At 31.8% G+C, this 72,089-nt stretch overlaps 2 protein-coding genes across 3 annotated transcripts; one reads left to right on the top strand and one right to left on the bottom strand.

Moving 5' to 3' along the window:
* The first annotated feature begins 47,154 nt into the window (after positions 1-47,154).
* Positions 47,155-48,796, top strand: LOC129916120 (uncharacterized). The gene is made up of 3 exons (XM_055995911.1): positions 47,155-47,358; positions 47,417-47,624; positions 47,680-48,796. Exons 1-3 carry the CDS (start codon positions 47,347-47,349, stop codon positions 48,609-48,611), a joined length of 1,152 nt encoding a protein of 383 aa, XP_055851886.1. The 5' UTR covers positions 47,155-47,346; the 3' UTR covers positions 48,612-48,796.
* A 285-nt stretch (positions 48,797-49,081) lies between these two features.
* LOC129916123 (uncharacterized) lies at positions 49,082-51,114 on the bottom strand. Of its 2 annotated transcripts, XM_055995916.1 has the most exons (3): positions 49,949-51,114; positions 49,678-49,887; positions 49,082-49,619 (listed from the first exon to the last, which is right to left on the bottom strand). In XM_055995916.1, the coding sequence occupies exons 2-3, from the start codon at positions 49,849-49,851 to the stop codon at positions 49,254-49,256; spliced, it is 540 nt and encodes a 179-aa protein (XP_055851891.1). In that variant the 5' UTR covers positions 49,852-49,887; positions 49,949-51,114; the 3' UTR covers positions 49,082-49,253. The 2 variants fall into 2 exon arrangements, with proteins under 2 accessions (XP_055851891.1, XP_055851890.1); XM_055995915.1 differs by having other exon boundaries at positions 49,678-51,114.
* Positions 51,115-72,089: the final 20,975 nt, after the last annotated feature.

Raw genomic sequence — 72,089 nt, 5'->3', positions numbered from 1 at the left:
TAATTGCTGAATTTCAATAGGGTACCACTAATATTACTCTTGTATTACACACTTTTTCTCTACACCTAAAAAACACCCTTTCACATGAAAATAATGTATAGATTTGTTTTATTCGTAATTCCTATGGGAAAGAGAACATATTTAATGAATTTCGTGAGGGTACCTTTTATCCAATATATTTTATGGGACTTATCGAGAATTTTCCCTATTTCCCAAAAAATAACACCCTTTCACCTAAAATATTTGTGTAGGCTGTTTGGGTTCTTAGTTTCTGTTATAAATGAAACATTTTTACCAATTTTCATTGATGTAACAATTTTTCCCCAGTTCTTGTGGTACTAATTCCAAATTTCACCATTTCTTAAAAAAAAAACACCCTTTCACTAAAGATAATTTTGTACACCTTATAAATTCAATTCAAAACTTTTTTCACCAGGTCTTAAAAATTAATAAAATTTAAGTTTTGATACCTTTCTCACACATAACTCTACCTACAAATAAAAACACCCTTTCACCAAAAATATTTTTAAAAAATTTTTGAATTCTTTGTCCCTGCTTTATGTAAAACCTTCTTCCAGAATTTCATTAGTGTAGCATGTTTTTCACATGGGTTTTGGTTATATTTTACCTGTTGAGGTCAAAAAAACAAGCACTCTTGTTTTTATTCGGCTATAACTTTTCGTAGAGCAATTGTATTGACTTTATTGTTATGCCATTAGATTCAGCATCAACAAATACCTTAAAAACATGTGTGTGATGATATTTCCCAAACAATTTTTTTCACTATATTTTTGAGCTCCACCTCCTCATGTCTGCGAAAAAACAACCTTTAACCCAACTTTTTTTTATAGGTTCTTATCCCAAAAGCAAACTTTTTGCCAAGTTTCATGAGTGTAACAATTTTTTATTTTTATTTGTTTGTTACTTACCTACTTTACAATTTTAAACAAAAATAAACATTATTTTGATTTTTTTAGATGATATAGAATGCTTATAGTGTAATCTAAAACGAAAAGAAAAACTTAGCAACCGTGGTACTATAAATTTAAGTTTTATGCATTAAATTATTGACTAAGCTCTATTTTGTATTATCCTCAAAATATAAAACAGCAATAGCTTTCTAAAACAATGTGCGGAAATAAAAATCGTAACAAAATGGTAACACTTAAACAACACAGAAAGCTTAAAACAAAAAAAAAGTAAAAACAACGCAGAAAAGTTGGATTAACACCGAACTTTGTTAACAATACAACCACACATCTTAAAGAATTATTTAAGTAATTTTAGCTCCAAAATTTTAAATTCATTTATTTCCGCTAAAAATAATAACCTCTTTAACAAAAGCATAACAAATATCGAAAATCGAATACAATCAACTCTGTCAGAAGAAGAGCATCTTTATCACGAACAAATACATTACAACAACAAAAATTAAATTTTGAAATAAGTGCACAACAAAAAAATTGACAAACAAATTCCTGAATATCGTAATGTTCGATTGTAAAAAAATTCATTTACTTTAACTTAATTTCAGGTCTACAAACATTTGTAAGTAAGAATTTCTCGTTTAATCTTTAAAACAACAGACCACCTCCCCCTAAGAAAAAATCTCATTAATGAAATGATGCTTGAATTAATTGCTACTATGAAATAAGAAAAATATTAAGACAGGTACATAATGCTCGTTCCTAGTTTATTGTAATGTTAAACAAAAGAATACTGAAGCACGCGTTCCTATTTTTATCTCTAAGCACAAATGATAGCTATATTTTCATAACAAATGTCCAACCGCGGAAACATCATAGAACAGTATAAACATTTCATTGTATCCGGTAATCGAACAAGTATGTCACTATTATTGTCCTTCTTCTTTTCCTGCCTCCTTTCCTCCCTACCTCCCTGAGGTTGTTAGTTATAAGTTTCCTTTAAGTGCTCTAGCGACAGTAGACAACCTATAATACACGTTTTCTATAGTCTACTGAATACGACTATATCTCATCTCGGGATCTGCAACTCAATTGCAACTGCATCAACTACCGCAGCAGCCAGTTGTAGAACACAGCATCACCCTTACTTTGATGACGACGACGACGACGACGAAGCCAATTCAGCGCATTTTGTAGCACACAAGAAGGGGCTAACTCACACTGAGTCTATATCTGGTCCTCCTCATCATTGCTGTAGTCATCTTCGTTGTCCCCGTCGTCGTTCTTGTCGTCGTCGTCCTCGCGACCTTATTCTCCAATTTTAAACTATTTCCATCATCAGCAGGATTCGAAGGAGTTTCCGTAGCTTACGATGAGTTGCATTCTACATGGTCTCCCCTTTTTTCGTCCTTGTAAGCATCATCATCATCACTAGAACACCACCAGCAGAAGCAGCAGCAGTAGCAACAACAACAACAACAGCAACAACAACAACGACATCATCATCAACAACTGCAGTGTGAGCGTAAATCAATAAAACACAATCGCGCGCGATTTTTCCCTATACATAGAGTTTACTCTGCGTCTTTTGCCCCACAGAAGTGAAAACTCTTCCTCAATCTCACAATTCACATATATATAAACCACATATGTGTGTAGATAGATATTATAGTATGCAAGGCAAGGCAAAGATAGATGGAGGCATTTTTCCTTCCTTGAAACAAGTGCACAAAGCGCACATAACCGAGTGGATTTCCGCTCAACATATTGCGGAGGATGCCACAAGAGCCTACTACACAACAAGACTATGTACGTACTGTACAGCTGCCAAGCGGTAAGAGTAGCAACCGCGATGGCTACTTCAGTTGCGATACTATTATAGAAGACCAAAGTGGCGGAAGGGGCCGCCAGCAAAATCTATTCAATATGGAATACACCAGAGCGCACCTAGAATAAGAAGCGAACGACGAACAAAAAACTGCAAAAAGAAGGAGGGAACGACTATACTCTACGACGACGACAACGTAAAAGAAATAGAAGTAAAAAAAAATTGCAGAAAACTTGGCCATTATAAGTGGATGTGCTCACATGATAAAAAAAAATAAAGAAAGAAAGAAACCAGCGCGCCGTTTTGAGAACGGGTAACCCCTTGTTTTTTTTTTTTCTCCTAACTGGCCTTTCAAAGAATTTCCTCCGTTTTGTGAATTTAGTTGGAGGGAAAAGCGCGACTTTCTTTCTACACTCAAATAAACCAGTCTCCACTTTTCATCCTTGAAGCGTTACGTTGCGGCTTCGAAGAAGACATAATAATATTACGGTGGTGGATTTGATGAACTAGGAAAAATTTAAGTAAAATTGCTTTCCTATCAAAAGTAGGATCAACCAATATCTTTTTTTAAATTTGATTACCTATATAAGCCTTTAGACCTACATGTTAACTGAATGCAACCCCACCTATGAGTTACAAAAAATTTACCTTTAATGAAGGTACATCGTTGCTAGGCGATAAAGATTGTATATAAACTGTTTAAGTTTTTTTTTATAAAAAAAAAAAAATGTTACACATACACCTCAGTGAACCAAACAAAATTGCTGAATGGTCAAATGAATGATCTGCAAACTAAAAAGTAAATTTGTTTTGAATATTTTTGAATATAAAATACAACACTTGTTATTTCCAAAGTTAAATTTTTTGACGTGATAACGTCTTATAAATCGATGAACCATGGCAGCCACCACAAAAAAGTGACGCCATTTTCTAGCGTTACACTCTCGCACTTTTTGGCAGTGCGGCAAAAAATTTCAATTCAAAATTAAAAATAAACTATTAGAGATACAAAAATCTTCTATAGCTTATTTGAAAGATAATAACCTAAAGCTTAATCTAAATGAAGGATTTTTAAAAATTCCGTTATCAATAGGGTAAACAGGGGTAAAACGGAAAGATGAAATTTGTGCTAAAATCTAAACGCGAAATCGTAGAGAATTGATTTTTTTTGCTTAAGATAGATGAGACTAATTTTAAAATAACTGCATTTAAGAAAAAAAAAAATTTTGAAATTAAGCTATAGCATTTTGTTTGACCTTTGTATACGTGTTGGGGCTATGACAAAATGATGATTTTGGGTAAAGGAATTTTTTTTTGACAATTCTAAAGATGCCAGATGAAAGATGAGAGAAAAAAAATTAGGCGTCTAATACAGATTTTTTTCCAACACTCTGCGTTTCGAAATATGAATTTTTGAAAAACACCTTGTTTTTTAGGGGTATTTTTGGTAAATTTTTTATTTTTAGCTTTTTTTTGGAGCGTTCAAAAAATCTTATAGGAACATATAGAACATGTAGGTTTTGGCCTTATGCATACATGTGCAAAAACTTGGAATCGTTTAGTAAGTTTTGACTGAATAACGGAAGAAACAAGTTTTTAAAAACACGTTTTTTGACCGTTTTTAACCGATTTTCATCGTTTTTTATTTTTATCTTTTTTTCTATAATAGATACAGGAATAAAGTATATGGAGTAATTATAGACCATGACCACGACTATATGTATACGAAGTTTCAATCATTTTCGTAAACATAATTTTGAGATAACGGTAAAATAAAATTTTAGAATTCAACATGTTATAACTTTTGACCAAGAGCAGATAGAAATTTTATTATGAGCATCCTGATACAATTACCTTTCATTTGGTATATAACACATAACGTTAGACTAACTACAAGCTACACAATGTTAAATCAAGAAACTTTTAAAAAACCTCAAAACACCAGTGGAGATCTGTTGCCCCCCGAACAGCCACCAGTGTGGGAAGTACCGTAATCTCAGTCTGGAAATTCCACATGGTTGACTTTAAAAAATTCTAACTTCTCTTGTAGGCATCTTTGAAATGAGATTGATACGTTATATGAAAGGTGAAATAATAAGCTTTCACATGGTATTGGTTGTCAAACAAAAAAATTGATTCCATAGCCTGAGAACATAAAAATAAATGTTTTTTTTGATTTTCTTAATGAAATTTGATCGAGTTCAAAAAATTCTAGCTCTTTTTGTAGATATCTCATAGACCTGGTCGATATATATATTTTGAGCTAAGACAATAAGCTTTCAGATGGCATAAAATTTTGTATAGATTGTTAGGAAGAAAAATGGAGTTAATGACGTGATAAGATAAAAATTCATGTTTTCTTTGCTTTTTTTGATGAAAATGATTGTTTTCAATAAATTATTTTTATACTTTTTGCGCATTATAAAAATTTAAGTATGGCTTTATGAAATGAAAGGTGAAATATATCATATGATATAAAATTTTGTATAGGTTGTCATTGAAAAAAATTGATTGCTTTTTTTGATGAAAATTGATCGAGTTCAAAAAATTCTAGCTCTTTTTGGTGAGTCATTTACTCATTTTAAAAGCACACAACCTGTTTTCTTACGACGTTATCACGTAAAATCATCGTCCGCAAACCGGCTTTACAGACAACCTCTTTTTTTTTTTTTGTAAACAAATTTTATGTAATCGTTTGAGACCTACGCGTTTGTGTTAACGTTAATTGTATGTCACAGTGATGAAAAAAAAAAATGTAGGTAGGTATACAATTTTTATTCCGTGCTGTATTTTATTTTTAAATTTCTGAATGCCAATTGGTATGTCATTTTGTAGCTCTTATTAATCAACACTTAAAACCAAAATTTCAACAAAGTTCAGTGTCACGTTTTCCAAAAAAAATCAAACTTTTTCTAAAAATCCAAACATAAATTTTTTCAAAATTCTATTTTTGGCTTATGTAAAAATATTACAAATGTTCTTGTACACAAACATTACTTGAAATCGAATTATAGAAAATCGTTCGACCTGGGATGAATAAGTTACCAAATTTTGAGAGCCACTAAATTGGTCTTTCAGCACTTTCGTTATAAGACCCCCCATTGTTTATATTTTTAACCAATAAAAAATCAAAAATAGAACGTTTTGCATAAAATCGATGGTCGAAACCTTTAAATATAATTTTGAAAATCTGAAAAAATTTTGGTTGCATTCTTGAGCTTGTATATTTTTTTCAGTTCCAAGAGAAGTTCTTAAAATAACAAAAAATTGCAATTGGAATGACTGTTAATAGATTTGTATAAGGAAAATGTCTAATGGTTTTATTTTTGGAATACAGGTGGCCATTCAGAAACTTTATAAAAAAAAATTGAGCCCTGGAAAAAACGGTTCTTTAAAGATTTCTGGCAAAAATACCAATCTTATCGAAAGAAAAATATGATAAAATTGTTGATAACCCAAAAAATGTAAAACACAATTTTTTTCTATTTAAAATTTTGATCTGTGACAAAAAATGTTGCATTTGTTTTTTTTTTTATTTTAAATCAAAAAATTAATTTTTCAAATTAATTTCTTTTTACCTATATTTTCCAATCAAAAAAATTAATGAAAAAGTTTTGAAAATTTCAATTCTGTAGGATGGTGTAGAAAAAATTAGAAACTATTCAAGAAAAATACTGCCAAAAAAGGATAACATCAAAAACGCATTTTTGGGATTGATTTTTTATAAATTTTTTTTTTACAATATTCTGTTTTCATAATTCCTAAGATTTGTAATCCTGGATAGCCTTAAAATTGTTTTTACCTTAAATATTATCTCCCTCAAGAACGGCCGTTTTCAAATAACTACATCCTTCACCGTCATTGAGCACGGATTCTGCATTATCATGAGTGGTATGGGGTACAAAGAACGAAATACGGAATGGATAACATATCCTCGCGGTATAGTGGTCTGATGGATGTCAAGAGTCAGGAGAAGGTGGTCTTCTTCAGGCATCCGTCCGTCGTCATCATCATGTGTGTGTTTTTGTGTCAGTATGTGCGTTTGAATGTTTGAATGCTTATGAATCCTCTATTAGTTGAAATCTTTAGTTGCGGGTGAGGGGAGTTTTTTTTCCCTATACAACTTCCGCTGGACTTTTTGTATAGGTTTTTACTACCTCGCCGGAGCGGAGAGTTGATGTACATCAGAAGGTACATGTGGGGATTGTTTTCTTTATTTTTTGTTTCTTCGCCCAATGCTATTTCTTCGTATAAATGTATATGTACATGACCCACCCACAACGACCCACGACATAGTCCTTATAGGCCCCTTAGTCCATGCACGTTCTGTCCTGATCGCTTTGTACATTTTTTTCCATTTTTTTTTCTTCGCTGTTGATGCGTTGTTGTTGTTGGTTAGTATAGTTTGGTTATACCTATACGTTGTGGTACAACGCTGGCTGTCGCTTTTGTTTCGTCGTCGCTAGGATATGATATCAATGGCTCTTAACCCAAATACAATTACTCATCTAGAGAACCGGTAAAGACACACTAGCGAAAACGAAGGATAACAAAAGGACGAGAGCATCAGTAGCAAAAAAAAGCGCAAAGTCTAAAGAAATATACAAAAGCAAGAAAGAAAAAAAAATAAAGAAAAAAAAACAAGATGTATCTACGTGTGTAGCAGCAAAACTACGAGTAGGATGCGATCTGACATGGAAATTTCATTAGAAAAAGGCGGCCAGAACTTGGAATGGGCGTTCAAAGACATAACGCTATAGTGCACGTAGGTTTTTTTTTTTTCGTTTCCTTCAATCTTCGTTATTTTTCTTATTTTTTTTTTTTATTTTTTGCCTGCTGTATCGCTAAGAGTAGTCTTTTTCAAAGAACATGAGAAATACGGAGCGATGAAGGAACTAACACAAAAAAATCAACCATTTTCGCTAAAGATTTTCAGCAAAAAAAAAACAAGACAAAAAAACGTCCACTTCGCAGCAACGATGGACAGAATAAAAAAAAAATTGAAATAAATCCAATACATATAGTCTACCACGGTGCTGATGTGTCCTTGTGAATAGACAATCTGGAATAGAATACAGAGCAACTCACATATCACAAGATACCACTACACACATCACACACACATTCACATGACACAAAATTTTATTAAGAAAAAAAAAAAATTGTTAGAATTTGCCAATGTTTTTGTTGTCGGTCCTGCCTCGCGGGAGAAAATCATCAACCCCCTCCCCTTGGGCGAAGAAGGACTTCAATAAAAAAAAAAAGCGACAGAAGAAAATAAAAAACTCAAGTCATTTGCTGCGATGTCAAGTACATCTTTTTTTTTATTGAATGACCGAGTTCCTGAAAATTTCTATTTTTTTTCATTTAATTTCTTTTTTAAACTTTAATATAGCAGAAGATTGAGTACTTTTTTGATTATTGGCTTTTATATAACAATTAAATTAGTAACGACAGTTAGTTGTACTATAATAGAAGCTTATAAATAACTTAGAACAAATATTTGAAGAGGAAGTTTGGGCAATAAAGATTGCTTACAATCATTTATTATTGACTCTAATTTTTAAGCAGACCCGGTTTTTCACCGCCATATTTTGACTTTAAAGCTTCGAGCTAAAAGTGTTAGGTTACCACTAAAATATCTGAAATTAGATCATCGTAATGGAATAAGATAGAAATATCAGATAAAGGCCATCTATTTTACACATTATGAGTGCTTCCATTGAATTGGTATCACTTCTCTTTTGTTAAGCACTTTTTAAAAACATCTGAGACAAAAATAAATACTTTTATTTTCTCTATAATCGTTAGCAATATTTTTTGTCAATTTTCATTAGAAAAGAAATTAAATTATACGGTCACTATGGCGTATGTGTAACATTTTTTACAAATAATATACATACACATTTGGTTTTATTTTTTTATTATCTTGCTTAAAACGTGTATGTGCCATAGTAAATATTTTGTTTTACCAAAAACTTATTTTGATTAAAATATCTCAATAAACGGAATAAAGGCCTGCAGTTTTTTTTTATTAAATTGGCATATGTTTTGGTTTTTTTCCGCATCTCCAAAATTACAGCTTTTTCATCTATAGCTTACTTATTAAAGATGAAAATGCTAAAAAGCTTATTACATATATGTTTTTTTATGTGTCATACATATTATGAGCATTTAGAGCCAATTTATCAATAGTCAGTTAAACAGTCAGTTAGTACTTATTCCTAAGGAAAGAGAAAAATTATTCCTAAGAATAAAACTATCTGCTTCTTTCAGAGACGAATAAAAATTATTCTAAAGAATAATCTCAACAAAAATATTGTGTCAGTTGTCAAAGCTCTTTTGAAAGAATTTTGAAGAAAAAAAAATACAGTGGAACACAATTAAACAAAAACAATCATGAATAAAAATGACGTTTAATTTTAAATATTTTTGAATTTGACAATTTTTTTTTTGTTATTCTGTAGAATAAATTATTCTTGATTTAAAAATTCAATGTTTTTATCTGATTGTTTATGAGCCTAATAATTTTATTCGTCGAACAGTTAACTGACTGTTTATTAGAAGATTAAAAAATTGGCTCTTAGAATAATAGTGGCCCATTTCTCTCTGATTCAGATTTTTAAGGCCTATTAAATTTAAGTTAATTTTTTAAATAAAACTATACAGAAATAAATTTATTTTATAGTGGCTATTGGTCTGTAAAAAAATTTAACAAAAATTCCATTAAATAAGAGCTTTTCAAAATCATGTATAAAGTACCTATAATAATGGATTATTATTTTATTTTAATTTTAAAAGTTACTTGTTACAAGTTTTCTTCTTCACAGATTGCAAGAGTTTGGCAGTTGAAACACGATAATGGGCAGGTTCAGAAACGTTAGGGACTAAATATTTAGGTAATTTCTTGGCCTCTGATTGGTCAACTGTCAAAAAAAATCCTTCCAATTTAGGTAATTTTATTGGAAAACTGACTGGAAAGTTAGGCAAGAAATTTTTCCCTAACAAATTAGGAAAGTTTTTTTGTCAACATGACAGCTGATTGTTTTTAATTAAGGAATTACGGTAGCAGAATTAAATTTATTTGTGTGAAAAACGAGTCAAAAGTGCATTATCGATTATAATTAATATTATTTATTTATTATTATTTGGTGTCTGCTGCGAGCGATCTCTAAAATTCTCAAGTAAATTTCGAAATTTCACAATCCAAACTAATTTAGTCAATTTACTTAAATTTCCGTTCAGAAAATGACGTTATCTAAATATTTAGTCCCTAATATTTCCTGAACGTGCCCAATATTATACGGTTGAAATTTGAAACTTTATTAATTTTATTTGAACGCATAGGGTAAGGTGGTATAAGAGTGCTCATTTTAGACAAAATACCAAATAAAACAGTAACAAAAAGAATTTAACTACTTTTATTATATATAGTTTTTAGTTTATAATCAAGCACACTCTTATCAACCGCGCACTCTTATACCATCCTACCCTATACAAAAAACTAAAAATTATGAATAAAGAAATACACTAATTTATTTTTATTTGTATCGACTTGTTGACGGATTTGATGCCATTATTTTTGTATTTATATTTTTATTATTTTCTTTTTTTTTTTTTAAGACTACCCAAATGAATGTTAAGGTTTAAAAACTAACATATTGGATATTTTTAAGATTGTTTTTCGCCAAAAATACGAGATTTTTTTTTTAAGTTTTAATTGGTTATAACAAAATGATTTTTTTTACCACTTTTTTTTTTATAGATAAAAAGATAAGAATACCTATAATTTTCCTATATTCGTCAACACGCTTTAATATTTCCGTTGAATTTTACTGAATTTTTTCTGAAAAATCGTTTATTAAAAAAATAAAATGCACGACTGGGGCCGCACGTACTTGCTCTTGCAGTTCAAAGCACTTTTATGTTAGCTTACTTGTAGGTTATTAAAGCTGCCTCTATATACATTTTTAAGAAATTTGGTTGATGTAGGGGAAGAGCCTGCATGGAGGCCAAATGTAAGTTAAATAATTTTTTTTTTTATTTGACTTGACTTTTTTGAGAAAAACTAAAAACGCAGTTTTACTGCAATGACTTTGAATATTATGTATGCAAAATTTTATCAAAATGAGCCATTTTTGAGAAAATTGCAATAACTCCATAATGATGTACGGGAAGAGCGGACATCGGCGATTTAAAAAATTGTAAAGACCATATTTCCCCTATCTGTATTTTTTGAGAAAAACTAAAAACGCAGTTATGTTAGAACTATATACAGCATTTTGTGTGTTAAATTTAATCAAAATCGTTAGAGCCGTTTTCGAGAAAATTGCAATAACTCGAAAATTATGTATGGGAGGTATACGTTCTAAGCGAGATATTAAAAAACAAAAAAAAAACCAACCTTGGAAATTACGAAAAAAAACATCCATACCAAATTTCAAGAAAATCCGTCCACCCGTTTAGGCTGTAGCTACTTGTACAGATGGACGCACGGACGCACGAACGCACAGACCGACGGGCGTCATGACGAAACCCACTTTTTTGGGCTTCTCCATCATCGTAGTGTTAGTTTTGATTAAAACCTCGAACTTTTTTTTTGACACGAAACCAATACTTGCCCTATTGAGCAAGTAAAAAAGAGGGAATGTAAATACTATAAAATTTTGTTGCTTACACCTACATACCTAATATAAAATTACGCAAGACTCAAACATCGAAAAAAAAAAAACTTTTTTCTGTGCATTCTTTTCTTATGATTTTTGGTGTCCTTCTTGATTAAATCAGATATTGTAGAAAAGCGTGAAATGCCCAAAAATAACTTTTGTTAATAAAATTTATGTCTAATCTGTTCCTATAGTTCTCACGACTTACAAAGAAATTTTTACATATGAACTTACTTAAGATTTCAGGTTGAAGTGGAAATTGAATCTTTATACCTTAGAGATTTTTCAGCGTTTAATTTCTTGTTAAATAGTACGTACCTACTCCAAAAAAATGTAACCTAAGTTTTTACCCAAAATGAACCAACATGGTTGGATAAAAAAGGGTTACCCTTTCTTTACCCAAGTCATTTACCTACCGAGTCATGGTTTATTTTTAAAGAACTCTTTAAAAAATCATATGCTTTGCTTATATAAATCCCTTGAAATTAAATTAACATGCCAGAGCGTCACACCTCCCTAATGGCTTAAATATTTAATACAGTATATACACCGGCAGCGTTGTTAAACCCTTTCTCGCCCCCAAAATACAATTTACATTTCAGTACTTAATTTTGCTACTGCCTTTTTAACGCGTCAAAATAAATTTCGCTGATAAAAAAAGGATAAATGCCATATATTAAAAAGCACACTCACACCACCTTTTAAGGAAGAAGGTTCATATCGTTTATTTAAGGTACGCACACAGAACACAGAGCATAATATTCACGGAATCGTTAACAGCTCAATTACAGTCTGGACAGCCTCCCCATCAATATCCAACTCGTATAAAACCCCAACACAATCCTCTTTAACCTTGTTCCCTCCAAGCCGGAATCATGTCCCTATCGCATGTACTCATCAAGTACACGTATGTTCGCAAACATCGTATCGTGAAAGTAGAAAAAAAAAAAAAAAAACTCAAATCCTGTTTCCCTGTTGGCACATAAAAAAAGCATATTCGCGCTCCGATTTATCGCCTCCTGTTTATCAAAAAGGACACGTGTTGCACACAACGCAAACAGGATTCAGGAATTTCTGAATTTTCGCATAAATTAGAACGCGAGAAGCGACACCCCAATCAACGAGAAAATTGTGTGTGCTTCCACCAGAAAAATGAAAAAAAAAGCACACACACGCGCTTATCAAGCAAGGACCCAAGGACAACAACGACAGGAGAGCTCAGCAATAAAACGAGAACGACTGATAAAGCGATGACGACAACAACGACCACGACAACGACAGGGATGATGAGGTGAATGAGAACAAGAACAACGGCGACTACCTACGGCGCGGTGACGACAGGTAAAGGTCACTCGCGCGTCTGTATGATCTCGCATTTGCATATGACATTTGGTTGGAAAAATATCCTTTCTAGCAGCTTGCTTGTCCATTCATCTTTTTCACTTGAGTGTGCGGTGGAATCCGCGGCGCGTGTGTCCATCTGACTGGTTTCGTTTTGGATTTGACATGGAACAAGTCTGACGAGACAACGTACACACATTGATATAAATCGTTGATGCCACATCGCATCCACTCAGGGCTTTATATGGGCTAGGGTGGTTTTATGGAATGAAGGATGCGTAAACAGTGATTTGTTTTCTATTTTTTTTTTCTTTTTTGTCGTTTGTAATAATAATTGGACTAAGGGGTGTTTGTTAAGTGTGCTCATATTACGCGTGAAAAAAAACGTGAAATGAGATGAATTCAGGAAATCTGTTGTTGAAAGTGACATTGACGAGAAGTCGTGTGACATTCCGACAATTAGTTATAATTTACCTAAAGCTATAGTACTTAACTTGATTTGCAATTTAAAACCACAAGAGAATTAAAGTAATAGCAATTCACAAAATTTGAATAAGAAAAAAAAAAAAAGAAATTATTGAACGAAGGATTATTTGAGTGTGGTTCTGTCTTAAGCTTCAGGGGAACATTTAAGTGCGAAGTAGAATTTGCTGCTCAATACTAACCTTCCCAAAGCCTGAATTCAAGCAAGGAAACCTTTAAATTTGGTAGAATGGTATGCAAAGGAACAAAGTTAAGTTATGAACTTTGAAAGGAAACAAATTTTAAATTTGAAAATTTCTTTTTCTTCTAAATCAAAATTGTGTAGGTGACAAGCTTGTTCACATCCCAAAGGTATGCAATTTTTTTTGCATTATAATAATACAAAATTGCAGCATTGTGAATTGCCTAAGAATTTTTTAATGAAATAAAAAAAAATTGAGAAAAACACAGTATTGTAAATCAGGCAACAGCCAAAACCATTAAGGCGATTAGGTTCAAACTTGTTAGTTTTTGGCGATTGAATTTATTTTGACGGTACCTACCATATTACCAATATGAAAAATTTATAGTTTTTAGAAAAGTGCTCTAACGATAAAGTCCCATACTTGAAATAGATATCGATTAAAATTTTTAAACTATTACAATTTAACACTAAAAAAATACTCGGTCCAAAACCTATCACATTTTTTAGGGCTTTTCTCACTGATTTTGAATTTGTATGAACAAATTTCACTAAAGCCCTTAAAATGGACCTAGAGAATTTTAGGGAGTGGGTCAAAATTCGGACTTCAAAATTCTGGTTTTCGAAATTCAGCTTTTTTAACGAAAATAATGCTTATTTTCTATTCTGTCTTTCAAAATTCTACTTAAAAAAAAAAAGCTTTTCAAAATTTTCCAGCATATATTTGAAAAAAATTCAGCTTATTAATATTAAGATAAATTTGCATGAACCAAAATATGCTATATTCAACAGTCACTTGTACTGAGTCCCAAAAATAGTATTAAACAATTTGTTTATAGATACTCTTAAAACCGTTTTTGAGCTCTTATTTCTCGTAAATGACTTCAGTGATTTCTTAGTATATGCAAGCGTTTAAGTTGCCGTAATATCAAACTTTAAATTTTCGAAAACCTCATTTTTTGGATTTTTGTATCAAATAAAATTTTGTTAAAAATAACATACCAATCCTTTTTTACCAAAATAAGTTATTCAACTATCCCACCCAACTAACAATTTTGCTCCTATAAAGCTTTATAGATGCTACCGTTGCTTCTATAAAGCTTTATAGAAGCAAAATTGTTTGTAGGGCAATTTGATTTTTAAAGAAGAACGAAAAGTTCAATTTTATAGTTTAAATTTAATTTCGGAACAATGAAAACATAATATAGTACATGATCTTAGAGTGTTTTACAACTTGAATCTATAAAATCTGCATTTTGAAAATCAAAAAAAAAGTTTTTATGTATTTAAGCATTAAAAAATTTGGTTTCTATTTCTCCAAAATAAAATTAAATATACTTAATTAAACTTTTCGTTTCCATAGAAAAAAACCTTTCATTTGTATAAAATCATATCAACTGCAACACTTTTACTGAATTTTACAAGTGTTGCCTTGGTTTCATATTGTGCTTCAGTACGGGTGTTTTAATACTAGCTATCTCATTTTCCAAAAAAAAAAAAAAAATATTTTATGCTTATGGATTCTTCATTTGCATGGCAAATTAATCATAGTGCCAAATTTTTCTACCGCACCATGTTTAACAGTTTTTTTTTCTAGTATGAATTTGAACCTTTTTTTGATAGACAAAATAAAAAACATAAAGAAACACAAAAAAATAAATTACGAAAACCAATAACTCACACACTTTTTTTTAGAGTTCTAGTTCCATTCAGCATTATAAAATACTTTAAAATAATGTGTCAATACTCCAAATAAAATTTCTAGCTTGATCGACCTTCTCTTCCCACACTCTTTCAAATGCAGTTTAAAAATTCAATATATAAAAAAAAAAATAGTACGTATACACCACAGTGCACGTGGAAAACGAGCAAATAATATGAGTTACAACTTTGGCCTAGGTGCCAAAACACCCAAATTAATATTAAATAACACTTGCATTCAATAATTTAACCAACATATTCATCTTCTTTGTCGTCAGTGCTAATAAATGATCAGATAAACAAAATCAATATAAATAAGAATCAAAAATTTAAAATTTTTTCAACTTCTAAAACTAATGAAAATATTACAAAAACAAATAATATACAAATACAAATTTAACGCAAATCAAAACAAATACAAATAAACAATATAAAAAAATATTTTTTTTAATATTGATTTGGTTACTTAGTAACCAAAAAGTCCTTTTCCGGGATTTTTAAGCTATCTGAATGCACAATCTTGTAAGCGACTATGGTGCTTAATCTAGTTCACAGAGGATGTTTTTCGCGATGTCACTCATTCAATGGTATCAGTCATGTTTTAAAAAAAGTAGTTTATACTATAAAACTATACTTATTACAGTATTGAAAACTATACATATTGTTTTTGTTACTTTATTTTAGCAAAGATGTTATCTTTTCCACTAATGTTTTTATTGAGATAGAATTTACCTGATCAGGGGAAATATCGTTTAAATCAAGCTTTTAATTCTTTCCTGGCTCCTTAGGATCGCATGGCGTAAAATTGGTTTCAATAAATTACAATTTTAACGTGTTGGTATAATTTTAACTAATAAATGTGCAAACTTAATGAGGTTTTCTATAACCCCTTTTTTTCCGCGAAATTTTTAACGCCCTCCTATTTTGGATTTGGCTGATATCTGTTCTTTTAAATCTGCATAGAAACGGTAAATAGCTCTATCAATTTGCGTGTTCTAGGAATTCCTGTTCAATGAAGAAATGGTTACGGTCCATTTTGTAACGCTGAAGAAAAAACTTCTGTACAATGTATCTACTTCTTTTCTTGGCACATGATTCAGTTTATGAGGATTTAATGTAATGCTTTAATATTACTCAAAACCTACTCAGAAACCTATATTTTACTTTGGCGAAAAAATATTTTGAGTCCGCACTTAAAAATAGAATTTTCTAATTCATCTTTCCAATTTGGGCCTTGTATTGGGCGCCATTCAAACATATTCAATATGTGTATAGAAAAAAAAGTACCTCTTCAAATATAAAAAGGACAACGAAAAAAAAAAAAACCTTTAACAAAAAAAACGAAAACAACAATAATACATATCACAAGAAAAACTGGAAGTAAAAGAAAAATCCAATTTCGCTCCAAGGGTCCTTTTTACCCAGTTTTCAATCTTTTTTTTCCTCTTCATCTTCTTCATTTTCTGATGCTTTTTTTTCAAAAAAAAAAAAAAAAAAACAAGGAATTTAAGTCGAACAAAACACGCTGTCTCATCCCGATAGCCATATATAGCTCTCAAAGTTTAAATTTTTCTTTTTTGTTGTATTTTGTTCTATACTAGCGGTCTCTAGCACCAACATCCGCATCGGCCTAAAATAACTCAACCCCCACCATCATCATGTCCACATCCTTTAGCCGCATTTTCTTTGATGCTTTTCGCTTGAAAGTCATCGGCAACGGTCCAGAAATCTTTCGCTATTATCCTGACAGCGGATGGACTTCCTCTCCACATCATCAGAACCCAAAGCCGTCTCCCCCAACCCCTGGCTCCAATTTTTGTTTACCCTTGTTTTCATTTTTTTTTTTTTTTTTTTGTTCTCTCCATCATACATCATGTGTGTATCGTATGTATGTGTATATGCAAAAGGAATGTGTAGATACATACTTACATATATATATTGTATTTCAATTCATTGTAATATGTATAGAAAGCAAAGCAAAAAAAAAGGAAAAGCCTATACACGCTGTTGGGAGAGTCCAGTTCGTGGACTTTCATACGAGTGTACGTGAAGATACCGCAGTCCGCATCAAACATCATCTTTCAAATAAGTCCCCCCAAAGTTCCACCCGTTCCTCCTTGCCATCAGGCCACCTGACACAATCGTATACTCCATCCATGTAAAGATGTATACATATAAGTGAGTGAAGGAATAAGAGATTCACTTGTGTGTGTGAGTGTGTGTGTGTAAAAGGAACGCGCGGATGAAAGACGACGATGGACGACGGCGATGGACGGGTCCTTTGAAAACATTAAACATTCGTATGTGATCTATTGCTAGGAAAATTTTTGCCGCGAGCGACCCTTTTTACAGTCATCATCTTGATGTCCATGGGATTTTGTATTTTTTCATTTTTTTTTTTTTTTTTGTTCTCCTTACATACATACAAATATATTTTGAGCGGGATTTAGGGGGTTTTTGTATTGCCTTAGCTTTTTCTTCTTCTGATGGTTTTTTTTTACATTGTCCGTCTTCTAGGTTCATATAGATACAGTGGCGCCACATAGCTGCCTTGACTGATTTAATTTTTTAGTTTGGAGGAGTCGAAAATCTTTTTACTTTCAATTTAAAAAGGATCTTAGAAAAAATTCAAAAAAAAAAAAAAAAAAAAAAATTGGCACCCCAAAATCTGAGGACCCTGTACTTACTTAAGCTGGGCCGATTTCCTTTAAAATTTTGTACAGTACAATCAAGTAAGGTTTTGGCATTAAAATTATTAGCAGGACTTGCTTTGCATTTTATTGTTCCCATTAGAAATTATGCACATTTGTACCTCAGCTGTACAGTGGAGTAGATAAAAAGAGGGTAAAGGATTTGAGAATCTAGTGAATCCTGCCGATCAAAGTATTGAGATGGAGATACCACTTATATAGCTTTCTATTAAGTCAATCTATGGGTTAAGTGATATCTGAGTAATAGGTACATAATGGTTCAGTGGTTTTAAAAAATCGATAGTCTGATTATGACAAACTTTTGAATGTTGTTTTGCGTGCGTCTGCCAAGGTACTTCGAAGGTACTTATAGTTTGAAAAAGGAAATTACTAAATCTGAACTCGATAGGTGTTGTCACTATGAGTTTGGGGGTTCGCTGTTGTCTTGTTTTCAAAAAAATACACAATTTTTATAGGATTACAAAAATTGGTTCGACGAGTTTTTCGATAAAGTAAAAATATTTACAATGGCTTGGACTTTTTAGAGCTTGATATTTTCCAACTTAAATAGAAAATAGCAGGATCTGGATTCGATAGATGGTGGTATTGGTTCAGAAATTAGTTTTCGATTTTTCAATCCTATACCTAATTTGTTTTTTTTTTAATAATTATAAAACTCTTGTTGTAGTGATGTGTTCGTTCCTCCTACGAAAAAACTGGGTATAGTGTAAGAGCCAACTTGATAGTCTTTAAAGATCAAATGTAAGATTATACATGAAGGTACAAGAAAATGAAACAATTGCTGGTTATTGAGTAGATAAATTATAATTTTTTTTTTTTTTATCAATTTTAAATTCATTTTTATTTTTAATCATCTTAAAACTATCTTAAAGCTAGACAAAAATTCATAAAAACTAGCCTACTTATCAATTACTTACAACTTACTTACTAGCTCTATACGGGCACTCTAAGTTAAAGATGATAATTATAGGTAGATAATTATAATATTATAATATGTTTGTTCCATATATGCCGTATGCTTTAGTAAATAAACCTGAAATTAACAATCAATCTGGAATCGAAAAAAAAATACAAACGGTAACACTTACAAAATCAATTTATAGTTTTTTTTTTAATCTTAAGTTTTATACGACTATTCGATTTTTAAATAAATCCTTTTGAATTATTAGTCTTTAAAAAAAAATCATAAATCATAATCTTGGTCAAAAAATGTTGCGCAATTAATTACTACATAATATGTGTAGGTACTCGTATAAATAATTTCAACCTAATTTTAGGTTGGGCGCTGAAAAGTTGAAGCCAAAACGTCTTTAAGTATTAACAGAGCTAATTTTTTTTCACATCACAGTGTTTTCTTTTTAAACGGTTTTTGAATGTTCACATAAAAATTAATGTGTCTTACCGTGTCAGATTTCAGTTTAACTTGACTTGACCGACTAATCGCATAATGAATGTATACTCTTTGTACGTTGTTAATAAGAGGTTAAACAAATTTCTAAATTAACCAGTTTTGGCTGTTGTTACAAATTTTTAAATTTTTTTTCAAAAAACAAAAAAAAAAAGAAATATAAATCGACACATGAAAACAAAACATAAAGAAAATTTATTTTGTCCGTTTAAAACAATTAAATAAACAAAAAAAAAAAAACCAGTCTTTCCTACCAATATTATTTTTTTAAGAATCCAATAACACTGGCCAACAAAATTAAACTTTTTTTTTGTTACAGAAACCCAGGTATACTTTTCTATAGGATTTTGGTGTGTTGAGCTCGAATCCGAAGTCCGAACAATTCTATCACATCATGTTTTTGAGGTAATCCCGTTAGAAAATCGAAAATACCGCTTTTTACTAGTTTTCGAGGTTATTTCTTAGCGTTTGGTTATTTGTTACACTGGTCGGCAAAAAAAAAAAACAAAAAAAAAGTCGGGAGCAAGAACTCTGTAAGGTGATTTAAATAATCTTGAATGTGCTGAATTCAAAACAGTTTACAGATTTTTTTCATCACGTCTAGTTTTTGAGCTCTGCTCATTGGTCCCAAAAACCAATTTTATATGAAATGTTTTTTGACATTTGATATAAAAATATTATTTTTTCGTAATATTTTGCTATTTTTTTCAACCAAATCAGGAGTCGAAAACTGAAATTTACTTCAAATCTGCTTCAAAAACCATAAGTTACCTTAACCACCAAGATTTTGAGATATCATACTTTTCTATACCAAATATCTTTTAGAAAAAAATAATTTCGAAAATAAAAATAAACGTATTTAAAACGATCAAAAATGGCTTTTGAATATTGCATATTATGTAGTTTTGCGAAAAAAAATTTAAGGGTGATGAAATTCAACGCCAAAATTACCACAAAAACGCGTTTTTGACCTGTTAATTTTTAAATATTTCGAAAACTTGACGTGCCAGTCAAATTTTGACTTCAGATTCGGAATCAGCACACAAAAGTTCTTTAGAAAAGAATGGTTTGGTTCAAGCTCCATTTTCGTTGCCGACCAGTGGTATTAATAAATTTGTAACGGTTTCTAAAAGAATTTAATCCTGTCTTTCTAAATCCGTTTAAATCTCAGCACCCAAAATACCTTAGAAAAGTATATCTTCATGTCTGTAACAAAAACCTTGTTGACCAATGTAATTATTTTTTTTTTTAATTTTCCTTTATTTCAACATAAATGAAATGTTTTTTTATTTATTTTTGTTGAAATCAGTAAAGAGGTTAAAGATAAAGTCAGAGTCACGATAGAGACAGACACACAGAATTAAGAGACCCACTTTTTTATCATTTTCTATCATCAAATAAAAAAGCAATTGAAAATGGTTTACATTCTAGTTTCGCATCTCCCGTAAGATTTTTATGATTTTTGATCTGCCAAAATTATATTTTGTATTTCGATTAGAAACTCAGATTGAAGCTATCATAAAGCAGTTTGAAAGTAGAGTTGCAAACTTATCTATACTTCTCTATAAGATAATTCTATTAAAAAAAAAATGTATTATTGCGAAGGTGTAGTTAAAAAGGTTTTTAAGCATAGGTACATTTTAAGATTATAAATTTCATTATACAAAAAAATTTCACTTTAGTTTTTCTTATAGCTTTCAAAAACAAAATATTTTTTTTTTCAAATTTTGTCTTTCTATGTTTTTTTTTTTGCTTTATTAAACAAAAAATATAGATACATCTTTTCGACCAGTTGTTAAAATTTTTTCCAAATTGCACGAAGGTAACAAGGTACATTTCAAACTTGAAATCTTAAAAAATATAGTGTTTTTTGTCGAATACAATGAAACTAATGATATAAATAAAGCCAATACGATTGCTCTAAGAAAAGTTGTTGCCAATTATGAGAAGGTTCTTGTTTTTTACTTCAACAGGTTAAATATACCCCATTTGTAAAACATATGTAATACACTGATGAAATTCGGAATGAAGGTTTTTGATAAGGCAGGGGCAAAGGATCCACAAAGTACTTAAAAATCTTTTTTGTTGAAAGGGTTTTTTTTTGAGGTGTTGATTTAACAGCAGGTGACATAAATTTTGTTAATTTTTTAAACTTGATGAAAAAGTTTTGTTCTTAGAATCTAAGAAGTCTACAAAATTATCTTGAGTAAAAAAGCATGAAATTCGGAATTAGTACCACAAAAACTGGGACAAAAATGCTACTCCAATTAAAATTTGTACAAATGTTTCATTTATAACTACAGAAACCAAGAATCTAGCAGTCAATAAAAATATTTTAGGTGAAAGGGTGTTTTTTTGGGAAATAAGGAAAATCCGCAATAAGTCCAATAATACAGTTACAGTTAATAAGGTACAGTTACGAAATTTATTTAAAATGTTGTCTTTGCCTTAGGAATTATGAATAAAATAAGGCTATAAGATTTATTCATTTGAAAGGGTGTTTTTTTTTTTGTGTAGAGTAAATGTGGGTACTGGGTTTATTGGAAAAACTAAGTAATAACAGTGGTACCCCATTGAAATTCAGCAATTTGTTGTCCCTTTTGAGATTGGAAATAAGAATCTATAAAAGGGTGTTTTTCGAGTGAAACAAAAATTGTTGGGGTACCCTAATGAAATTTGGTAAAAACGTCGCATGTGATAAATAATGGCGATAGAGGATTCATTTCGCAAGCAATTTGGCCCACTATAAATTATTTCTTGCTTACAGCACAGATAGACAAAAAATTAAAAAAAAAAAACTTTAATTTAAGGATTACACAAACAATTGTTGCTCAATTTTTTGGAAAGGTTAAGTCAATATGGACCAAGTCAATCAGTTTAAGTAAATGCTGTATGCATCCATTTGAATGCATTGGTACAAAATTAAAGTTTTTGCCTGGCACCACTGAACATAATATCGACTATTTGCGTCGATAATGCACCTAATGTCCCCTATATCAATCAGCATAATGCTGCTCCAGTATCGCCGACCGTTGGTTGATGTTCATGTTGGACACGCGAGAAATTTTTAATTTTTTTTTTTTAATTTTGTTGGTTCTTATACTAAGCATCGAAAACCATAATATAGCTTGTGGCATGTGAGAGAATGAACAAAACTACAAACACATCCTTTTCAATGCATATGATGTTGATTGAAGGATAATGGAAAAAAAAGTCAAAGTAGATATGGAGATGGAATGAATTGTTTTTTTTTGTTTAACAAAATCCTAAGGATATTCCGTCGTCATCGTATATAGAAGTATTTTCTATTTTTCACTTTCAAGGATATTTTAGTGGACAGACAGACATACACCCAATACATTCACAATATATATGTTTGTATACCCTCCCTCGTGCTGATGACACTCCGACTATGTCACCTCCCGCTGCTGCTGGCCAGCGGCGGCGGTGATGCTTGTGTGCCACGTACGTACACGTACTAATAATGATCGCATATACTAGATATCTACCTTGTGTGTGCATAACAAAAAAAAAAAAAAAAAACTAACGAGTAAGACAACGCAAGAGAAAAACCTTATACTCGTTCTTACAATTGTCGTGTGTCGTATGACTCTTAGCATATCTATTTGTATTTGACGTGCGGGCTGACGGACGCGCACAAATTGCTTGTGACAGTGACCAGCGCGCTTTTGTGAGCACAAAAGACTTTGGTCCTTTCTAACGCACACGAAACATGGTACGATATTATGAGTTTTTGTTTTTTTTTCTACCAACTACATGGTATTTGAAAGGATGAGGTAGTGGAATCCTAGAAAAAAAATATAAGATTTTGCGAAACTCATTTCAGTTAATATTTCCATAGAGGTGTAAGAATTCTATGTGTCTAGTTGAGTTTTGTAAGCTTTCATATTTTCAATTGTCAACAAGTCAAATGCAAAGGAATGCAAAACGAATTCAAGTGAATGCAAACGAATGCAACCGAATGCAAATAAATGCAAAGAGTGCAATAATATTTGATTGAATGCAAACGAATGAAACTGAATGCGAATTTACACAAATGGGAGATCGTCCAAACGCATGCCTAAGAACTCGCATTCAATTTGGATCAGGTTAATGTAACTAAATGTGAATTAACGAAGTTGAATAATAAACGAAAATTAAAAAGTGAATGAAAATACTAGCAATACTAGCAAACATACTAGTGCAAACCACATTGCAAATACATGCAATTTTGCAAATGAACCAATATGAATGCAAACTGATTTTAAATGAATGCAATTTAATGAAAATAAATGCAATCGAGTGTAAAGCAATGCAAAATAATGCAAATGCTTTCAAATTAATGCAATTGAATGCAACTGATTACAAATAAATAAAATCGAATGGAAATTAATGTACACCAATGCAAATGCATCCAAACGAATGCAAACTCATGCAAATAATCACAAATAATGCAAAAGATCGGAATCAATTGAATGCAACTGAATGCTTATGGATACAGTAGAAAGAAATAACGCAAATAAATGAAATTGCTAGCAAATGAATGCATATGTAAGTGCAAACAATGAAAATTATCGCAAATTAAAAATACAGAAAACGAATGCAACTTAATGAAAATGTATACCTATAAACGAATGAAAAACAATTCCAAAGAATGCAAATGAATGAAAATAAATGAAAATATTTGGAATAAATTGTACATTTATGAAATCAATTAAATTGCAAATAAATACAGATATCTGCGAAACAATGAAAATGGTTGCAAACAAATCAAAATGTGAATGCGAATGATGCAAATTAAATAATATTATTACAAAAGAATACAAACCATTGAAAAACATAAATAACTTCGCACGACCAAGATGATACCATTATTTTTTTTTTTTTCAATTTTTTCCGTTTTTCATCTTGCGAAATGGCAAGAAAATGCCACCTACACACGTTTTCGCGTGTCTCATGTGTGACCAAGGATGTATAGTGTGTGCTCTATATACGTATGTAAGATTGTACATATATTGTAGGCAAGTTATGTGAATATCCTTACCATCATCAGGGGACGCCATCGCCAGCCAGAGCGGTAGCTATGGGGCGATTGGGGTGGTCATGGCCTTCTTTGCGGATATGGCACGTAGAGTGGACAGCATAAGAAATTGGTTTTGTTTGTAAGTAGATTTTTCATCAAATGGCCGACCCATGTCCGTGGGGTGCTGCTGTTGGTTCTGCCAAGCTGTGGAGCAGAAGCACTACACATATTCTCACCCCTCTATAATATGGGCCGCTGGTTTTTCTACAATTTTTGCTGCTTTGGCAAAAGACGAAGGTTAACACAGCAACGATTTTACTATATATGGTGGCGAAGGGTTGATTTGACTGCCGCGCTTATAATATACATATATATGTATAATGTATATGCTATACAAATCGTATATGTCAGTATTTTGTAGAGTACACACAAATGGTATAGATATGTTTTTCTTTTGCACCACTAACGAACATACATTAAGTTGGGACGTGTGTGTTCTGAAAGAGGCTATCTCTCTAACGCTGACAAACAGCTAGCAAGCAAAAGCAACCCCTCTCTTATTTGCAATGTCCGTTTCACGCTAGCTATTTAATTTTGTTTAAATAAGAAAAACATGATGGGGTTGGGTATATGTGGATTGGGTATAAAATAAAAGGGACCGAATGCCGGATCAGGACAAAACTATTAACTCAAACACTATTTCGTTATTTTTTTTCTTTTGCTTTTTTTGAAAATCCTTTATGGATGGGTATAGCGAAAATCCTGGTCCAGCAGCGGTAGCGAAGTGATGTGAGTTTTGTGAAAATGAGGGGTGGTTTGGGATGGGATTCTATTCTGGTCGGCTGTTTAGTAATTTTTTGGGGGTTAAGTTATTTAAAAGTGAAAAAGAGGTTTTTTAGATGAAATTTTTTTGATTTAACAAACAACTGAAAAAGGGAACAGTGGGTATGGGTAGGTATGTTATATATCGACCGACATATAGGATAGCTAAACAAGAAAACTCACTTAAGTGATTTTTTTTTGTAATCACTCACACACGTTGAGATTAATGCATCAACATTGTTTATACAAATGAGATGATATATTATAGAATGAGGGTTGATAAACGGGATTTTGGTTATTAAAAGCTGTTAAATAAAAAATCACTTACGGGATCTTAAGTATGAATACGATTATTGGGATTAATTTACAAAAAAAAACAAAAAAAAAAAACTCGTTGTTAGGCCAATTTGTTGTATTTCATTCATCACTTTGTAAGCTTATCTATTATTGTGAAAACAAAACAAAATCTCGGTATGACATGACGGGACAGGGTCTAGTTTTTTTGGATGCTGTAAAGCTGGAAACTCGTACTTTTGCAAAAATAATTTCCGGTTTTCTTTTAAAAATATGAAATACCCTTTACTTTAACCTATCATTAAATAAAGATGTAGTTTTATAGATAAAAGTGCAAATAGACCTAAATTTTTTCGGATTAGGTAAAAATAAATCAATATTCCTATCATATTGTATTAAATTGATGAAAAGCTGTTCTTTTAACTATATGACTTTAGAGTCTATATGAAAAAAAAAAATGTCCGGAAAGAAAAAATATCTTTAAAATGGTATTGATATGGTAGGCATTTACTTCTACAGTGGCATCCAGATAATTAGAAATGATTTCATAGAAAAATGTAAAAAGGAAACAGAATTTCATCCAACGTACAAGCTTATGTTCGTTGTCGAACCTCGAAGATGATAGGAAATCAACCCAACTAGCGCCATAGTCAAGAATGTCAGATAGAATCTTATAATTCTAGGCTTATGTCTTGGCGTGGCGTTCCACTTTCAAGACTAGAAATATTTTAGGAAACTTATACAAATTCCAATTTATGCGTAATTTCGTCGACTGACATAAAAAATGTTCTTTACACTGAATCAAAAAGATACATAAAATTAACGAATTTGTACATTAATGAACAAATTCATAAGGGAATGAATCTTTCTTAAAAATTAAGAATAAGTTCTTAAATTTTAAGAATTCTGTTCATAAACGGATTCTTAAATTTTTGAAAATGTTTAAGAAAAGTTTCATAGATTTTAAGAAAAATTCATACAATTCAAGAATTATTTCTTAAATACTTTTTTTTTTTTCTTATATAATTTTAGAACAAAGTTTAAGAAAAGTTTCTAACATTTCAAGATTATTTCTTAAATAAAAACTATGAATTTTTCTTAAAGTTTTATGATAATATAATGCACTTTTCATTAAAATTTATTCAATTACCTACCTAATTATATAAATGCTCATAACACAGGTCGACAAAAATAAAAGTATTTTTTGTGCTTCGGTTTAATTTGCACTTTTTGGGTTCATGGTAAACCAAAACAATAGATAATCACCGTTTCCCTCCTAAGATTTGATTTTGTAGTGTTGGAAGCAAAAATACAATTTTCATACCCTGTGAGCCTAACTCGAGTCTTATGAGCTATAGTGCAAGAACCGTGCATTTTACAAAAGAAACTGTTAAGGTATAAAATGTAGATAATAATTTAAAGTTCTACATTTTTGCCAAAGCACTTAAATTATAACAAAAAAAAGTTATGATGAATACAAGGGTTGTTTGCTCCGAGAAACCCTGTTTTGTTGAGTTCAAACTGGAATATTTTTGGAAACTTTTATACTTTTCTGAAAACTGCAATACCGGGACAAGTTTTAAAAATAATAATCCAGAGTCACACAATACAAATTTTTTTGGACTTGTTGCTCTGAAATAAAAGTAAGAAATTGAGTTTTTATGAAACTCGGAACTGTTAATTAATTTGCAAAAAAAATGGCGTATGAAATAAAAAATATTCTTATTAGTTAATTGTTTCTTATTGTAAGGCAATGTTTAAGTGAAAGAATTGTAAAAAAACAAAAATTAATTATGGGCAGAGGAAACAAAATACTGTTGCAAAGAAGGGATTTTTCGAAATTTCACAAGAACTGTAAGTATTTGGGATGAACAAGTTACCAAATTCTGAGAGATCTTAAGTAAGCCTATCAGCCCATTTCGTTTAATCCATTAGAGTCGGGATGATACCGACTTTAGACATCCTGTATATGCAACAAAATAATAAAAAAAAAAAAACTATGCAAAAAAATTAATTTTACTTTTCAATAAATAAAGAATTTCAATATGAACCAGTTTAGCTACAGTTTGGACACAGTTATTTGTGTAAGCAGTTATTTTTGTATAATAAAAATACCATCAGAGTGAATTACTTTTACCATAAATATTGAAAATAGAAGGTATCAAATAGTGCCTCAAGCTCCCATTTGATTTCGTGTTGACCTGTGTAATAATACATTACCACTCCAAGCCTTTAATTTGTTCCTAAAAAAGTTTTATTCCAAACAAACAAACAGCAAAAGAAAAAAAAATACAAAAGAAAATATAGTAAATTCGACCTGTCTACCTGGTCCATAGGTATACAAATTTGGACATACATACATAATATCGATACCTTCCCGTAAGAATGTATTAAGCGACATTTCTAAAATTGTTCAGGAAACGCAAAAAACAAAATTATTCTGTGAGAAAATGTATGTCCTGCACAATTTTATTTTCTTTTTGCATTCATAATAGAACAACCAAAATGGTACTCATAGTTTATTTCCACATCAAAAAGTCATTTTCGAAAAAAATGCCGCTTAATACATTCTTACGGGAAGGTATCGATATGTATCTACATTTTATTTTGTAATTTGATTTTTATAACCTTCTTTTTTTTAAACAAAAGTCTCAAAAATTACACGGTGTTACAAAAATGAGGTTTCAAAATATACGCGGGCGGAGACCTATCAGGTTTTGTAGAGCTAGTCGCACTGATTACGAAACGGTATTTGAAAATCCCCTAACACTCCCAAAATCTTAAGTTACGGGCAAAAAACGGTTTTTTGGACCTTCACCCATTGAAAAAATTCTAGCTTCGTCAATTTTTTACCCATTTTCAATTTTTTACAGTTTCTGATAGAAGATAAATATACCTTTTCAACAATGTATAAAACATGTAACTCGGTTAAACCACTTAGAATTTATAAGCTGTCAAAGTTCAAAAATTCCATTTTTTTTGTCATTTGCCCAACTTCGGCATCAATTTAAAGTATATGTTTTCAAAACAACATGCTATTTAAAAAATATATTCTAAAACTATATCTATTTCCCAATCAATCAAGGTATTTTTCATGAAAATCACTTCAAAATTGGCTTAGAAAAAAAAATTTTTCGATTTCAACCCAGATACAGAAATTCGAAATTTTAGTTATAGAACAAAAATGTTGTTTTGGCACGTAGTATGTTAACTTGGGAGCCAGGATTTGATAACGGGTTTTTGTAGAGGAGCTCAATACAAACATTTTTTTCTTTGGGAAGGGGGTCTATCTCCCCCCGTTTAAGTGGGAGGGGCATTTTTCTAAAAAAAAATGATCAAAATAAAAAAAATTATTAAAAAACAACGGCAACACTTACAGTAATAAATGATACCATTTCCGAAAGGCAAAATTGTACATTTGATTCTAATTTTTAAATCAATATAATATAACCAAAAGTTTTTGAAATAATCGATTTCAAAGTTAAAAAAAGTCGAAAAAAAAATTTTTAAAACTAATATTTTATACTTTTTTTTGTCCAGACTGTGAATTTTAATAAAAAAAATTACTAACCCAGAAAACTACCTCAATTGATTCCTTATCAAACAGTGAAAACTATATGTTTCTATGTCTTCTAGTTTTTAAGAAAATTGAAAAATTATTTTATCAGATTTTTCTTTTTTCAAAATATTTTTTGTTTTTATTTGTTTTTATTTTTCAATTTTCTCATAAACTAGAAGACATAGAAACATATAGTTTTCACTGTTCGATAAGGAATCAATTGAGGCAGTTTTCTGTGTGAGTAATTTTTTTTACTAAAATTCACAGTCTGGTCAAAAATAGTATAAAATGAGTTTTTAAAAATTGTGTTTCTCCTATTTTTAACTTTGAAATCGATTATTTCAAAAACTAAAAATGGGTAAAAAATTGACGAAGCTAGAATTTTTTCAATGGGTGAAGGTCCAAAAAACCGTTTTTTGCCCGTAACTAGAGATTTTGGGAGTGTTAGGGGATTTTCAAATACCGTTTCGTAATCAGTGCGACTAGCTCTACAAAACCTGATAGGTCTCCGCCCGCGTATATTTTGAGTGTTACACCGTGTTATAGGCATTCCATTATTTTTTTTGCGAGAAACTACAAAAAAAGAAACCCATTACATATACCTACATCTAAAAGAAATCTAAAAAAATCCATCTAATTGCGGAGGTTATCAAAACTAACAATTTTGTTCGGTAACTAAACGTTCGAATTTCTGTATCGGTGTCGAAATGGTTAAACATTTTTTTTTTTATGCAAAACTTTTTTAAGGTGAAACACATGCAAAAAAAAAAAAAAAACAACCGTGGTCAAAATTAGCTTATGAACTTTTGTATCCTATTGAAACAGAGACACAAATAATTACTTTTAAAGTCCAATTTATTCACTCTTTATTAAATTTATAGTCGCCATTTAGAATAGGAAATTTTTAAATTGGTACGCGTTTTGACAGATTTTTAATTTTTGATGGCGGCTTTATATTATTTATTGGAGAGTGAACAAATTGGGCCTTAGGGATATTGTTATATCTTCCATCTTGAGATTTTATGTAGTTCATTGTAGTTTTCCAAAAAAAAAAAAATGAGATTGAAGCTTGAAAAATGCATGCAAATGCAAAAAGATAACTTTTTTGAGTTATGACCCGCTTATTTCTGTAGCAATTGTCTCAGATTTATGTGCTTATTCTTATTTGATAAAAATCGAAAAATGTAGGTATACAAAATATTAAAATATTGTTTAAAACGTTACGTTTAAAATGGTTTTGACCATCACAAAACAAAGTATGCTATCACTCCATCTACGTCCAATTTTCACTGGAAATGAAAATTGGTTCAAGTTAGAAGGAAATTTAAGTAATTTTTTTTAAATACATACATAATGTATTTAAAAGAATATTATTTTAAAAAACAGTTTCAATTTTTTTTTGTATTAAAATTTATTTTTATTCAGGAAATTATATGGGACTTTATAGGTATTGCAATTTACAATATCTTTAACCCTTTCGGACCCAGCGTTACTCTCATGTAACATATTTTTTAAAATTCGTAAAAAATATTCCATTAAATTTTGACTTGCGATATAGGTACTATATATCAAGTTATGCATTCGTACAAAAAAAAAAGTTGAGATAACATTTTTCCATGACATTACGATGGTAGACAATGCCAAAAAAGTGGGTCCCGGAAGTCCGTCTGTCTGTCTGTCTGTCTGTCAGTCTGTCAGTCTGTCAGTCTGTCAGTCTGTCAGTCTGTCAGTCTGTCAGTCTGTCAGTCTGTCAGTCTGTCAGTCTGTCAGTCTGTCAGTCTGTCAGTCTGTCAGTCTGTCAGTCTGTCAGTCTGTCAGTCTGTCAGTCTGTCAGTCTGTCAGTCTGTCAGTCTGTCAGTCTGTCAGTCTGTCAGTCTGTCAGTCTGTCTGTCTGTCTGTATAAGGAGCTACAGCCTAAACGGATGGACCGATTAATGTCAAACTTGGTATGTAGCGTTATTCTGCGACTCTCCAGAGGGGTTTTTGGAATTAATTTTTTTGGACCAAAAATAACGGTACTTGTCATATACCGATTTTAGTAAAATTGAAATATCTCAAAAACGGCTCTAACGATTTTATTTAAAAAATTCAAATGTTAGTTTTAAGCTAAGGTCTATCTTTCAATGAAAAAATTTTTTTTGAAAATCATTATTAATGGTACCTGCCATAGAACCGTTTTTTTCAAATCCGATTATCTCCGAAACAGCTTATTCGATTTCAACGAAACTTTTTGTGGAGAAGCATTTATATAATTTAAATATAAGCCAAAAATAAAATTTTGAAAAAAATAATTTTTGGATTTTTAAAAAAATTTTGAAAATTTTTTTTTGAAAAATCAAATTTTCGAAAACCTGACATTGAACTTTTTTGAAATTTTATTTTTAGATGTTGATTAGTGATTTCTACCAAATGGCATACTAATTTTATTTTAAAACTTTTTTTCCAAAAAAATATTTATAAAAAATTAGTTTTTTAAAAAACGGCTCTAACGATTTTGAAATTTTTTTTTCTAAAAATGCATGTTAATACATCAATCAAAACTGCATACTTGTTTTGGAGGGCAATTCAATTTCAGATTTTATTTTATTTAAAAAAAAAAACGAATTTTGTTTTTTTTTTCCAAATTTCTATATAAAAAGTCTTAAAAATTTAAGCAACTTTAACTCTAAGAGCAAGTTCGTGCGACCCAGTCGTGCATTTTATTTTTTTTTTACTTGCGATATATGTAGGTACTTATATCAAGTTATGCATTCGTAAAAAAAAAAAAAGTTGAGATAACATTTTTCCATGACATTACGATGGTAGACAATGCCAAAAAAGTGGGTCCCGGAAGTCTGTCTGTCTGTCAGTCTGTCTGTCTGTCTGTCTGTATAAGGAGCTACAGCCTAAACGGATGGACCGATTAATGCCAAACTTGGTATGTAGCGTTATTTGGCGACTCTCCAGAGGGGTTTTTGGAATTAATTTTTTTGGACCAAAAATAACGGTACTTGTCATATACCGATTTAAGTAAAATTGAAATATCTCAAAAACGGCTCTAACGATTTTGTTTAAAAAATTCAAATGTTAGTTTTGAGCTAAGGTCTATCTTTCAATGAAAAAATTTTTTTTTGAAAATCATTATTAACGGTACCTGCCATAGAACCGTTTTTTTTTTTCAAATCCGATTATCTCCGAAACTGCTTATTCGATTTCAACCAAACTTTTTTTGAAGAAGCATTTATATAATTTAAATATAAGCCAAAAATAAGATTTTGAAAAAAATAATTTTTGGATTTTTAAAAAAAATTTGAAAATTTTTTTTTGAAAAATTAAATTTTCGAAAACGGGACATTGAATTTTTTTGAAATTTTGTTTTTAGATGTTGATTAGTGATTTCTAAAGAATGGCATACCAATTTTATTTTAAAACTTTTTTTCCAAAAAATTATTTATAAAAAATTAGTTTTTTAAAAAACGGCTCTAACGATTTTTAAAATTTTTTTTCTAAAAATGCATCTTAATATATCAATCAAAACTGCATACTTGTTTTGGAGGGCAACTTAATTTCAGATTATATTTAATTTTTTTTTTTAAACGAATTTAATTTTTTTTTTTTCCAAATTTCTATATAAAATGTCTTAAAAATTTAAGCAATTTTAACTCTAAGAGCAAGTTCGTGCGACCCAGTCGTGCATTTTATTTTTAATATCTTCACTTTAACGCATATCTCCCATATAACGTTTTCGAGGTATAGCAAATTTCTCGAAAACGGCTTTAACGATTTCGATTAAATTTGGTGTGCGCAATACTCTTATTGATTCTAACAAAACTGCGTTTTTAGTTTTTCTCAAAAAATGCGGAAAACGGAAATATGGCGTTGCCGTTTTTCAAAAATTGACATATTTTTTAAGTTCATATACCTATTTCATCAAAGCATAAGTCAATTTTATTAAAAATTTACAGACATCATATTGAAGTATAAAATATTAAAAAAAACATTTTTGAAAAAAAAAAATTTGAATTTAATTTTTAAACTTTCGATTTTTTTTTTTTTGATTTTTTTTTTTCTCGACACTAAACAAAATTTTAAATTTCCAATAGATATTTAAGATAAAGATACTGTGAACTACAAGAGCAAGTACGTGCGACCCAGTCGTGCATTTTATTTTTTAGGTTTCGATGGCTCAATTGAAAGATAATGATGCCTAGTTACTGGATTATTACAAAAATTTAGTCAAATATCATACCTTTAATTTTTTTTTTATCAAAAAAGGAACTTATGGTCATAATTTAAAAAAAAAAAAAGATGTAAAAAAAGTTAATCCAGAAAGTGTTTTGCTTTTTGGCTTAGAAGAAGTAGCATATATTATTGTTCTATAAAAAGTTATTTTCTCAGTTGTCCGACTTTTGTTGGTGGTCATAGGCAGTGTATTTTAATTACATGTAACATGAGAGTAACACATTATTTTTGCTATTTATTATTTTGGAAAATAACTTTTTGCTATTCATATTTCTTAGTTGTGATGTTTTTGATACGATAATACTGAAAAAAAAAACATTTTTTAATAAAGATTTTCATATAGATTGGGTTCGAAAGGGTTTTAAAAAAAATATCACAAACTAATTGTACCTATGTCCAGCTTGTCTAAACAAAAAATTGTTATTCATGGTTATGAACCGTTTTTATGCGAAGTGAAATGTTTCAATTATTTTTAAATTGATTCAATCATTCTTAAGATAACTAAAGGTACAAATATGTTCCTTAGTTCCCCGATCCTTAGTTAAACCATTCCTCCATTTAATATGTAGATAAATGCATAAGAACTCATTTTCGAATTCTCATTTTATTTTCCAACTCTAATCTTGAAAACAAAAATGCAAGATTACATCAAAAACTCAAGTTTCGAAAAAAAAAAAAAGAATAGAAAACTTGAATGCGAAGAAGACGCTTTTGTTCGAAATGTCGAAACGAATGAATGCATATATCTTTTTTCTTTTCAAGCGCATTCAAATTGAAAATGTCAACTTCATGAGCAAAAGAAGACAAATACACATCTCCGCGACCACGACCATCCAATGTCCATAAATATTCCACTCCAGCAACTTTCCTTAACTATACCCCAGCTCTATTCGAATTCAAGTGAAGCGAAGTAGAGTAGATGCCATCGAATTTCTTCTCTTCGATATATCAGCGGAATGGAATATACCAGGACACCAACCAACATGGACGACGTATGACGGCGATAGCGATTCTTTCTAGCGCCGAACTCATACATATACACAAAAAAATAAAAAAAATCGTAACAGCTCAGAGATGAGAAAAAAAAATAGAAAATAAGAGAAATACCTTTTTACATCTACATCTGTTGTATATCGAATGGTCAAGTTCTGGAAAATCGAATCGATAATCTTCGATATATGCGCGAAACACAGGAAAACAAAAAAAACAACCAACCCAAGCGACAGTTGACGAGGACGGTTTTTTTGAAGGAAAAAAAAAAATAAAACACAAAAAAAAAATAACACATCAACTCTTACCCCTCCAACTACATGCCCGCCACCACCGTCATCTCCGAATAGTCAGCAACAAAAGACTTTGGTATATTTGGTATACACACCCCAAGCTGGCTGATGTGGGATCATCCCGACTCTAATGTATCTTGAACCCATCAACCCCCTCCCCCTTCCGCCACACATATGAAGCAGCAGCGCACAGAAATCAACTACTCTACCCTCACCCCTGCAACTCGCCTGCCTGTTGTAGTCTATCTATATGTGCGGCGCAGATTGACATGGCACACAAGCATTCTAATCTAAAGTGGAAGACCCTTACACCCCCCATCCACCTGCCAGCCGACATCAACTGTCCAATGTTGAGAAAACGGGAATTTGCACCCGAAAAAAGTAAGGGAGATCCACTCTCAAACCTTCCCCCACCACTAACTCTATTCCAATTCTAGCAAACCGACCGACCGTTCAGATGAAAACTGCCCAAGTTTTCCCTCCCGGTGATGTATGCACACACATGAGATGGTCGGACAGGACACAAAACCTATTTCTGCACAAATACACATCAATATTTGCTTGGTCATGTGTGTGTGTTTATGTATGTGTGTGTGTGTGTGTGTTTGAGTGAAGGCGGCAGCAGCGAGCAAACCCACGGCGAAATATCCACTTTCATCTTATTCACGTATCACGTCCTCCCCGCTAAGGGATACCACCACCAAGTCCACGTATAAGGACAACCAACGACGACGATGACGACAGCGACAAGGACGATGGCCGAATGGTTCTCTGAAGTTTGCACTTTAGTGCTTGCTCGATGGGTCAGGTGGAAGTTTTTGAGCAAGATGAAAATCCAAACGGGAGGCTTTTGGTTTGTGGGTAGGTAGAGGGGGGGGGGGGGGGGGGGAACGTATGAGTATGTATAATAGAAGAATTCCCCCCCCTCCCTTACCACGTTTATATTTCGCGAAAATTGACAGACCATCTCCCCCCACGGAATGAAATGGAGACGACCGACCGACGACGACGACGTTTTGAGGACAACAGAGAGGCTGAATATGTACACATAGGACATACGAGAATGTTAGAAAGGACAGTTATGGGTGGGCGAAAAGGACATTGGGGAGGGGGGTTCATATCCTGGCAGGCCATCGGCATCAGCATCGTCGTCGTCGTCGTCGTCGGCGGTAGCCAGCAAAAACAGCTAAGCATACACTCACACAGCATACATATAGACTTATATGAAAGTCAAAGAAGAAAAGCGAAGGACATTTCCAGGAGGCAGAAGAAAAGTACGAGCAAAAGGCGGCTGGCATGATGATATGGAACGGTGGCGCGGCAAAGAGCGCGACGAAGCACAGCGCGGCGGACGGGCGGCGGGTGATTTAGAGAAGCGAAAAGTATACGAAAGGACAACCACGGCTACGGCTGCTTCGCTCCATCTCCGGCTATATCTAAGGCTACGACAACGACAAGGACACAAACGCGAGATGGGTTTGACAGCATCGCCAGCTAGGACTTGGTCCATTATACCCGCAAGGGTTATTCATTGTGGCGCGCGGTGGTCGTTGAATTTTATCCGCAGTGATGCGAATGACTTTTGTGATGTGAAGAGGCTAAAGTCTATCTATTCATCCATCGATGGATGGTTGTAGCCCGTACATTATAATGGATATATGGAATGGGGTCGGATGTTCTATGGGGATCTTCCGCTAACCCATCGCTATCATCATATCATTCGCCCTCACTCTTCCTTTTCGGTTTTTCGGTGAGAGTACATACATAAATATATGTGAGTTGTTGAAGTATTTGGAGGAGTGTGAGTGTGACGCGGACGTTTGATGATGAAACCCGACAAAGTTCAGCGCTATAATAATAATTGAAGAGCGAGTTTTTGGTGTGTATCGTCGAAACTAAGCAACCGCTATCTTCATGTCGCCCTTCTCTGAACAACACAGAACATTCTTATCTTCTTTTCTGTTCTTGTTGTTGTTTTCATATATATTATCCTGCAGCAAATGATTCTGATTCTTCTCCATTGACAACCATCGATTGCGAAATCAATTTCTTTGTGAATCATCGAGAGTGGGTGTTTATAGGGGGACCAACGTACTCTTAATTATAAGGCCTGGGTGTATAGCGATATTTGTATGTGGTATTTGTGGCCGTCAAAATATCAGGGCAAAGTTTGCATAGAAATTTACTGATTTGTCATTATTCCTAAACCAAATAAACTTTGGCAGCTTATAAAGGGGTCAAAGGTGCTGATATGAGGGCAAGTTTAAGGCAAAGGTGAATTAGAGTTATAGAATTCTTAAACATACCTACATTACGAGGTTAAGGCATTCGTTCGAATGAGAAAACTATTGTTAAATTAATATGTTTTGTTTAAGAGTCCTTTTAAAATAACCTTTACACTTGCTCGAATTGGGATTCTCGTTGTCTTTTTCCAAAAGAATGTTTGTTTGCATCGCAGTCGATCTCCATTGCAGTCTTCGTCAGAACTTGTCAAAAACGATGGAAAAGCCGCATTTACGTACGGGTACGAGCCCAATACTTTTGAATAATCTAAAAATTTTGTATCAGGAATTTAGGGAAAAGTTGTTGCTACTATTAACCATAAACATATTTTTTGGAACTCCCAACGGTTTAAAGAATCACCACATAGTTACTTAATTATGGTGACCAGCACCTTAAGGTGGCGCTACAATCAATTGAGGGTTCGCGCCTCAACTAACTAACTTCTCGAGCCCTATCATTAACTAGCTGCTTCCAGTTTTGCACTCCAGAATTGATCGAGGATCGAGGTCTGCATCTTTAATGTCTTGGCTAGGTAAGTGTCTTTGTACAATCCGTACAGTTCGCTATTGTATCTTATCTTCTCAATGCAGATGGGGCTGAAAATCAACCAAGGAATTTTTACAATCCAAAGAGTTTTCATCCGCGCCGCCGTTGTCAAAGTCCATGCCTTCGTTGGCATTCGCAAGCAGCTCGGCAGACTTTTGAAAGATGGATTGACGTAAGAGTGCTGTCTTATTCCTTCAAGAAGTCGCATAACATCAACATTGCTTGCGACTTTTTACGATGTTTCCTTGTTCGTTTTTCAAGGCTCGTTGATGTAATAAAAATTCAGAACATTCCGTTGGAGTGTTCGATGTTCGATTGCAGGGTTAGTTAAAACTCAGTATCCGGGGTCTTCGTTAGATAACTACATCCTACCATAATTGCTACCTAGAGCTACGAATAATATATCGATAGTTAAAAAATATTCATTCATTCATTTAGTTACTATTTTCATTCGATAGTTTTTCATTTATTTTTTTTTTCTTTGATACGATAGTTTTTATTCATTCAAATAGTTTTTTCATTCGAATAGTTTTTTTTATTCGATAGTTTTTTCATTCGAATATTTTTTTTATTCGATAGTTTTTTCATTCGAATAGTTTTTTTTATTCGATAGTTTTTTCATTCGAATATTTTTTTTATTCGATAGTTTTTTCATTCGAATAGTTTTTTTATTCGATAGTTTTTTCAGTCGAATATTTTTTTTATTCGATAGTTTTTTCATTCGAATAGTTTTTTTTTATTCCATAGTTTTTTTTTCACTCGAATAGTTTTTTTTTATTCCATAGTTTATTCGATAGTTTTCATTCGATACATTTATTCGATAGTGCTTATTCAAGTGAATGAATGAATGAATGAACGAAGGAACTATTCGATAGTTCAAATCATTCATTGTAGCGGCTTTATACCATAAGTCCTTTTTTATAACAAGATAGCACCAAAGTAAACATTATTCCCTGAACAGGATTACTCCATAAATAAATAATTTTAAACACAATTATATTATTATTTAGCTGAAAATTTAAATACCTACATATAGGTACCATTAAATTATTTAACTTTATTGGTCCTTTGACCCAGTGTAAAATTTATAATTTATTGTCATCAAACTGATTTCTTTTTTACAGTCCATAGTTAATTTCCTTTTTCTTTTTTGACAAACATATCACACCTACACAATATCACTGTTAACAATGCCTACAAAAAAAACAACCTACACCAACCACAAAATTCAATATATGTGTGCAACACAATGAACAAAAAAATTGTCCTTGTCCATTCATTTATCTTTCAATTTATTACACGATTCTTGCCGATATGATTCCTGTTGTGTGTGGCAATCTTTTCAATCAATTTCCACAAAAACGAAAAAGAAAAAGAAAATCGCAGTAAAACCAACAAAAAAAGGACCAAAAAAACATCAATATCCTTCGTCAAATGGGCCGTTAAACAAGGTCGCAGCATGCTCCTAGAAATCCCTTTCAAAATACTATTTGCCACTAATCTGCTAGCCATCTGCCTGCATAATTTTTGTTGTTGCAACTCAATTCGGTAAGAGAGTGTTTAAAAATGTCCTTGTTGAAATGACAACAAAAAAACACACGCAAACACAAAATATAGGCAACGCATTCCGGTTTTAACTTCAACAAAAAAACGTTGCAACACGATTTCATGTCCTCTGCCTATTGTTGCACTTCCACCGTGTTGTGTTCCTAGTAAAGATTTCAATATACGACTCCTACCACCAAACCGAAGGATTACACAAAACAGAAAAAATTGTATTGAAAGTTGAAAAAACACACATATCCCCATTCTGCATAGAGAGAAAGTGCAAAATCATGCACTGTACAAATTGCTGCCGTTGCGGCAGCAATGCAATATAGCGCGGCGGTTGTGTCCTTACAAAACACGACATCCATCAATATCGCCAGCTAGAAAGCAACACGACCTAGGAATCAGGATGCTATTGACAGGCAAGCAAAATGGAGAAAAAAAAAGGTGAACAAAATAGCGGGATGCATTCAGAAAATGCGCGCTTTTCAGTCGCATCCCTGCAGGCTGCACAGGTCCTGACATGGAATTGTAATCCGTACTTAGGATTGATCACTGCAGATTGCCCGCGCTGATGGCTAAAAATTGAAAAAAAAGGATAATGAATAGGAACGAAAGGAAAACATTTAGAGAAACAATAGGATTGAACAGGATTAAAAGTATGGGATATGTATGGGTATTGGATATAGCCGCTGACACCCAAGGTCGAACTCTCTCTCACTCACCTACGCGTATCCGAAGGATCATCCAAAGGACTATGAATGCAATTGCTCTTGTTAATAAACTGCCTGTTCTTCGGTGGGTATTCAATTTTTATTTTTTTTTGTTTCCTTTTTTCGTGGTAAACTGAGTTCTTTTGTGAAAAGAAATATGTTAGCATTATCCTTCGGCGAACCTGATAGATATAGTGGTGTGTGGGCTAAGCGAAAGAGGATGCATTCTATTTGTTATATCCCCTTGAAATAGATCGCAATTACACGTATCCTTTACCGGTGCTATTGTTTGTCAGTAATTGCCCTGCAGCGATTAGGATTAGAATTGCAGAGACAACAACTTACTGTATGGAGGTGGGTTATTTGGTTGACACGAAGAACTTCGTGTGAATTTGTTTATTTTCCCATCGGAATATGTACCTATAGGAAAAAGAATTAATTTTGTTTTATGACTATGGTATTATTATTTAAAGACTATCAGAATTGACAATGAAATTATAAGAATATGTAATTGCGGAATAAAATACTAAATTTCAGTTAAATTTTGTCAACACATTTTGACATTACTTTCTAATTGTAGCTTAACTCATTGATTTTATTAAGAATGTAAAAAAATCAGCATTTTTCTCTGAAAAGCACATTGAAAATAATGAACCAGTTCATTGAAAAAAATACTTTTCATTTATACAAAATTACTGCCGAAAATTTGTATACAATATGAAGACATTTCTTTTTCTAAAAGAGTGACATAGCTTTTGCTTTGGTATTTCTTTAAGGGATATGCTAATATCCCGTTGACTTTAAATGCAATTTTTTCCGGCACTGTAAAAATCGTGTCACACTGTCAATTTAACACGTTGAATGCCATGACCCACCGCCACCGTTGCGGTCGGTGGTTCAAAAACTTTCAATTTTATTGGCACTTTTATTCATAAATAACTGAAGTTCTTTGACTTAAGACGCTCACAACAAATATTCGAATGCCCTTTTAAGGTATCTCCTTATTATTTTCCTCAACTGAGAGCCATAGCAAGCCATATGGTCCGATATGTCTATTTCTTGGTGTGGTTATAATCCAATATTATTTATTTATTTATTTATTTATTTCTCAACTGCAGACTATTGTCTAAGTTGTTTTAAAAATATATATGTATGTTAACAATAATTTTAAAAATATTTTATAATAACATGAAATTAAAAAATAATATACAAAAAAAAAAAACAATGTTCAAAAGGTAAAAGTAGAAAAAAAAAAGAAAAAAATAATAATTAATGAGATAACAGTTTTTTCTTAAGAATATTTTTGGATAAATGAAAATCAATTATATTATACACATCAGTTTTTGCTATTGCTTCATTATTTCTGTTCCTTTTTCTTGATATCACCTCAGAGTCATGTTTAATGTTTTGTGGCAGTGGCGTACGTTGAGTTGCCGGGGCCCAGGGGCAAGACTCAATTTTGGGGCCCCTTTGATATTTGGGTCCCATTTGGTATAGAATTTAAGAACAAATAAAAAAGTACGAGCTCAAAGATAATAAGTATATAAATTTTCTTTCAATAATTTGTCTCTCTTGTGTCCGAACTGATTCATGTTAAACATCTTACCTTTTTGCTTCGTTCATGTATAAAAAGTTGCCTTTTCTGCATTGTCTCCATTCGGGGGCGTGACGGAGGCCTCGGGGTACCGCCCCGCTTGCCCCAATGGTGTTTATACGCCTCTGTTTTCTGCTCAGTAACTATCACAACTTCCCGCATTTGATAGTATTCCGCTTAATCTACATTAGTACGGGGAATTAAGAAATTTTTGTATGGAGGAGCTCTGGGAAAAAATTCTGAGCCGAATTTTGACTTTGGTATTTGATAGAACATCAGTAAACCAGCCGAAAACCACATTTTGCACAACTGCACCTAGTGTCATATAGCCGCCATTTTGTTTTGAACGGTTATTTTGATTTTTGCACGTAACTCGCGTGTTTTTTATCCTAAAAGACCAAGTAGTATGACAAACAAATTTAATTCCCTACAAAAAATGTAAAGCCTTTTTTCGCTAATTGCTACTGTTAAATACTTACAGTGAATTTTCTTAAAAAGAAGTAGGAGTTAGTTTTGTTCTATTGGTTATAATTTTTAATAATCTTAATTTTTACTTAATACATTTTCTAATACGAAGAATTACACTTAATTTTAATTTTTAAATCAAGTTATTTCAATCAATTGTTTTCGAAATAATCGATTTCAAAGCCAAAATTAAAAAAAAAAGTTAAAATAAAAACACATTAAATACTATTTTTTTCAATAATATTAATACAAAATTTTCCAATAAAGAAAACTGCCCCAAATAATACCTTATCAAATACAGAAAACCATATGCTCCATATGAAATTGTGTACCAGCGATTAATATCAAATCATCACAAGTGGAAATTTGTCCACTTCAGCAGAATATGTACTGTGCTGAAAAATTTGCAGAATATTGTGGAATTGATTAAACTAAGTCACAGTATACATATACAAGGTAATATATTCCGGTTTTTTTTATTAAGCACATGGAATTTGACAGTTCCTCACTTTTTTTAAGTGTACTGTGAAACTAAGTATATAGCATCTAGTTTCTCATTCAAAAATTGCAATTAAATTGATTAAAACACCAAAGATTTCATTTATTGTCAAAGTTCTGCTAACTTTCATTTACTCTAACACCGAAACGATCTCCATACATTTTAAATGTCTCACATTCATGTTTATTTTATAATAGGGGCTAAAGCGTTATAATACTAGAACATTCTAAAAATAAAAGTGAAACCAAAAATTTTTTCTCAGATGTTGTTCAGTGAAATTTTTGCAATTGTTGGATCTTTATATCCTATTAATATTCCAACATAATCTTTATCACAAAATGAGCAACAATTTTATGTTAAGGATCATTTCAAGCAATTTACATCTCAATACTAAAATTGATTGGATCAAAACCAAAATCAATCAAATTGCAATAGAATTGGATCACTCCCAGGATAACATCATACTTATAACCCCATAAATTAAAATTGCAAACAAGGGCAAATAAAAATAATCTCACGATTTGTTGAACTGTGACAAAATGTTTTTGCAAAAAAAAAACTGAGGGCATGCAAACACTCAAAACAAAGGATTGTCAACCGTTTGAACCGATCACTAAATATGCAAAATAAAATCCCAAAATCCAATTTGGCAAATCCTTTCGTCACGTTGATCAATCAAAAACAACTCTCGCTCTGCTGATAGCTCAATTCCCTAAAAGAAAAACATGTCATAATTTGTTTCCGCCATTTGCCTGCTAATTCGGTGGCATATTCTCAAACTTATGCAAATTCGGTGATAAATTCCGTGTGATTGCATTTGAATGATCATGTTTTAAGGATCGGTTTCATGGTTCGCAAACAAAAAATGACAAAAGAAAAAAATAATCCTTTTTCGCAACCAAATCGAATGCGATTGCAAATTGCATGTCAAACACAAGAAGTGGTATCGATTACATGCGCTTTTTGATTGAATGACATGTTGTGTCCTTGTGTGAATCCTTCAAGAAGGCAATGTAGACAACAACAACTAAAAAAAAAAAATTAGCATTTAAAGTGCCACAGTTTTCGCACTATTGTTGTTCTAGGAAATACAAACGAAAACAACAAAATAGAAGAGAATGCATATGATGCACTACATTTTCCAACTCAGCTATTTCTTTTAATTTTTTTTTTTCTATTATTCGGGAGTCATCTAACAAATATGCGAATCGATTGTCCTTGTATATTTCGTGTATAGTTTTGGAAGAAGAAAAAAAAAGCATGTCCTTTATCAATAAGGGCAATCGACTTGTTCACATTTTGCAATGTCACTTTGTCCTTTGTATTTTATTTTTCAAGTCGTCTTCGTCCTTTTCGTCTTCGTCGTCATCGTCAATGTCCTTGTCGTTGTCGCTACCCCCTAGAGGTTTTTGTCTTTAATATTTTTTTTTTTTTTTTTTGTATTTTAAATTTCGCTGCGCTCTCGTTCGTGTTTGTCAATCAAGTGGTGGTATGTCCTTTTTGCTTATTGTCGCAGTCCTCGTACGCGACTTTCAATGTAAATGAAGCGGAAAAGGAAACAATAGCAAAACTGGAGGAAGGCTACAAATTCGTAGAATATTTTTCTTGTACATGAAGTGAGCTGTTCCTTGAAAAAGGGGCAATACACAACACAATATAAAACTGCGAAAAGGACATGCATTGATGAAATCGACTCCTTGGAAGAATTTTTAATAAATATATAAGGTATATGAGAGTACCTAGGTATTTTTTTTTTTTTTTTTTCAGTTCAAGAAGGTTCAGTGTTAATAAAAAAAAAATATTATGTATTTTGTGCGTTCGCAAGGACATTTTAATAAACAGCTGCATTGATATGGTTTTTTTTTTTGGATGTTTCGCGATTTGAAAAACAGAAAAAAAAATCAGAAGGGCTTGTTGAAGTTTATGACGGGGGACAATCGTGTGAACTTCGAATAGCCTTTCAAAATTTTCGCATAAAAATTATTTTATGGGAACACTCATATACGATTTTGTAAGAAGTAATGCTAATTAAATTAAAAGCACATTCGAGGGGCATTGAATTTTTAAGGATTTTGGTATTAGAAGGAAATAGTATGATGTGATGAATAATTCATAAATATTTGTATGACAGTGTCCGATCTGACGTTTTTGTTGACGAGTTAGAGGCTATGTTTTATGTATATTAAAATATATATATTGTTATTAAAGGTTACAATTCAACTGGATTCAATGGATTTTTTTTTTCAGATAGACAATTTTTGATTTTGGAAGTTCCTTCAAAAAATCGCCTAGGAAATAATACAGTGGGTGATACTTGGATATAGTATCTATTTTTGTAGAACACTATGTTTGTCAGGGCTACCTTTGCGCCTCTATAAAGAATTTTAATGCTACCTTTGCGCCTTAATGAATTTTGTGTGGTTTAGTTTCTTTTATATTTAACTTTAGGAAGCCTATATCTAAAAATAACTTTTATTTTTAACTTCAAATACATTTTGTAAGGTTTTTGGTCATTTTTTCCGTATTTCCCATTTAAATTTGCCCCACTTCTCACTTTGACATCCATGAGAAAGAAGTGGGTTTTTGTATTAGAATTTTTATTTTTTTTTTTATCTAGAATTGAATGCTCCTTCTCTCTTTCGAAAACATAATTTTGTCCCAGTGAAGGTTAAAATGCCTTTAATTATGTTTTAAATAAAATTTTTTTTGTAAAATTTTCTTGACTGTTAGAAAGAAGGAAAAATTGTAAAATAAAATTCCTCAAAAATATAAAAAAAACAGTAAATTTTGAAAGTCCATATTTCATCCAATTTAAACCGCATTCGGACCTACATGTTACAAGATTAAGTAAGGACCAAAACTAACGGTACCTGTCATATAACGGAAATAGAAAAGTTAATTTTTTTCAAAAACGGCTCTAACGATTTTGATTAAAATTTTTGTGTGTAGTGAACAACATAAAAGCTTCCGTTGGAAATAAAAAAAAATATTTTTTTGAACCGTTATTAACGGTACCTGCCATAGAATGGTTTTTTTGATTTATGAATTTCTCGTAAACGACAAAACAGATTTTTACCAAAATTCATTATTTGAAAAAAATTTAAATTTTTCAAAAAAACACATTTTTGGATTTTTAAAAAATATTTCAAAATTTTTTTTTGAAAAATCAATTTTTTGGAAACGGGTTGGTAAAAAATTTTGAAATTCCGTTTTTATGTGTAAATTAATTATTATATTAAAATAGCATACCAACTTTTAATTTTAAAAATGTTAGAAAATTTTTATATATAAAAAATTATTTTTTTTAAAAACGGCTCTAACGATTTTCGAAAATTTTTTTTTAAAAATTTCTTTTTATACAAGAAATAAAATGGCATACTTAGTTTTTTGTAAAAGATAATTTAAAACGGTATTTAATTATTTATAAAAACAGATTTTATTTTTTTGCACCACTTATGAAATTCTGTGAAAATATCGTCGTGCAATTTATTTAAATTTCCTTATATTACATATTCATATCGGAAATAGAACGCTCTACAAAAAGAATCCCTAGACATTTTTTCGTTCATCCAATCGTTTTAAAAATATTCGAGGTCAAAAAGTTGAGAAAATTTTTAAAAATTCATTTTTTTTTTTTTTTTTCTTAATTTTGTAACAAATAGAAAAACTATAATAACACTGTCCGGCTACGAAAATGGAGCTAGAACAAAACCATACTTTTTTAAAGGATTTTTGTGTGCTGAGTCCGAATTTGAAGTCAAAATTTCACTGGCACGTCACGTTTTTGAAATACTTGAATGTTAACAGGTCAAAAACGTGTTTTATGGATACATTTGACGTCGAATTACACCACCGTAAAATATTTTTTTTTGCAAACCGTCTAATGCAGTCAGACAACGCAATATTTTATCGTTCTAAATATATTTATTTATTTTTTTTCAAAATTAATTTTGTTCTCAAAGTTATTGGAAAAAGAAATGTATGATACTTGTATCTCTAAATCTTAGTACCTATCTACATATCTAATGAATGGTTTTTTTTTATCCAAATTCCGGTTTTCGATTTCTGATTTGGATTTTAAAAAGCAACATATTAAGGACAAATGTATTTTTTTGATTAAACATAAAAAAAAACTTTATTGAAAATAAGTTTTTGAGAGTTTCTAGTGAAAATAGTTATGAGTTTAGCTCAAAAACTAGACGTGATGGAACAAAATTGTAAACAGTTTTGTATTCAGCACACTTAAGTTAGTTAGAATCACCTTGCATAGTTCTTGCTCCCGATATTTTTTTATTTTTGCCAACCAGTGTAATCAAACAGGCTAGATTTATTCTTATAGGAAATAGATTGTTCTACCAAAAAGGTCTTGAATACTTTTCTCATTAATTTAACCATTTGAAAGATATTCGAGGTCAAAGTTAAAAAAAAATTATATTCTTCACTTTTCCAAAAAATTTTAATTCACTGAGAAGTCATTATTAGCTGTGTTTTATTTTCCTCGTGATCCGGATCAGATCATTTATTTATTTGCGAAACAATAACAAAACAAAGTCCTGCTTTTGTTGTAAAGCTAATAAAAACAATGATCTGATCTGGATCCACGAGGAAAATTGGAAAAGTGAAGAATTTTTATATAATTTAATTTATCAAGATGATTGTATTTCTGTATGAGTTCGAACGTTCTTCAAAAAAGATTATCGGTATCAAATCGATGGCTTAAACAGTTTCGAAGATATCCAAACCCGAATGTACACTTGGTCATAAAAAACTATCGAAATCAGTGTGGAAATTAGGGTTTAGATACGAATATCTTCTTGAAGGTTAAAGCAATCGATTTGATACATTTTTTCAAGCCTCTTGTTGAAGGATTTTCTTCGCGTCTTGTCGTATAGGATCTTAGTGTAGCAAAAACGTTATATGTACATAAATACTGGTAAAAATTTATAGAAAAATTCTTAACAACTAATTGAACAGCCGCTAGCCTTTTGATACAATTATGTTTACTTATAATATTTTCCGTACAAAATTCTCTAGTCTACCTTCATTTATTAGGCGTGTTTTATTGGTAAACTATCCTTAGCTCAGTACTGGTACTTAGCTCAGTACCAATAAAACGCTATACTTAGTTTTAAACTGAGTACTATTTTTTTATCTAAAAGTTGGTACCACTGTGTTTAAATGTCAAAAAAAAAATATATCAAAGGTTCCCGTCATGAGAAAAAAACTAATTATTTGTTAAAAATAAACTAAAATGGACAACGAGGTAAACAATTTTATACTTTCCTATATGTTTTTTCTAAGATATTAGTTTTCTATTACAGTTCTTGTTATGGTTCCTAGAATCATCGTCAAGCAGTGAAAGCTCTTCATCTTCAGAGGATGAAACCAGAATAATTTTTGATGATCCTTCAACTGATGAAGAAACACATGTAAACGTTTCCAATTTTATGGAAACTATTGAGGCCTTCAGCGATTCCGATTTTCAATCGCATTTCAGGCTGAGAAGATTAACCGCGGAGCAATTGATTGGTGAGTAATCTCTCCTATTAAAAAAAAAAAAAAAAAAAAAATTCATTTTTTTCAGTAAAATATGCTCTATCTGCTTTCTTTCCATCACCCTCAAATCATGGAGGGAAACCAAAAATTGAAGCCAGGAAGGAAATATACCTTTTTGTTTGGTATATAAGTAATACCATTACATTTAGGCAATTGGGCAACTTGTTTGGTATGGCCAAATCAACAGCATGGGCTGCAGTTGGACGTGTGAGCAGCTGGTTAGTTTCAGTGGGACATGAATATATCAAGTGGCCTCAAGGAGATTTTGTTGAACAAACTTGCTCCAGATTTGAATCCAGAAAGAGAATACCGGGTGTGATTGGTGCTATAGATTGCACCCACATTACAATTGCCGCTCCAAGGATCAACAAAGAATGCTATTACGATCGAAAGCAAAATTTTTCTATCGTTTTGCAGGCGGTTGTCAATGCAGACAAAATGTTCACCGACGTATGCTGCGGTGAACCAGGTTCCCTGCATGACAGTAGGGTTCTCAGAAGATCGGGATTATATCATCAAGTACAAGAGAACTTCACCCGTCTATTTCCATCCAACACATTTCTTTTGGGTGATTCAGCCTACGCGGCTTCGAATTGGATCGTCCCACCTTATAAGGAATACGGTCAATTAAATGATCAACAAAAAAATTTCAATTTTATTCATTCTTCTACAAGAATGGTAGTTGAAAATGCCTTCGGGCTACTCAAAGGAAGATTCAGGAGAATAAACAAGTTCACCGAGCAAAGAAACTTGAATTCTGTTAAGAAAATTATTGTAAGTGCTTGCGTTTTGCATAATTTGTGCATTCTCAACGCCGATAACATTATTATTAACGAGCCAACTCCAGCTCCAACTGAAGAACCACCACCGGAGGACAACATCGCAAACCCGGAGCCTAATTTACATGGAAATCGACGAGAGAGACTATTCAGTCAACTTTGTCAAATGAATATTCTTTAATTAAAAGAAAATTATTAGTATTTCCGACTTTTCTTTAAACCATTGGTAAAATTTTTGTGGAAATTTTTCAATTTAACGAAATTAGTTGAGTTTGCTGCACAAGAAATTATGCTATTTCCAAAATACTTTTATCCTATTGAGATGAATTAAACGCATATTAGTGTGAACTGAGGTCCTTCAAATGTTGTTGAAAGCCAAAATGCGTTTAGAGAAGGATAAACTTAATTTGGTATCCAAAAGTATTTCGGTCATGTTTCAATATGCATACACATGGCCGAAATACTTTTGAATACCAAATTAAGTTTATCCTTCTCTAAACGCATTTTGGCTTTCAACAACATTTGAAGGACTTCAATTCAGACTAATATGCGTTTAATTCATCTCAATAGGACAAGTATTTTGGAAATAGCATCATTTTTTGTGCAGCAAACTCAAGAAAATTCGTTAAATTGGTAGAATTTTCTTGAGTTTGCTGCACAAAAAATGATGCTATTTCCAAAATACTTGTCCTATTGAGATGAATTAAACGCACATTGCTCTAAAAAATCAGGATTTTTTTCAAAATAAACCTTGGACCATTCACTACACTTCGTTCACAGAAAATAATAAAAAAAAGAAGGAACTAACAATGAATATATATTTTTATTGATTTGAACGTTCTTGAAACATTTTTTGTTTGATGTCAAATCGTTTTTGACGCTCTTCAAGGGCCCTTATCTTCAACTTCTGGCGTTGTTCGAACTGGCCCTTATTCTCCGCCATCTCCAGTTCTCGAAGTTGAATATTTTTTTTATAAAAATCCGACCGTGACATGTTTCGGCTTTCTTTCGGGGTTCTGGCACTAGCAGCAGCGACTGCAATTGGAGGCGGTGAGGCAGCAACTACACTAACTGAACCAGCTATATCTGGCACAGATGTAGCTGGTTCAGTTAGTGTATTTTCTGCCTCACGTTCTTGAGACGCAACCTCCATTGAGGGCGTCTGTTGCGAAGTTGATGCACCCGGATCCTAAAAAAACGCAATTAATTTTTCTACTAGAATAAAAAAAAAAAACTATTTTTCTTACCTGGACAACATTTGGGGGCACAGAGCCAATATTGATGGACTCACTCCTGGTGTGAATTGGCTTATCCCCAAATATCTCCTCCATTTCTTCATAAAATGGAGGAGTACATGGGGATGCACCTGTTGCCCCAGCGTTGTCCTTGGCGCATTTGTACGCCCTTAACAGGGTGTGCATCTTTACCTCACAATTTGCAGCCGTCGTTGCAGTGTCCTGAAATGAAAGATAAACATCTTAAAATGCTTTTTCTTTCAGAGCTCTCATAAATACTTACAAAACCCGCCGAAATAAGATCCTCCACAATGTTTTGGTAGGCCAGGCGTCTTTTTCTTGGGATGGTAAATTCCCGCTGCCTTGATGAATAAAATTTTAAAAACGCTTTGGTTTCATCATGTGACCATCGCTTGGATCTATAAATAGAAATAAAGGTTGTCCTGTTAACATTTATATATGTATTTGTTTACAAGTTTTTGTTTACCTTTTTTCCATTTTGAATTTTTAATTAAACAAAAGAATTTATCAACCACTTTTTAAATCACTTTGTTGTTGTTCATTCAAAACCTTCACTTTGGGATGTGTTCACAAAATATGTCTAAAAAAAATGTAGTGTAAATCTTGTAAGCGGAGTACAAGATTTACACGAGGATTTCTTTCTCATATATGGTTGATTGTGCTTGTTTACACATGAAAACAAATTATTTTTACTTATAAGTACATCGCACTAATTTGGTATAGCTATAATTAAAGTTATAATTAAAGTTATTAGGGGTAGGGTGTTTTCATAAACGTCTGCCTAACTCAGGCCTGCGTTAGTCGTGTTTATAAAATCAGATCTGCGATCGGACTAACTTAGTCAAATTGCAGTACTTCTGTTCATAAACGTCATTTATGTCGTCAACGTCGGGCAGATTGCGCAGCCAAAATTTTATGACTGCAGATCTCGCGAAGAAGTTTATTTGGCTTTTATTTCGATGTTTTTATTTGTAATAAATGTAAATATCTATTGTAAAAAAAAAGGAAAGCAAACATATAAATCAGGGTGGTGCAAAAAATGTTTCTTTTTTCATTTTTCGAAAAATTTAGATTTCAATGATGCAGAAAATTTTTAAATCGTGTTTTTTGATACACCGAGTTCAAATTGATTTTTTTCTTATTAGGGTGGCTCTTAAAAATGTTAACTTCTGTAGTTTTCTGTGGAATTCGAAAAAATTAAACGTGGATATTATTTTGGTCAAATTATCGAAGAAAAAAAAATTACATTAGGGTAGCTCAGAAAATTTTGTATTTTTTTAATTATGAAAAAAAAAATAATAATCACTACAGAGAAAGTTTGTAAGACATGGTTTATGAAATATAATGTAAAGTGCAGGCATTTTCACATTAGGGGGCTCAGAAACATAGTATAAAATGAAAAGGAAATATTTTTTTTTTGTTATCAAACAAAACTCATTCTGTGGTCATTTTTATATTTTTATTTTCTAACGTTTATGAACACTCAGTGGCTGCTGAAAATTGTACTAACGCAGGCCTGCAAACATTCTGCAGAATTGGTGTGTTCATTAGGAGAAAGACGATTGTACCAACGCAGATTTCCGACGTTTATGAAAACACCCGTATTCATGAAACGGTATAAACCTTGGGTGAAATTTGGTAAATGTGTCAAAATTTTGTATGGTTTTGACAGTTAGTGCCAGTTGTACAAACGTGGATCGGCCTTGGTTCAGGAATTTAACCCACCGATTTCGGCGGATTAGCTGCGGGTCAACTTCGGTTCAAGCATGAACGTGGCTATTTCTACATATATGAACCTTGAGCCAGTGCTAAACTTCAGCCCTACTACCGATTTCAGAAGATAAAAATTGAAAGGCAAGCTAAACACTGCTGACCAACTGTTCAAAACTTGAACCAAGGCAGAACCACATTTGTGCAACTATTACACTGGTCAGTAAGGTTTTTGCCACAAGAACCAAAATATACTTTTCTATAGGTTTTTGATGTGTTTAACTCGAATCTGATGTCAGAATATTTTTATTGACCTCCGTTTAAATATTACCGTTATAAAAAGCAAAAAAAAAATGCTTTAACAAGAAATAAAAACTATAGAAGTACAAAAAAATTGTCTGTGGAATAGATGTTTGAACCGGAGTTGAACCAAAGCTTATCCACCAAAATCGGTAAGATAGAAACTTTATCCAAAGCTGAACGTGTTTGTTCAAATGCTCTTCAAATCGCTGCTTTAAAACTAAGCTAGTGAAAACTTACCATTATAGAAGAAAATTAAAGGATTCAACGAACACACCCATATGTGACTACCAACTTAGATAAAAAAAAAAACAATTTTTGCGCCTCCCGTGTCGAATTGCCGAAATGTTCTCTCCAGTAAAATACTGATTTCAATCACTAACTTATTTTTCCACAGTATTTGATTGTTGTTGTTTACTGTGCTAATTTTTACTGTTTCCAGTACTGAGCTAAGGATAATTTACCAATAAAACACGCCTATTGTAAAATTAAAAACCGCTTCGAATTTCTTCCTTGTAATTCTACGTACTTATTCTTATTATATAGGTTGTAATACAACAGCCTCCCCTCGCCCTCAATATAAGTAAATGAAATGCTTTCATCAATCGATTAAATTCACTAAACCTCTGACATATCAAGGGTCATTCTTTCATCAGTGCATAATAAAGTTTAGCGAGAGTAAACAACATGCAAGTAAGAATCGACTCTTGCATGAACTTTTCATCGACAACAACCAAAGTACAAGCTCTCCGACATATCCATGACGATATAACCGCTAAATTGAGCAATTATCCCTGCACGACCGACACTAATACGATGCCAAGCACATCATCCATAAAGTGGGCACTGGATGAAGGAAACAACAAGACAAAAAAAAAAAAATATGTATTTACATGCAGTGGCAGTTTGTGCAATTGTACTCTCCAACTACATGTTTGCCCCCGCGCCAAAACCTAAAGCTTGTATATGTAGTAGCCTCTTGTGATGCTGTCCCTGTCATGGCCGTCGACGACGACGTCTCGCAGTCGCTGGTCCACCACCGAGGTCCACCACTACGACAAATGTCAGCCAGCAGTAGGCGCCATATGTCAACTGGAAATGAATAAGCGCAGCAGCATTGGCGGCGGCGGTGACTGGCGCGAAGGACCAAATCCTTCCGCCCCATTATGCAGTGGTTGGGTGCACTCTTGTTGTGTATTGCTGTATGATGGTGGAATGGTGGGCCCAACAAAATCAATGATCGGACGGCGAAACAGACGGATGGACCAGAGCAGATAATTCCACTTGAAGGCACACAACAAACGTAGCCACCACACACACGTAGCCTTCGTAGTCGTCGCCGTGACATAAAGAAGCATCCTGAAGCCTGCAAGCAGCCTCTATACCATACCGATACACCAGCAGCAAGCAAAATCACCCAGCGAAGTACAATATCCTTCTTAAGATGTTGGAAGGATGTGCTGCTGAGCAGAATCAGTGTACATGAATTGTGTGCGGAGGTCGGAAGAGGAAGACCCAGGTTGAGGGCAAGCAGCCAGAGAATTGCGGTGGAACAACGACACATGGACAGTTGTATGGTGCACAGCATATAACGGCGATATATAAAAAAAAAAAAAATGGCGGAGGTGGCGAGTGAGGTGGCAGTGGCAATAGGGTGGGGTTGCGGTACATTGAAACTTCATATCTCAGCAGAACAGTTGCTGCAGTGGCACCGACACTTGCAGCACAAGCATTCGTATCAGAAGGAGCATCATATATGAGAAAAACCCGCATCATCGTGGAGGACATGCATGAAAAGTCGTCTCCCCATTTTCAAAAAAGACGGAGAGAGAAAGAGAGAGAGTATGTAGTAAACTAGAACGACGACGATGATGACAAAGACGGCGACAACGAACGGCGGCGGCGGCAATGACGGAGGTGGAAGTAAGAAAAAGCTGCTAGACGCGAGCCTTGTTTTTTTTTGTCATTTTTTTTTTTTGTTTTTTAGTTTTTTCTTTTTTTGAGTGCTAAGGGTCTTCATTTTTGTGTGCTCTATTTTTGCTATTGTGATGTGTGAGCAAAAAGGACGACGACGCGCTTGCAAGGACAATGCAATGGAAATTCTCCATGTACTTTGCTATGCCATCACTACTGACGACGATGACGATGACGACAACGTTCGTTGGCTGGCTGAGGAGATGAGACCTTTCTTTTATTTAAAAAAAAATTTTCTTCTTCGACATTTTTTTTGTCTTTTCGAAAAAAAAGGCTTCTCTGTCTCTTTTGATCGTGGTATTTTTTTTTTTTTTTTTTTTTTTTTTTTTTTTTCAAAAGAATTGGCAACCAATATAAAAGGTCATCTGGTTGAGGAGTAGGAATTATTATGTGGAATGGTCAGCAAAGCAAGGCACAAGGCAACATATTTATGAAGTTACGTATACGACACCGAGTCCGAGACGTTTGATGCCTTCTGTAGTTCTCATAGAAAACTTCAAGTGGCATATTTTTGCTTGGTTTGCATTTGAGAAAAGGTATCATCTATGTTTTTTTACTTGGAAGAACGAAACGAAATAAAGTTTCACAGAGAGTCGATATTAAAATTTTTCTTCTCAGGCAGTTTGGGTTGGACCCCCATAAGATAGGTAGACAACAGGCTGGACGGATGTTTGTGCAGGTATCATCTTTGGCATATATCTATCATCTATCATATATGAAAATGTTTGCGAAAGATATTTTTTTTTTTTTTGTTGATTTTTTTTTACAGAGACGTAAGATTTATATAAGAATAAGAACACGAGTTTGCAGTTTTAAGAAACTAGTTACACTTGTTGTAGTCTTAACTTAAGTGGTTGTATTCACTTGTAATTTTGAAAAATTAAAATTTTGTTTTTTTTTTTCTGAAATATTATTCCAAAATTTCAAATTCATCTGGAAAATAGTTTCAGAGAAATAAGCCAACAATTTTGTGTAGACGTCTTAACTAAATTTAAATGGTTCCCAAATCCCTAAACGCGTTTTTCTCAATCGATATTTCGAAGTCGGAGAAGAAAATTTTTCCGACTGAACTGATCGACTTGAAATATTCATACTTACCTACGATCTTCTTAGATACTTTTGTCAGGAAATTATAGAATATTTAAGGTTTCTAACAATTATTTGATTTTTTTATGCAACTTAAGAGTGTACATTTTTGTTGATTTTTTCTCTCCGAACTATTTCTTTGATCATTACCTACCTGTATTCATATTTTAGAAAAATTAATATTTTGATTTTTTTTTACCTTATAACTTATTTTAAATTGATGAACCCCGAAAAGGTATGATTCAACCTCACATTTCATTTGGCGTTAGCAGTGTGGTATAGTTCTGAACGGATTCATTCATAACAACGGTCCACAAGAAAAAAGTTGTCAGTACTTCTGATCGGACCCACCTATCTTTACGTATTTTGACTTGCTAAGTCGGGACCTGAGGTCATTTTTGTCCGTACGCCCCTGTTCAAAATATAAAGTCAATTGCAAAAACTATAAAATTGACCATCCAAATCGGCGGTTATATGTAATTTACTCAAAATTTGGGAATGTACGTGCAAAACTGACTTTAGATTCTTATTCCGAATCCAGTCAAAAGTATTACCTACTGATCACTTTTTTTTTTGGGCCGGTGTGTAATCAACGTACATCTTAAACTATTACATAATGCAAAAATAAACATACTTTAACTTATAAGATAGTAAAATCCTAAAAGAATAAGACAGAATTTTAAAATTCAATCATTACCTATAAATTTCATGATCTATTTTAATCGATATATAAATTTGTTAGAAAAAGACAGAAATATTAAAAAAAAAAACTCTGAAACATTAAAACAAAAAAACATCAATAAACAAACAAACATTAATACAAAAAAATAGGAGCCTGATACGTATTTTTTTAGAGCCTTAGTTTTCGAAACATGAATTTTTAAAAACACCTTATTCTTAGGAGTTTTTTTAGTGTTTTATTTTATTTTACTTTGGAAAGCTTGAAACAAATCTCAAAATTACTGGACTTTTAGGTTAGATTGATTTACGAACGTTTATAAAATTTCGCAAATGATTTTTTACCAAGCAACAGGACAAACTATTTTTTTTCCCCGAATTTTTTGACCATTTTCATCCATTTTTTTATTAGTATCTTTTTTATTTTGGTACAAAGGTTGAAACATAAAAAATTATAGTTAAGATAGAAAGTAGACAGATATATATTTCAAAAAAAAATTTAGTTATTTCCATATCCACATTTCTGATAGGTATAACGGTAAATAATATAACACAAAATATCATTTTAAATATAGAGCACCTACAAATACTAAAGTACAAGTGGATAATATAATCTTTTAATAGGTTTATTATAGGGACATAACAGTTCATACTCCACCAACCAAACAATAATAATAATTGATTAAAAAATGCAAAATTTGCACATAAAACCTTTATAGATCGTTTGCCACGTCCAAACAGCAGTAAAGGAAATATATTTTTTTATAACTACTGTTACACAATTATATAACATTTTTTTTAATGTTAATGGGGCATATTCCAAGTTGCTGTTAACTTAACCTGAAATTTATCTACACTCGAGTTGTACTTTAAAGAAGCTAAAACAGCAAATATTTACGCAATGTTTAAAAAAAAAAATACCTAAGAAAATACAGTAAAAATAAATTTATTAAATTCATATGCCTTTTGCATTTTTGTACCAATAAATATTTTCTAATAACTCTAACTCTATACGATAAAAACAACATACATTATAAAATTCCCTTTGGACGCGCATATTTTTATAAACGTTGTTCACCTATGTTTGGGAGCGGATAAAAAGTCTGTCATGTGTGTTTTTTGTTATAAGGGAGATAAGAGTGGCAGGATTTAACTAGTTTTAAGTGGTAACCTTTACTAAAGCAATTTTCAGCAAAATTATCCTTTTGATGCACTTTTTCTCTGTAAAGGCGCATCACCTCTCACGTAAAAAATTTGCTGCCAGGTCTTAGGCTATATAGTTTTTTTTTTGTACCACAAGTGCTTAAAATTTTTCATATAATATTTTTCTTTACATTTTACAACGAAAAACAAATTAAAAATAAAAAAAAAAAAATAAAAAAAAAAAAAAATAGTGTATCAACCTAACAGCTATTAAAATTTTTAACTTCTAAAAAAGCGAGTCAATTATTGTAGAAAATTTGTATAAAAAAATAAATTGATAAAATTCATTCATTCGATTCGACTTACGATGGTGAAATTAAAATACACTGAACGAAAATAAGCTAGTATGTATTGTGAACAGGTTCGAGGTTTTTTATATGTGAATTTTTTCTTGGTTGAATGTCTATTTTGACAAAATAATGATAATTCAGTAATTAACATTCAATTCATAAAAGTATGCAATTTTTCATCAATGTTTCTTATGACGTAATCTCGTAAATTTATAGCCCTTAAACCGATTTTGTAGACAATGATATATGTAGGTAATGTGTTTATAAATTTTTTTCAACACACACACTTAATAGTAGTTGGGCGTTTTCATACAGTAAGTAAGGCAGTAGTGTATCTAAAACTGACTTTGACGGTTTAGAAAAAAAAATCAGGTTTGTTAATGTTGTTTGTTAATTTGGGCCACAAAATTAGGTAGGTACTACCTATTGTATAATTGATTTTTGATCTTGAAACTTTTTACTGAAAACTTAAAATCAGATTCCACTTGAATCGTTTATTTCAGAAACGACATAAGTATATGAGCATAAACTTTTCAGGAGCAACAAAAAACTGTTTTTTACTTAAAATTCCACAACACTTCAAATTTAGAGTATGCCGAGTTATAATCTAGCCTAAGATGCATTTAGAAACCTTTAAAATATAAACTTTTTTTTAGGTCTTTGCGGGTTTTTAAGCCTTTAAAGTCGGTGGACTTATTTCGTTTCTGAAATAAACGAAATTTTTGTGGTAAAACTTTTGTTTTTATTTAGCTATAGTTTTTGAACCCTGCTTTCGATTTTAATAAATTAAATAGCAGTAGATAGAGTAAATCTTTACATTTTTATAGATGTATAACTTAAAGGCTTGCGTGTCATGGTGTTTGCCAAAAAAAATTAAAGCTGGTAAAATGTCATATTATTCAAGAGTTAAAAATGCTGCCACCACCAGAAATCTGGCCATAACTTTTGAATCCTGAGTACAATTTTAATGAATTTAATAGATATAGATAGAGTAATTCTTTACCTTTTTATAGATATATAACAAAAGGGGGTGCGTGTCAAGATTGCTGCCAAAATAATTTAAAACTGGTAAAAAGTCATGTATTTAACAGTCAAAAATGTTGTCACCGGGTGAAAATTTTCCATATATTTTGAACCCTTTTCTTTCAGTTTTCGTATTTTGGGGCGTCTGACATACTTAATTTTTTTTCAGAAGATGAATAACTATACATAAATGAGATATTTCCAAAAAAAAAATTTTTGGAAAAAGTGGACATGCTAATTCTGAAATAAACGATTCACTTAATATTCATGGCTGCTACTGCCTCATATGCATTGACGCATGATATTTTTATGAAACAAAAGCTTTATTCAAAATCATTTCTAGCTGGAGGAATCACTGAAGTTAACCTCGACAGAGACTGTCTCAAAACGTTAGAGTTTTTTTTTATTGAAAAGAATGACACGTTGGTAAGATGATGCTTAAAAATAATGTTCATAGGTAGTCAAAGTCAAGTCCTAGGCCAATGACCATTCACCGCCACCGCTGCGCTGCTGCCAGTGAAGAGACATAAAACAAAAAACCTCTCTAAGCAATTTGATCCTCTACTTACGCACGCATCACACAAAAAAAAAAAAAAAAACCTGCCATACAATGTCATTGCATATGCATATTCTTCCTCGAAAATTCACTCATCGCTGGTTACCACCACAGGCTACTACTTGTTGCAAGCAGCAAATCTCTGCAAAACCGCGTCATCGTTCTGGTCGCGCCACCTCACCACTCACTCACTGACTGCTGCGTTCCCGTGCAACACAACAACCAACCGAACCAACCACCAACAACAACAACAATAACAACAGCCAAAGCCAACATCACCGTCACCGTCACCGAAGCGTACGAGTGCGATGCGAAAATTAAAAATCGCGTGTTCGTAATTTCCGCCGAACGAATTATTGTGGCAGCGCCAAGAGATTGAATTGCATCCATCCCCAGCCAGCGAGAGGGAATCAACCTTGAGTTCGTTCTTATGGAAGCCTCTGGACATGTCGATACTCATCCAATTTTTTTTTGATTCGCTTTGTTTTGTTGTTGTGTTTTTTTTTCTGCATCCTCTGACATTTGAGGCAATTTTTTTTTTTAATTTCTGCTCTCCTTTTGGTTAATCCGTCAATTCGAGTAAAAAAAAAAGAACAAAAAACTGAACCAAATGCAGTACCAGATACAGAGGATGGACATGAAGACACCACCACATCGATTGAGATGACAGGAAGAAGCTAAAATCTCGTGGTTGGCGGTTAGCAGCACTGAGTAGAATGCCACCATCATCATTCCAATCCCTATCCCAAGCCATCACCACGACTAAACTATACTAAGGCTTCTTCTTCGCCGGTTCCACACTCATTATCGCGAAATTTCTCATGATCATTGTTGCGAACAGTTTAGTAGCATGACGGCACAGGCGAGACGGTTTTGGCCAGGGCAAACTCTGCCAACCAGCCAACGACGATTCATATATGCATAAGGGCAATGTGGTAACATTTTAGATATATAGAGCCTGCAGGATAGGAAGCAGGCACTGAGGAGTATGTAGTGCCTCTGTTTCATGCAAAACCTTGCTGTTTTTCATCTCGTGCCAGAAGTTCTGCAACATAAGTAGGGCACTTGTCTTCTCAGGGGTATATTCGCGTATGTTTTTACCGGATTACAATTATTGACGATTTGAACGCAATATATGTACTATGTAACTTCGGATGCTGGTTTGAGTTGAGTTGAGTTGAGTTCTTGCTTTTGAAGTCTTCAATGTTTCTCTTGACGGGGAAACATCCTTTGGGCGATATTTTGCGTATCGATGTATAGGTACCGGCATTTGCATGCGAATTGAGAATTATTGTGTCCATCATTTTGATTGAAGATACGCGTCACTCAGTGGCACTCTTTTGAGAGCAGTTTAAGCTCTTTTTTTTTCCTTTTGAAAGAGATACACGTGATAGTTGCAGTTTTAAATAATTATTCGACGGTCTTATATCGTCTTTCTATCTGTTTTTAGAACAGTCATAAGTGTAGCTATCTGCCGTTTTAGAGTTGCCCATTCTCTATCGGACACCCTGTATTATATTCGGACCTATTCTAAACAAAAATTGCCAGGGAAATGGTTTCGGGAGAAGGACCCCAATCGGAAAAATGGTGAAAATTTCCATTTTTTTTTTTTGCTTTCCCCATATTCTTAACCATTGAAGAACAAATTCAAGCTAAAAAATAATGAAATTTCAAGAGATTTTCAGTTGGGAGTTTTTTTTTTCAGAATATACCTAATTATGACGATTACAACTCAACTTCAACTTTTTGAATCGTTATACCTAAGAAACGGTGGGTCTTAGGAAAAAAAGTGTCATGTCACTTTTTATATATAATAACCTGGTCTACAATTCTTGCATTGAAAATTTTTTGATAAGACTTACCGTTTTGCTGAAAATTGTGAAATACCATTTCTTGTGACCTTTGACCCAAAGTAAAATTTTTTCCAGGTCTCGGATCGATGAGGACTTTTTAGATTTAGTTTATGAAGGTGTTTCCAGCAATCCTACCAATTTTCAGCTTGCTGGGAACTAACCCACTTATTTTAGTCTAATTTGACCGTACAAAATATAGAAGTTTCATTTTAGTATTTCAATGTTTTGAAGACAAACGATATCTCAATGAAAAGTTTTATTTCTAAAAAGCTTTATAGAAGCAACAGTACCATTTATAGATGCAAAATTGTTAATTGGAATAAGTCATTGGCAGAATATGTATTGGTACTAATTTTCGAAATTTAACTTATACGCTCACTGTGGCGTATGTGTAGCATTTTTTTGTAATAATTTTATTTATTTTTTTATTTTTTTAATTAATTAGTAGTGAGTAAATTAAGCAAATTATTGGGCTCAAATTTTGATGATCTTTATTTTTCTTCAAAGGTCGATAATTAAAAATATACTTTAACCTCTATGAGTTAAAAATTGCCGCTGTTTTTTTTTTTTTTAATTAAAATTAAGTTTTTTGTGAACCAAAACAATTTTTTTTGTTTAAATTTTATAAACTAAATGATGCAAATAGTAAAAGAAGATGATTTATTTTACTACTATTTAAACTTGAACTTTTGCAATATTAGAGACATATTGAAGAAGTACCAGTTCGTTAGTTAAAGACCTTAGGCGTACAAACTGCCATTTGGTAAAATTTGATTATGTGTTACCAAAATTATGTAAAGCTGACAAATTTTAAATAGAATGCAAATTCATATTACCGTTTTGTAAAACAACAAGAAAAAGATGACGCCGACGATACAGTTTACACCTTTAGTCTAGTGCATGAAGAATGTATATTATCCTACGGTGAGGTGACCCAATCGTTACTATGACACCCAAATTTTGTTTTCTCATTTGATATAAAATCAGTTGGAAACCATTGCTTTTGGGACGCACTTGCTCTTATGGTGAAATTATCTCAAATGGATCAATTACAAATACTAGTTTATAATGGATCAAAAACTAATTTTGTTTTTTCATATTTTCAAAATGCGTCTCATTTGCAACATAACTTGGCAAAACCACAACTACCAAGTTTGAAGAAAATAATTCCAGTGGCTTGGACTGTAGCTTGAAGCACATTCTAAAGGACAGACAGTCAGACAGAATAGGCCAGTGCATTTATAATTTGACCCAGCAGTTTGTACCACCCCCAAATTTTTTTTACTCATTCGATAGAGCATTGGCTTAATATCATTACGCTGATTTTTCGCACTCCCGAAATTCACCTTTCGGCCGCCATCTTGGATTTTAGTTTTTGTTAAATATCTCGATTTCTAATCATAAAAGTTGTGTATACAAGAAACGTAGGAAATTAAATTTCTTTTATGTTAAGAAAACTTTTTCGATATTCTGAATATTAACAAAGTTACAAGCTAAAAAAGTAAAGAAAACAGAAAAAAGTGTCAATTTTAAAGTTTTGAGCACTTTTTATCAAAATTATGAAAAAAACCTTCCGAGATAAGATTATTCACCTTAAATTTCTCTACAACTCTGCTATACAACTTTTTTTTCTATCGCTATAAATACAAAAGTTATTAACCCTCTACTGCATGAATTAATATTAGCGGACGAAAAAATTAAAAAATGCTTTACATGGGTTCTTTGGGTTGTTTCAAAACGGTTTTCATTAAAAAAAATTTGTTTAAATTAATTTGTTTAAAAAATTTGTTTATAAGCCAAATATGGCTTCGTATGCATTAAGGGGTAAGAAATTTTACTAATTTTATTTATTCAGATTAGGTAAAGAATAAAATTAAAATTATAAAAAGATAAATATTTATCATTTAAAAACAAAATAAAGTAAAATAAATACATTGCATTACAAAAGGTTAAGAATTACTTCAAATTCGGCTCATTTTAAGCCATGGAACCGAGAAAAGCAATTTGTTTTTGCCCGTTTTAAATATTTCTTCTGGTTCACATTCTTTCCACTGTCGAAGTAAGTCTTGCTCCAACATTTTCACCCACTCCCAGATCTTACAAAAACTAAAAAGTAATAAAATGATTGAAAAATATTATAAGTGAGCACCCCCTCCCCTAAAATTTTTGTGGTTACGCCGCTGGAAATGGGGTTAACATCAGAAAAATGTCTCTAATTGCGAAGGGGCTCCATTTCTGAAGCAAAACATAGCTTCCAAGCAAAATAACAAATAAAGAACAACAAAAAATTTTTACAAATTGTGTAGATTTAAAACCCCTTAATGCATACGAAGCCAAATATGGCTTCCGTACTTTTTGCCCTCCCAAGACCAGGTCAATAATTTTTTTTTCAACAAAAATTGATTCATAGCATACACAATTAGACAATCGATCAAAAATAAATTTTTAATTCCACTTTACTTTCCAAACAAACGCAGTAATTAACACTTAAAGTATGAATATATTCTACACTTTCGATTTCAATGCACACGACTGATCGACTCACCTGTGATCATAAAATACACCTTTATTTTGTGTCGGACACACGAAAAAACAATCTCTATGGGTTCTCAGAAACACAAATAAGAGGATTTTTTTTTTTTTGTTAAAAATGCTCTTTTTTGTTTGTGTTTTTTATCTTTACTTTTCTCGGGTTGGGGTCGAAATTCTGGATGTTGCAAAATTCTGTATTCAAAATACTGTATGCCAAAATACTGTATGTCAAAATTCTGTATGTGCAAAATGCTGTAGGAACAAAATTCTGAAAGTCAAAATTCTGTATAGCAAAATTCTGGTTGGTCAAAATACTGTATTTCAAAATTCTGTACATCAAAATTCTGTAAATCAAAATTCTGTAAAAATGCTGTAAAAAAATATCGTTTTGATAATGTAAAAAAGTGCGCGCGCACTTTTTTACATTATCAAAACGATATTTTTTTACAGCATTTTTACAGAATTTTGATATACAGTATTTTGCCGTACAGAATTTTACAAAACAGAATTTTGCAAGTCAGTATTTTGTTCATACAGAATTTTGACGTACAGAATTTTGTATTTACAGTATAATGACGTACAGAATTATGGTATTACAGTATTTTGACCCTACAGAATTTTGTCGTACAGAATTTTGACAAGCAGAATTATGACCCGCTCCCACTTTTTTCTTAATTTTTTTTTACCAAATCTTGAATTTTAAATGATTAGTGAGTATTTTATAGCTTTATGTTAAAAGAGAAAGTTCAGTCTCTTCATTTCGTAAAAAAGGGGTATTTTTTAACAAAAAAGTATTAATAACTTTATTAATTATATCGATACAAAAAAAAGTTGTATAGCAGAGTTGTAGAGAATTTAAAGGCGATAATCTTTTCTCGATACGTTTTTTAATAATTTTGACAAAAAGTGCTCAAATCTTTAAAATTGTCATTTTTTTCGGGTTTTTTTTTTAATTTTTTGGCTTGTAACTTTTTTATTATTCAGAATATCAAAAAAGTGTTCTTAACATAAAAGACGAGAAATTTGATTTCCTACGTTTCTTGTATACACAACTTTTTTGTAAGATAAATAGAAATCGAGATATTCAACAAAAACTAAAATCCAAGATGGCGCACAGTGTGTCGTCCCCTTATGATAAATCACTTTTTTTTTTGTTAAAAATTAATATTTTTGCTATTAAAATAAAATTTAGAAGTGTCAACTCATATGAAAACATATTTATCTTAGAAAATAACCCAGGTTATGTATTCAAAATAAGCTCCGAAACATGAGTACCTCGGAAATCGAAAATATTTTGAGGAATTTATGGGAATCTTTGAGAGTGTATATTTCACGTTTGGTAATTGTTTGAAAAATTTTGTTAATGTTATTTTGTTTATTTGAGTGTTGTTGTAAAACGTATAACAAAAAAAATTAAATTTATAAAATTATATATGAGTTATTAAAATTTCTTTGATAAATGGCCAAAAAAAAAAAAAATTAATTTTTAAACTTAATTTAAAAAAAAACATATAAAATCATATCGATAATTTTTTTATATTATTTTTCCTTAGGCCTATACTTAATATTGGCAAAGTTTGGTCTGCTTCTGTTTGCGATTACCAGAGATATTCACATTTATGTGCTACGAGTCAAGTACTCAAAATAATTCATTTTTTGAGAAACATCTTCAAGGGGATCACAAAAATGAAAAAATCGATGTTTTTAATAATTTTTACCCATACACAAGTAACAAAAAGCTGTTTATGTAATTAAAAATATTTTAAATATTGTTTTCAACGAGAAAAAAATTATATTTTTCTGCATACTAAATTTTTAATATAATTACTTGACCCGGCCACGCTCTACTGTGTATTATAGCGTATTTACCAACCTCATCGATATAAGAATTTACGGAAATGCAAATAAAACGCTATTTCAAAATTTGAAAGCGATTGACAAAAAACTATTCGAGATTTGCTATGAAACGCAAATAAACATACGATTTTTTTGTATAGAGAAGATAAACAAAACAAGTTGACTTCAACTTAAGATTTCTCAAAGTAGAAAAAAGATATTGAAAAGATTTAAACGGGCTTTAAAACAAAACATGTAGTTCTTTTAGAAACTGTCACAAATTTATTTAAAATAAATCACCACGTTCAAGAACATAACCTCAAAAACTGTTAAAAAACGACATTTCAGATTTTCTAACGGGAATATTTCAAAAACGTGATATGATAGAATTTTTCTGACTTCGGATTCGAGTTCAGCACACCAAAAACCTTACGAAAAGTATATTTTTTTTATATATATAAAAAAAAATTAATTTTGCTCACAAGTGGCTTCTTCAATAAATGTTAATTTCATAAATTATACTAAAAAAAAAAGTAATAGGTTGTTTAATTTGTTAATTTGTAATTTTTTTTCTATTCCTGCCATAAAAACACAAAAAAAGATATTAAAACTCCAAAAACTTAGCTGCAAGTATTTATGATACCTAAACTTTTGTATGGGCTCGACACACTGTGTGGCGGCCGAAAGGTGAATTTCGCGACTGCGAAAAATCAGCGTAATGATATTCAGCCAATGCTCTATTGAATGAGCAACAAAATTTGGGGGTGGTACAAACTGCCGTATAGTTTCTATACCTATCGCAATTAATTAAAAAGGATCGTTATAGACCATACTGGTTATTTGAATACAAAAAAAAAAGAAAACTGTGCTATATAGTTTAAGAAAAAATAATAAAATTTATGCTACAATAAAAATACAAATACAAAATTGGAGATGTTACAAATTTTGTTGGGTTATTATGTATTTTCTTTGCGATTTAGTACTTTGGAATAAAATTTGTGTAAGTTCTATGCACTAGCACAGCGGGGGTAAGTAATCTAAAAATTGGGCTGCGATCAGCTGGTGCAGCTCATTTCTTATTTAAGGAAGTTCAGTTTCGAGCAAAATAGCAATATCTACAGGGGTTTAAATAAGGTTATCCCAAAAAACACAAACAAAATTCTCATAATTTTGACTATTTTTGCTATCCAACCACTTACGAGTAGGTTTTTTAGATGAACTTAGTTACACTCAGATTATCTAACAGCTTAGATCAACTGAAATCATATATGAGCTAGCTCTTCAAAGTTGGAGCTTAGCACAAGAAAAGAGATGTCAAATTAGGCAAAAAAATGAAAATGTTTAAAAAAAAGTGGCACAATGCCGATCAATTCTTCTACACACTAAACGGGTTGACGGATTTTCTTGATATTTTGCACGGATGAGTTTTTCGTAATTTTAAAGACAGATTTTGTCTTTGTTTTACAATAACTCTTGAAGAAAGTGTAATCCTATACAAATTTTTCGAGTAATTGCAATTTCCTCAAAAGGGCTCTAAGGAGTTTGATTAAATTCGATATATTTAATGGGGTTGGGTTCGATATCCCGCTTTTAATATTCCCGTTTTTCAAAATCCCGCTTTTAAAATCCCGTTTTTCGTAATCCCACTTTCTATAATCCCGTTTCTTATAATTCCGATTTTTATAATCCCGTTTTTTATCATCCTGATTTTGCAATCAAAACTAGTTGTTTTTTTTTTTAAATCGCGCGAATTTTTAAAATAAAACAACTAGTTTTGATTGCAAAATCGGGATAGTGAAAAATTAAAACAAATTAAAAATGAGAGGTTTTTCAAAACGCATTTAGCTAATTATAACCTTTAACAAAAATATATAACATATAAAAAAAAATATGAAAAATTAAACAATGTAATAATAAATGTATATTTGGATGCATTTCAACAGTTTTGATATTTTGTTAGGTAAATAAAATTTCTTTTTTATCCGTGATCTCAATTTAAGGTTTTGATTATTGTATGTTTTTTTATAAAAGAAATACCGTTTTCATAATGTATTGTAGGTACCTCTCTACTAACAATTTTGCTTCTATAATGCTTTACAGAAGCAACAATTGCATCTGTAAAGCTTTATAGAACCAAAATTGTTTGTCGGGCTACATATTCTGTGTGCTTTACGACGCAAAAAATTAGTTTTACTAATTTTTTGTCTATTTCTTATGATTTTTTTTAATTTATGCATTAAGTATGTATTTTGTAAAAAACGGGATTTTAAAATGCGGGATTTCAGAAGACGGGATTTAAAAAATCGGTATTTTAGTAGACGGGATTTTCAAACTATTTTTTCTTGATTTTCGAAAAACGGGATTTTAAAAGGCGGTATTCCGATACGCTCCCATTTAATGATGTTAATAATGCTAAACAAAACTGAGTTTTTCTCAAAAATGCGAATATTTAATGGAAATATTTTTTCTTGAAAAAAAAAAAAAAAAAAATACAGTCTCAATAACTTTCGACTCTTTTCGTATACTCAACCAATTTTGTTTAAAATTAAGATAATTTTCTTTGATCTATCAATGTTGAAATGACAAGTGAAAAACCGATTTTTATCTTTCGATTTGCCATCACATTTGATTTTTTTTTAAAAACCATGGTAATACATACCAAATTATTTTTTTTAAATTTCTTAAAATGATTACAATAATTCACTTAAGCCATACCGCGGTTTTAACCACTAATGTCTTGTATGTTGCCTCAAGTTCCATACTTCAGTTAGTGGGTAATTATTTTAATAATAGATATTGCGTTTACAAAGTGTAAGAAAAAGGACTTGCACGCACGCACATGTAACAAAAACAAAAAAATACCAAAAAAGTCAGTATAATCCAAAACCCGTCGAGTTGCGGACTCATTAGATCTGGTATGCAAGTGAAAAATTACGTCGGTCGATTTTTGATTGTATGATTGGTAGTTTTTGGTCACTAAATTGTTCATCGTCTTTTGTTAGAATTTTGTTAACTCCTTTAATTGATATGTAAGAATTTGATAAAATATGTAACCAAACCTATTAAACCTCTGTTTTTCCATGAATACCTACAAATAATTTCATAATCAAGCCGAAATAAAAATAATCCACATTTATAATGAAACTTAACATTCTCCTAATATTCACTTAACCTCAAACCACCACTCTTCAGCATGATCTTCTTCTTCTTTCTTCTTTGGGTTATCATGGACATTATAATTGTTAATGTCCGCATTACAACCATAAACGCCGCAATACGAATTCATCACTTAAGTCATATCCTTGTTGGTATATAGTACCTATATCTAGAGCTTTATGATGGTGGGTCCAACTAGTACGTAGTCCGTCATTTCAGGGACACACTCTTATGTATTATATGAACCGAATCCATTTTAATGAGCCACTTTCAGTCATGAAACATATTTAACAACCACTGGTAACAGCCAAGAGCATACCACCAAGGACAATAAAAACCATCCTTCTTATACTCGGCGAAAAATATTATGGAAAAACCTCTGGACTCTGGTAGAAACAGCAAAACACCATAAACGCAATGACAAAAACACTGCAAAAAACATTTACACACACACACACATTTTTCATGCGAAACACATTTCGAAAATCCTGCACGAGTGTAAGTTTATCTCTAACAGAAGTATCCAGGAGTTCAGGAATCTGGATCAGGAGTTCGGGTTTGTTGCCTGTGGAAAAGTGGCAAGGATATGACAGTTCTTGTTCACCACAGACAGACAAATTAACACACACCAAAGAAAAAAAAAATGAAACTGAATAAAAATGCAGAAATTCGTTGACATAAAAAAAAAAAATAATGTTACGGAAAACAGAATCAAATAAAAAGTCTCCGTCTATACGACATCACACACTCACTAGAAGGTTGGGCTAGTGTTCGCTCCTTAAAAACCGGAAGGAACCAGGAAAAGAATAAAAGAAACAACACACAAAAACACATAAATGAATTGATTTAAATTTTATGAGCCACTTGTTGAGCCAGTTTGCTCTGTTATACTGTTACTGTTTTCCTTTGCAGTTGTTGATGTTAGCCGGCCGGCTGCTTGCTTGCGCTTCCACCCGGCTTTGTGAATGTAAGTAATGTAATGCTCCATAACTACAACACCATATCTAGCACTCCATATAATTTTTTACAAGCTTTTTGCAAGTGCACAGAGAATGAAAGTAATTTTATGGCTCAGACAGTTAGTAATAGAAGCGTCAGTAAGCGCCACATAGTATAGTCGGTATCGTTTGGTGCGAGGAACTCAATGTTGTTCAGCTGCCACAACCTTGATGTTCATAAGTAGTTGGTATAGTATGTATCTATAAAAATGTTGTGAGAATGAGGTAAATCATAATCATTTTGATTGTTTATTTATTTATGAAGTGAAACTGATACTAACGCTAAGTGTCAACAATAAAAACAATCATTTTGCTGGAGTACATGATAAATTGATAATGATTTCTAAGACCTTGTAGAAAGAATAAGATTATTGTTCGATTTTATGTTGAAATATAATGAGTTTAAAAACTTGAGTATGAAACGAGTAAATATAGCCGTCATCATATTCAATTTATCAACAAGAAAAAAAAAAAAAACATTCCAAAATTTAATTCGACGTCTGTTCGTCCATCCGTATACATATTTCCAATATCTTCACGAATTAATGGATTTTCTCCAAATTCGGTACGGATACCTCCAATATAACATTTTCCATGTACTGCAATTTAATCGAAATAGTTAGCTCTAATTTTTTTATCAAAAATAATTCTAGTATTATTTTCTTTTTAATTACATCCGAACAGAAAAACAAAATTGCGCGAACAATGAACCACACGTTGGGTTATGTATTTTGATATGCTGAATCCGAATCTAAGTTCGGTTTCGTGGAATTGTACGGGTCAATCTGAGCTTGGATACAGCATATCGAAATACCTATGTACTGTATATTTTACATTAGAGTAGGCCGAAAAACATTTCTTTTCGAATTTCAAATCGTACCTAATAGCGCGGAAAAGTTGCGAATGGTGAAGACTAAGAAGGGTTTAAAAAATATAGATATCATTCAGTTTGCGCATCAGCTCTGAAGTTTCAAACAAATTTTAAAAAAATGGTATTTTTACAAAAAAAAACAATTTGACCACCCTAACATATTATTTTTGGAACATAATAATTGGAACATAATTAAGTAGAAAAACAATTAATTCAAACTAGTCGACCCAGCCCTCGAAATTCGAGTGCCAATTTCTTTATTTTTTTTATTTGCAACAATTTTGAACACAATTATACCAAAATAGTTTCTTTATTTTTTATTGTATTTGTTGTTGTTTTCTTGCGATTAACTACACTTTTTGAAGACAAAATACACAGGAATGTATAATATACCTACTTTTTGATATATTTTAAACGATTTAGATATTGTTGAACTACGTTTTAACTACGCTCAACTACGTAAAAAAAGTATCGAATAAGAAAATGCAAAGTGTAATCGCCTTAAGACATTGTGTTTGCACCTTGCATTTTGCGATTAAATTCAATCTGTTTCATGTTCCATTCGTTCAAATTCCATCATTCAATCATTCAACCTCCACCAACTATGGGAAACTTCCAGCGAATGTCATTTCTGGGCTGGTGAAGATGTAAACAAACGTTTTTTGTACTGAAAATAGATTTTTTGCTGTAATTAGCATGGGAAAAAATGTTTGTTTACCTCTTCACCAGTAGAGGTTGACCAAGTTTTCCAAGAAAATTTTAGTAAATGCGTTCAGATATTTATTAGAGATTAAGGATAGGTTCACATTTATTAAAGGTGCGTTCAGGTGTTGATCTTCAATGTATACAGTAGTAAAAAGGTAATCCGTGGTACTGTGGCAGTGAAATTTTAAGCAAAACATCCATTTGAAAGTGAGAATGGACATTTTTTAATCAAACAAATCAATTCATAAGGCTTTACCAAACGAACTGCGTCGCACGACAACGTTTTTTTCTGTTAAAGCCAGAACTACAATGACCTAAAAACTAAAAACGTGGGAAATTTTAATTTTTTTTTATTTCTTTCTAGCGCTATTTGTTTTTGGAAAAATTTTGGGAAAAAAACTACAAAAATTGTTTTTGAAACCAAAAAAAGGCTTTCTGCATCATTATTTTTAATTTTGTGGTCGGAAAAACTGTCACAAAATGAGTTTGAAAATTTTCACTTTTTGACTTTTTGCAAAAAGAGGCCATTATACATACCTAAAAGTGACCTAAAAAGTGAAAAAGTGGGAAATCTACAAAATTAATTTGTTTTTTATTTCTTTCTAGCAATATTTGTTTTTGGAAAAAAACTACAAACAAATTTTTTGAAACCAAAAAATAAGCTTTTTTCATCATTATTTTTTATTTTGTCGTTATTAAAAACTGTCATAAAATGAGTTTGAAATCTATCACTTTTTGACTTTTTTCAAAAAGTGGCCTTTGTAGTTATTCCTATAAAGCCTTAACTACATTGGCTCAAGAAGTGAAAAAGTATAAAAGTGAAAATTTTCAAACGCATTTTTGTATGGTTTTTCGGGCTAGAAAATTAAAACAAAAAATGCGAAATGCATATTTTTTTTTGTATAAAAAACAATTTGTTAACTCTTTTTTATAAAAAAATTACGCTAGCGAGAAAAAAGTGAAAAAGTACAAAAGTAAAAATTTTCAAACTCAATTTTTGACAGTTTTTCTTACCTTATTTAAGGACGAAGATAGATTTCATTGGTATCAAAAGTGTTTACAAAAGATTGGACCTTAGTAATAGACTCGAATTTAATAGAATTCGATTTTTACAAAAAAATTCATGGTAATAAAACAAACATCTTACTTCTAAACTTAGATAACTAAAACAATGAAAGTTAACCATAGTTAACATGCGATCTTAAAACAACGCACCAATGTGAAACCACCTTAATGTTTTTTGATTTTCGCTGAATGCTTTCATTCAATCATTCATTCTTGAATGACATTTCATTCCAGTCGATTGGAAATTTTCCAGCAGATATTCCAGTTGTTTTTGTTTTGTTTTTTTTTTTTTTTTTTTTTTTTATTTTGTATCGAATTTTAATTTGTTTAATTTCATTATTTCGGGTAAAAAAAAGTAAAAACAAAATTTATTGTGCACTTCTAGAAGTCATTCGCTTTATTTCGGTATATAATTTATGCCCCTTCGGTTTTTGTGGGGCCGGTATTTTGTACCACAAAAACCATGTTCGCCGTTTTATTATATGATGATGATGATGATGATGATGATTGGTTACCAGCACATTTCTGGCCAACTTTCAAGTATTACCTCGGCAAAAGATTGGTGGA

This window comes from Episyrphus balteatus, chromosome 3 (genome assembly GCF_945859705.1).
Source record: "Episyrphus balteatus chromosome 3, idEpiBalt1.1, whole genome shotgun sequence".
Classification (NCBI taxonomy): Eukaryota; Metazoa; Arthropoda; class Insecta; order Diptera; family Syrphidae; genus Episyrphus; species Episyrphus balteatus.
The sequence above is the reverse complement of the archived record's forward strand: the minus strand, read 5'-3'. Positions and strand labels throughout refer to the sequence as shown.

Coding starts and splice junctions, on each gene's coding strand:
- LOC129916120 (XM_055995911.1), top strand. Junction 47,625..47,679: donor AACCGCGGAGCAATTGATTG/GTGAGTAATCTC, acceptor CATTTTTTTCAG/TAAAATATGCTCTATCTGCT.
- LOC129916123 (XM_055995915.1), bottom strand. CDS start 49,851: ATGCACACCCTGTTAAGGGCGTACAAATGCGCCAAGGACAACGCTGGG. Junction 49,620..49,677: donor TGCCCCCAAATGTTGTCCAG/GTAAGAAAAATA, acceptor GCGTTTTTTTAG/GATCCGGGTGCATCAACTTC.